Source organism: Protopterus annectens, chromosome 1.part1, assembly GCF_019279795.1.
Source record: "Protopterus annectens isolate FY-2018-M chromosome 1.part1, PAN1.0, whole genome shotgun sequence".
Classification (NCBI taxonomy): Eukaryota; Metazoa; Chordata; order Ceratodontiformes; family Protopteridae; genus Protopterus; species Protopterus annectens.
The window spans coordinates 318,008,421-318,080,509 of NC_056726.1; the positions used below are offsets into that span (position 1 = coordinate 318,008,421).

Here is a 72,089-nt window from a genome sequence, read left to right on the forward strand (position 1 = left end):
CTTTATTCAGCTGCTCCTACTGTATTTGTGCTTTTTCCTACTTTATTTTGCTGGTTGTACTTAAAAGTGTTCAACTGCATTTACTCTGCCGCATTTATTACTGCTTGTCAGTAGCCTGATTAAACTGAGGACAGCAGTAAACTGAATTGCTGCTTTATTTAAACTTTTTTTTTTTTTTTTGCTGTTGTGATCTTACGCACTTTGGATTTCTGGTGTGCCTGCATTTTGTAGCATAGGCTGGATTTAAACTTCCTGACTCTAGACTGTTTTGTATCACTTGAGCACTAAACCAGCTCTTCACCGAGATACTGAAGGATCTGAGGCATCTATTGCTCCCAACTAACTTTAAGTGCCTGTTTTTGCACTTGTACAGTACTTTTAATTGTATTTGCATTCCACTGTCTGTTTGAAATGTATGAACGTTTTGTTTGCCACATTTTACTTTATACTGTACTAGTTCAGCAGTAGCATAGCCCAGTAACAGGTTTGCTGTTTCTGGGTCTGTTTTGTAACTTCTGAGCATCAAATTCAAGCCATCTTTGTTGGAGAGGGCCTGTCTGTATCCTTGTGCGAAGAGAGTGCTGTTTTGTCATGGTCCCATCTAATCAAGGGTGACTGGACTAGAGCTCAGAGAGAGCAATCTTATTGGCCAGTTTAAGTTAAAAGGGTTATTACTTGTTTTATTTAAGCCCTGCATTTGTGCTTGCTTGCATATAGTGCACCATTGCGCACTGCCACATAGCGGTAGTTACTGTTGGTGATTATAGATACAAATGTTTTGTCTGTTAAATTAAAATTTTCTCTTAGAACTTTGCTTGTGGTCCTCCAGAGTTTTTCTGCAGCCTTGCTCTACTGTCAGGTGGAACACTAAGCCTAGCCTCAGAAGTACAACACACCTCTCACATACTAGCCATTCCTAAGTGTGACCTCCTTTCCTCACCATATAAATTTACCTAGCACTATGGATGGACAATTTCCCATAGTTTCTCCAGCCAGCTTGGTCAACATGGGCATCCTAAGGCAGTGTAGCAACTGCTTCATGTTCACCCACAACCCTCTACTCCTAGTCCACACAAACTCAACATGTGAGAGATGCAGCTACAACCTTTAATCCATGCAGTCTCAGACACCAGTCAGTACATATGACAATGAGTGGTTTGTCAGCATGCACACCTCACATCCTACTCCACCCAAACCCACATCACACATATCTACATATGTGCAGGTCCTCATCAGAAACATACCTAAACACCAGGGACCTCCCAAACACAAACATAAGCATGCTACACATAATACTTTCTCTGCAGACCACAATACACATAATAGCTCTAGCAACAGTGTCTCACCTGTCAAGCTCTGAAGGCAAAACACAAAACCAGACATATTAGTCATAGGTGATTAAATCGTGAGACACACAGATGTCCCTCTCACCAGGCTGGATAAGGAAAAGGTCACAGTCAGCTGTCTGTCAGGTGCCAGGATCTGCCATATCACACATGCACTCAAGTCTCTCAACAACAGATACTGTTATGACTCATAGTCCATGTTGATGAGAAGGACTTGAGACGTACCTCTTTGAACTATATTAAGTGAGACATGACTGAGCTCTCAGACTATGTGTCTCAGGCAGGTATGTCCCTAGCCTTAAGCAGCATTTTTTCTTCACCTAGGATGATGCCGCAGTACAAACAGGACATGATTGACTTCAATAATTGGCTTAATTTCTGATGTCATTCTAAGGAGATACAGTATCTGTCAGCCTGGGATGACATGATCGACAAGACCTCGGTGCTTTGCCAGAGATGGTCTTCACCTGTCAGCCCTGGGATTTCAGATACTGGCTAAGGCTCTTGCCACTCTCATGGTGCCTTTTTAGGCAGTGTCTCAAGGACAAAATTCCTGACATAAAAACTCCATCTGAAAACAACCTCAAGGTTATGCTGCTAAAGGCTAGGAGTCTTAACATGAAACTGCACTCACTGGAAGCAGTCTTCACCTTGGAAGACTTAGACATTTGTGCAGTCACGGAGACCTGGTTCAAGGCTGTGGACAGCACCTCACACATTCAGACCACAAACTGAAGGCATGAAAACTAAAGGAGGCAGTGTTTCGATATTCATTAAAAATAAATAAACCTCTAGACTGGTTAAATAGTATGATTCCCTGGAGATACTTCAGGTGTAATTAATTGTTGATAGGAGACCTATTCAAGTTATTATCAGCTACAGGACCCCCTCAATGAATCAGGACACCCACTCTGCTTATTTGGATCTACTTGAGTGTATCAAGATACATCTGAACACCCTGGTTTTGGGAAACTTGAACTACCCATCCATTGATTGGGTAAATTACTTATGCTCTAACTCACTTGCAAAAGGTTCCTCATCTTCGTTAACTCCAGTGAACTGGACCAGCTGGTTGACACCCCCACAAGGGATGCCAACATCCTGGATCTGGTGCTTACTAATATGGGGGACCACTGTAGCACCCCCCCGTGAGGTCTTCCCTAGTGAGATCTGATGACAAATCAGTCTCATTCAAAGTAACTATCACACCTGACCCCCCAGCAGCAACTAAACTAAAAAACTTCTCCAAAGCAGATTATAGCCTTTTATAGGATGGTATAAATAGCTTTATTGCATCCCCCCAATGGAACTGGCAACTATTCCAAGTGCTACATAAATGCTTTATACAAACACCTGTATAACTACATTGACTCTGCCGTACCTAATAGGACCAAAACAAGCTCCTCAAGGAAGAGCAAACTTACCTGGTTGACAACTGCCATTAACACACTTTACAATAAGAGGAAGAAATTGTTATCTAAGAGTAAGAGGGAGTGAGCCCTAAACTGTAAACACTCCCTCCTCAACTTAAACAAGCAAATAAGCTTGCTTGTGAAGTCCTCCAAAGCAAACTATGAATCCAAATGAGCTTCCTCAATTAAGGACAACCATAAGGCATTCTTTACTTACATCCGTAACCTAAAAGGAAAGGCCCAGATTTGTGTCGAACTGGTAGCTAATGATAACACATATACTGAGTCTGTTAGCAGACAGGTTCTGTGAAAACTTCACTCCCCTGTCCCCACCACACACACCACATGACATCCCTACCATCTGTCCTCTACCTTATATCTCTAAAGAGCAGGTCATATAAGCTCTCTCTAAGGCCAAAAACACAGCATCTATGGGACCTGATAACATTTCAAGTTACATCCTACATGGGCTCAAACAAGAATTAGCAACACCACTGGGTAGTCTTTTCAATTATAGTCTAAACTCTGGCTTCATACCAGCTGAATGGAAAATGACCATCGTTATCTCCTTGCACAAAGCTGGTGCTTGCACTGACCCCAGGAACTATAGACCTATTAGCCTGACTAGCCCTACCTGCAAGGCCATGGAACGAATCATCATGGACCTTATCAACAAAGATATAGGCAATCTCCAAACATTTGACCCTACTCAGTTTGTATTTGTCAAAGGGAGATCATGCCTGCTAAACCTGTTGGACTTCTTTGAGACAGTCACCAATGCCCTGGACGAGGGGAAATCTATGCATATAGCCTACCTAGACTTAGCCAAGGCATTTGATACTATGCCCCACTCAGGCATCATTGAAAAACTCACCCAGCTAGGTATCAACCCTTACATCATTAGATGGGTCACTAACTGGCTCACTGATTGAACCCATATTAGTCAAAATAGGGGAATCCACCTCCAACAGCAGACCTGTAACCAGTGGTGTTCCACAGGGATCAGTCCTGGGACCTCTACTGTTTGGAATCTATTTTTCTGAAGTTCAAGCTAAAACTAAAGGTCTGTGACTGACAAAGTTTGCTGATGACTGCAAACTGGGAATGGTCATAGAATCTCTAAACAATGTCAACATCTTACAAGAGGGTCTTACACAAACAAATGATTGGTGCCAAAATCATGGTCTTAAACTCAATGCAAAAAAATGGATTATCATCCCTTTCAGTAAGTGTGATGTTCCTGCTAACCACCACATCAGTAACAATGCCCTTAGTATGCACTCAGTGGTGAGAGACCTGGGCAAACAGGTTGACAACAACCTTACCTTTGATCACCATGACTCCACAGTGGTAAGAAGGGCATTCTGTATTGCTCATCTCCTAAGTAAGGGCATTGCATCCAGAATAAAAGAAATTATAATCTCTCTGTACTCTTCCCTCATCAGGCCAATAGTTGAGTACAACACCCCTTTTGGTATGTACCTTTCCAAGCACCTACAGCAATTGGAGAGACCACAAAGGTTCCTCACAAGAAAAATTCAAGATCTTCAGCATCTGTCCTATGCAAATCATCTGAAATCATTGTCACTTTATTCTGTTTCATATGGACTACTCAGAAGTGATCTATGCCTTGTATATTAAGGCAACCTTTGACCCTGTCTTATTGGAAATGCTGCACATCAGCAAGTCAAACAGTACACGGCTTACTCGCTCTAAAGAACTTATCTGGTATGTGACATTAATAGAACCTGCTGGAGGGACATATTTATCCCTCAGAGGTTACCATACCTTTGAAATGGACTCCCACTTCATGTCAAACAGACCATCTCATTGGTCATCTTCAAACTCAATCTGGACGATTGGATAGGTAACCGTAAATTCACCCCAGAGGTTCCATCTGTGCCCCTCTTGGACTGCACTTCAACTCAAACAAAACAAAATGAAGTGCAAGAATCCTCTCCAAAAAACAAGTATGCATAATTCCCCAATATACTAAAATCCTTCTAGGAGGAGCTAGACACCCTAATCTGGGCCCTATGTGTCACAATGAACATAAAAATAATTCTCTCCCACACACTTCTGTAAGCCAATGATAGCCAGTCCCCAATGCTGGCGATCTCATTTCTGCTGCTACAAATGTTAGAAGTATAAGAAAACTACATGCCTAGATTTGCCCAACATAAGCCTGATGTTCTCGCTGTAACTGAAACTTGGCTTAAACCAAGCATAAATTACTCTGAAGTTATACTTCCTGGCTATAGTGTCATCCATAATGACCATATAAATAGGAAAGGTGGTGGTATTGCTTTAATATTTCCCAGTGCCTACCACATTTTCCCTTAAAGCAAACCAACACCAACATTCAGTTCAGCGGAACTTCTTATTGCTTTCCTCAAAATAAACAATTATAAACAAATATTTATTACTGTCCTTTATATCCCTCCTGGTGACATTACAGCTATACTGGAAGATATCCTACATTGGATGTCCATAATATTTCCACAAGAAAAAATATTACAAGGTGATATGAATGTCAATTGGTTGGACACAAACTGTAACTCCCCTCCATCTAGCATGAACTTATATGACTTCACACAACTAATTAATAGCTCCAGACATTATAGAAAGACATCAAATTACCTATTAGACTGGAACCTAGTATCAGACCTTAGCAAATACTCTGCCATGGGTACAATGTCAGACTCTCTCACTGATCATCTCACAATCTATACGACTAGACATCTCACACATCCAGTTAAACAGCATATTTATAAAACATGTAACCTTTCCAAGCTTAACCCAGAAATGTTCATTACTACACTATCATCTATTAACTGGAACTTTCTAAATGTCTTCCCCTTAGATGATGTTATTGAATTTAGTACAACTTTTCTAAATATCCTAAATAGTCTTGCACCTCCTAGAAGGAAAAGACTGAAAACAAATAATGCAATTTGGCTACCCAAAAAGAGTAGAATGCTAATGCTGGACAGAGAAAAAGCAAGGAAAAAATGGCAAAAATGTAAAACACCTCAACATCTTGAAAATTGTAAAATGCTTTGTAATCATACTAAAAAGCAAATAAATGAGATCAGAACATTGTACTATAATAACAATATATAATAACTTTCCAAATAATGCTAAATGCAATCCTAAAATTTTTTGGACATCCATTAAAGAAATCTTACATCCCCACCACAAAAATTCAACCCAAACCCCTCTTATGATAGCTCACTACTTGAAACTGCAATGCAGTTCAACTCTTATTTTACAGATAGCATAGCGGCTCTAACCAAGGATTCCTCAACAACTAATACCAGCCCTGCCCAACAGCCACATCTCACCACATCCACCTTTACCTTCAAACATGTTGCCATATCCTATATAAAACTTCTCTTAAGCAAACAAACCATGCTTTTCTTTAGCTGATGACCTTCCAAGTGAATAGCCTGTCTCAATCCTTATAAATAGGTCAGTCCGGGAATCCCACGTTCCCTCTCTCTGTAAAAAGTGAAATTCAACAGACATTAATAATTCTAGACCTATAGCCATGTTATCTCCCCTCACCAAAATGCTTGAAAAATGTATTCAAAAACAATTGCTAGACTATCTCCTGCAGAAAGAACCCCTATCCCCTACACAACACGGCTTCCATCCTTCCCATAGTACAAGCACTGCCCTTCTAACCTACATAGATACTGTAAATAAAGCTAGAGATAATGGCAAACTAGTCTCTTCCTTATTTCTAGACTGGTCTAAAGCCTTCAGCACAGTTTGTCACAGCAAACATCTTCTTCAGATGTCCTCACTAGGTCTCGCTCAGCACACCCTACTGTGATTCAAAAGCTACTTATGCAATATGTATCAATCAGTAAAATGGCACTCCACGCTCTCTCCTTACCACCCAGTCACCACCAGTGTACCACAAGTCTCTGTCCTTGTTCCTCTCCTCTTTAACATTTTCACCAACACCCTCTATACTCCCCCACAACAGGCCACCCTAATACAAGATGCAATGACTTTACTCTCATTTGCACATCTGACAACGTGGTACACCTCCAAAAAATTACTCAGGAAGCTTTAATAGCCACTGAAACATGGTTTTGTAACTCACAACTCATGCTCATCCCAAAACAGACCAAACTACTACATTTTTCCCCAAATTCCTCTATCATGAAAAAACAAAATTTAAAGTCCTCTCTCTTGATAATACAGCCATCAAAAACTAGGGATGCTTTACAGATCCAAAAACATTCTCACCAATGCAAATAAAACTACTCTTGCCACTACTTATCTTCTCCCCACTCTTCTGTATGGTGCTCCCATCCTTACTAACTTCCATGCTTCACAAAAATTAAAACTTGAACAATGCCACAGCAATGTTGCTAAATTTGCAGCACACACCCCTTTCAGAACCCACCACTGTGTAGCACTGAATAAGCCTTAATTGGTTAGAACTGCCACATCAACTAACATATACACAACTTATTACCACCTATAAAATTATCCAGCATCCATCTGTCCAACACTAAAAAAACATTCTAGAGAAATATGTTCCCAGTCGGTCATTGTGATCCAGTGAACAAAAGCTCCTGTCTATCTAAAAGTTTAACAGATCTGCTAGGCATTATCTGTACTCGTACAAGGTTGCTAAGGCCTGGAACTCCTTAACTGTATCCATCAGGTCTATACCTTCCCTCCCATCTAGTTAAAAGCTGGCTCTTTTCTTGCTCAAAACCAGGATAAACTATATCCCTAAATGTGAACAAGAACCTTTTCATTCCTTATACCTCCTTACTTTCCCTTCTTCAATTACTTCCATACTGCTATCTAATTCTCTTCCCTGACTTTCTTTCTAAATATACCATAAGCCTGTTTTTCTCTCACTTCATACTGCAATTCTTAGTCGTATTAGACTAACTTATCTTTAATTTCTCTACAAAGTGTCTGAAATTTCTCTAAATATTAAATGTTTGTAATATACCTTGTATCAATTCTTCACCAATGTTTTATATTATATCTACTTTGTTATAATCATTTAAACTGTAGATGTTTTTGTATTATTTTTGAAGATTGTAAAATTATTGTTCTTAAAATGTTTTGTAATAATTTGGAGCTTTCCTCTCCAAGTCTCCACTAAAAATAGGCTTCTATCCAGTCAGACTTTCTCGGTAATCAAATGTGAATTCTTCTTCTTCTTTCGGCTTTTCCCAGTTAGGGGTTGCCACAGCAGATCACCTGTCCGCTCATGATTGGCAGTAGAGTTTTACAATGTCAAGTTGCCAGCCCGGCGGCCAACCTTCCACAAAAGGCACACACACGCGCTCATGCCTAGGGTCAATTTAGAGTGTCCAATCTACCTACAGCATGTCTTTGGGATGTGGGAGGAAACTGGAGCACCCAGAGGAAACCCACGTGACCACAGGGAAGATATGCAGACTCCACACAGAAGGCAGCCCAGCCAAGAATTGAACCAGAGAACCTCTTGCTGTGAGGCGGCAACGCTAACCGCTGCACCACCGTGGCCACCCGGTAATCAAATGTGAATAAATAAATAAAATCAGATATCTTCTCAAATTGTTGCTGCTTTCCTCTTTCACTTTCTCTCACTGCTGCATACGTTTTAACTGCTGCATTCTCTGCTCCCACATCACCTGGGTCATTTTATACATTACCATCCTTAGCACTTCTGAAAAAGTTATCTATCACCTCTCCCCATGAATCTGCAGGACTGGCACCTGGCTCATCCTGCTCAATTATTTTTAGCAGAATATCATCTGCAAGCCCTCTGAATACCAGTTCTGTTATCTGCATTACTTCAACAGACTTGCTTACTTCCTTCTCCATGGAGACAGTTAAATACTGCTCATTTGCAATATCCACCACACAGGAATCTTTGTTTATATTCTGAAACTCCATAATGATCAAAGCTTTCTTCAAATTCTCACTTTCCACCTCCAGACTCTCCATAGCTTTTCTCTTCTCCATGCTGCTGCTTCCTGTAGGCCTCTTCCTTGCTGCTGTAGGAGCCCTCTGGTGCCATCTAGCAGCTCCAAAGAGTAGGGACAGTTACCTGATGCCCAGGCCAAACTTCTCCTAGTAATAGAAATTGCCTAGTTGAACCAACTTGGTCAACAAATGATAAATTAAAAATTACAAAAGACAGAGAATGAATTATATGTAAGTACCAGGCTAGCTGCTCTTGTGAGTCATTTTAAGCCTGGCCAAGTTCTCTTTTAAAGATAGAATCAAGCCTTGTATGTTGTGTCTGTTAACCATTACACCAATCTCCAGTCTCACAATTGTGGTAAAATTGTTATGATAAAGTTAGAGGAATAACGTGAAATGTGCACCATAATTTTGATACAGTATCATGCAACCAGGAAATTAAAGTTAATATAAAGAGCATACAGCCTGAGAGTAAGCTACAACAACAAAAATGTAGAAAAGCATCTGTGAGTAGTCATATTGTATGATCCAAAGAAGAACAAGCTTTATGGGAAGGGTGCAAAGAAGGCTGTTTAGGTTCTCTGTATAAAAAATAGAGACCTTTTAGACCAGTGGTTCTTAAATGATAAAGCCAGCCTCTCTGTGCCCAGACATAGTTTCAGAAAAGGCCCAAGGAAGTCTGGAATTATATACTTAAAATGTTAAGCATTCAGTATTCATTTTATGTGAGACCAGGCTCATCTGAGAAAGATGACACTGAGCAATTACATAACCTGCAAAACAGTAATAAAAGAACAATTTATTAAGAAAAATATTGTCTATGTCAAGTGTGTGTGTGTGTGTGTGTTTAGTGTTAATGGCCAATCTGTTTCTATACAGGTTCATAGGAGTTTACTAGGATAATGGTTCAATAGCCCTTACAAGCCTAGCCAGTTTTACCCAGAGTTTACCCAATTGTCTATCACTAGGGAAAAGATAACAATGGTCAGCAAGCGGGGTTTTGACAATTTGTACAGACTGCCTCTGTCTGTTACTGACATAGGTAGCACCCAAGGAATGAATTTGTGATTTTGCATCCACTGGTCCAGATTATGCTTGAAGATGGACAAGGAGGGGCTCTGCTTCATATGAATAGGAAAACTATTCCAGAGGAGGAGCAAGCACTGGGACACGTATCTGTCTCTCCAACATGATTTATTCATGTCAGAGATCAGATTTAGATCTTAGGAGCAGATACCCCTCATGCAGTTAGTTTTGCAAATATGTAACAGTTCCATCAGGGATGGGTCAGAGACTGCCTTGTAGTTCAAGCACAGATCACACCTCAGTAATTGGTAGGAAACTGAATACAGTGATAGGATTTTTAATCAGTCCATATATGACATGCTGGTTATACCCTGCATTTTTTGTTTGGAAACCTCTGAGGATGCTCCATTTGCTGCAGGTGTCTAGTGGGTTTACATGCCAAAGGGTGCATTGTACTTGATTATTGGTCTGATGAGGGCCAAGTACAGTAGTACTATGACATCCTTACATCTGGATGCCATGTTCTTACTTATAAGCTGAGCCACACAGAAGGATTTTCTCACCACAGTAGACACATGGCGGTTAATGTTCAGATTACTATCTATCTGAGTACCCATATTTCTCATGACTGGGTGCACTTTTGGAGAGGTGCTATCAGTGTTGTAATTTGCAGGGGTCTTTGATTTCCCAAAGGGTGTTATTATGCACTTCTTTGCATTTAGTTTGAGGCCATGGCTCTGAAACCAATCACTAGTCTGCATTTAGTTTGAGGCCATGGCTCTGAAACCAATCATTAGTCTGTGTCAGACCTTTCTGTAGGATATCAACATTTTTGGGGAGTCAGTGATTGACCACAGCTTGCAGTCATCAGCAAACTTTGTCAGCCAAAGGCCATCTATGTTTGCTTTAACATCTGAAAAGTATGTCCAAAACAGGAGGGGGCCAAGCAGAGAGCTCGGTGGTACTCAGCTGGTAACTGGCCTCTTGCTGGATGTGGATTTCTCCAGTCTAGCAAACATGAGTCCTATCTGTGAGCCATTTGGTTATCCATCTGTTGAAGTAGATGCTGATGCCCAATTTTGTGAGTTTATCTATAATACCCAAGTGAGGCATTGTGTCAAATGTCTTGGCCAGACCAAGGTAGGCAGTATGCACTGTCTTACCCTCATCCATGACCTTGGTGACCTTTCTCAAAGAGGTCCACCAGACTGAGCAGAGTGGCCCAAAGGATATTTTTTATATATGGGAAGACTAGAGGATTTGGGGTATTTGAAGAAGGCTTACTATGAATGAACCCAAAAAACAGTGATTTAGACTATTGTACATAGATCTGGAGACTTCAGCTTTGCTAGGATATAGATAGGACGAATGTAGTTCATAAAGCAAAAAAAAAAAAAAAGGACAGAATATGTGTACCAAAACCACTATAACAAAAAAATAATAATTTTAATATGTATATTTGAAGAATGAGGAAGCTTGGGAATTTGATATGATCTTTCAAATAGTACCATATTTAAAAAAAAGGATATTATGACACAATTCAAATGCACAGGGCATGTGGTCAAGGAGACATGCAAGAAGTATATTTTTTTCACATAAAGAATGGTTGTTATGGTCAAAACTAACTTAGAATAACCTCCTTTATTGTAAAGAACATGCATACATGGGAGACTAAGCAATAAAGTTCTTGTCTCTGAACACAAGAAACTTCATTCTTTTATATTGGTAAAGCAAACATTTTATATTTATTAAACTATAGCCACTGATCAATTAAATTAAACACCTCTGTATTATTATCTGCAGACTTCTTATCTGTGCCTTTCCTTATTAGGCACAAGTTCCAGTCTTCCATGTTGAAACATTCTCCTCTGGCAATATTCACGTTGGTAATATTCACACTGGCAATGAAAGAAAACAAAAGGCAGGTTCAGGCTATTGAGATCCACCGTGAAACAAAATGGATTTCTAAATATAACATATACATGAAACAGTTTTTCTGTCTTACACCTCTGCCTTCACAATCCCCCATTTGATGCTGTGAAGCATCACTCAAGTTAGATGTTTTTTAAAGATTGGACAGTTGAAGCAGGTTTTCAAATGGTTAGACACTTTTTCATATGCATGCCACTCAGACATTCATCATATGATGTTTCCTTCGCTTCTTAACATCCACAATGCTTATACAGATGTGTAGCAAAAATATTTTTGTGAGCAATAAACATATGCCTATGCTTAGATGGAATAAAAAGACAATTTGAATACCTTTCAATTTAAACTCTTTCCCAAAGAGATTATCGTACATTTGCCAAAAATTGTGTAATACACTTTCTTCACTATCCTCTCTTTCATTGCAATCTTCGTCAATTGTGGTGGTGAGTGGCAATGTTTCTACTCCATTTTTAATATGCACATTTTGTAATTTAATACTTTTTTCTAGATTCAAGAAGCTTTATGAGCAACATTTTGCACATAAATAACATTATATCTACAAGGATAATAATAATTGCAATAAGCATAACTACATTTAAAATACTTCCTCTCCACCCAGAATATAGGTTACTCAACCATGCCCATTAAGAGCTGTCAGTCTCTTTTGCATAAGACAACTCCACAGGCTTTTGAATAATTTCTAGGTAACTACAAATAGCATGTTTGTTATCATGAATAAACAAGCAGCACTCTGTTTTGATGAGTGCTCACATACCACCCTTAGAAGCAAGGGTGATATCAACTGACATTCTGTTCTGCAGAACCACACTGCACATAGCAGTAATTTCAATTGTAATCTGATTTATTGACTCAACAGAGCATTGCTTAATATTTCTAATAATTCAGACAGTTTTTTCAACTCACAAATTGACTTTACTGCCCCATAAGTAGGCAGAATTCCTGCTCCTGAAATATCACCATCACCCAGATCCATGTGTAACAGCCCTTTAAATCTAGTCTTTTCTATATCATGATGGTAAATACAAAAAGCATCTATCTTCCTTACTGGATTTTTAATGTTCTGTGCTTCCCTCTTTCAATGAGTACTGCATATCTTCCCACTAGGTAGAGTCTCTGTATATCAAACAGCTGGAATAACACAACCTATATACCAACATCACAACCAGTCTGTTGGAAACCAGGGATAAGCTTGAGCTTCACATATATAATAAAACTCATGTAATGCTGGCATACCCAACCCTCCAGCCCCATCATACATTTTTTGAATAAAATTGTATTGCTCCATTCAACTTGAAGTGTCCCATTTGTAAAGTTGTTGATAACTGGAGTGGAACCAGTCAAAAGGGGGTAGCATTACACCAATAATTATATCTACTTTTTTGATTTTTGGTTAAAAGTTTGTCTGAAATGCTGCTCCATTTTCTGCCTCAGTTGCTTATACTGTAAACAAAGAAATACTCCCATCATGTGCAGTTGGCATAGGAGCTTACTCCCAGCAGTTACTGTCATTCATTGTCTTTGTGTAAGTATTAAATACAGCAGAGAAAGTATTAAACTTAGAATACAAGTATGTTGTTCTCTGCTCAATTTTAGTCTCTATCTCTGTTTTTAATTAAATGCTTATCTCTGATTAAAAAAATGGTCAGTACTTAGAGTTCTGGTGGCTTCTGACAAAAGAAGAAAATGCAATAAAATTCTGATGAATTCAAAATCAATAGTCCTAATAATAAGTCTATATGAATAGCAAGCAAGCCAGGACTGGAAAGGATTCTCAAAAGATTTGCAGGCAAGGATGATAAACTTTCTTTTTTAATCTTTTTAGCATTGATTTCCAAGCAAACTCCACTCAGAATCTTGAAATGGTTGAAGTCCTACAAATGATGCCTGGTCACTTGACTCAGTACCTGAATCTTGGTCTGATTTTTGTTCATTGTCCATTGTGGGTGATGTTGCTGAATCACTCAACCTCACTTAGAAATAACATTCTTGACATTGTTGAACAATTGTGTTATTTCCGACTACATGGATGTTGAATCTCTAGGCCTCACTTTCAGACACTTTAGGTTCCCTGTTTTTTCTGCTGATATGTGATGCATTTGGCTCATCATCAATAAATGGAATGACATCATTGGCATCTCATTGATATTCATCACAAGCCATTTAAAACCATGTTCTTCACACAATTTAGCAATTCTAGTTTTAAAGTCTGATTCATCCTTTCAACAATTCCTGAAACTTGGGACCTGTGCAGACAATGATATTGCATATTTACTTTTAAAACCTTACATACTGGTTGTACTGCCTGGATTGTAAAATGAGTTCTCATATCTGACTGAATACAAGGAACACCAAATCTAGGTATTAACTCTTGCAAAAGTTTCTCGGTGGCCATAATTACTGATACATAGTTTAAAGTGGCAGAGAGTACCCCGGCAGTGCAAAGTTTCAGTGCCTTCCACACTTTTAGACCAGTAGCTACAGAGACAAGAACTAAAACTGGAGGTGTCTCAATATTCATCAATAACAAGCATACCTCTTAGGGTGGTCAAGCAGAACAATGTGCTGGAGTTCCTGCACATGCAGATCACCACAGATAAAATCCTGTATCATATACTAGCCAGCTATAGGTCACCCTCCATGTCCCAAGAATCTCACAATGCATGTTTGGACCTACTGGAGGCAGTTTCCATTTTCCATCCAAACACCCTATTCACGGGAGACTTTAATTACTCCTGTATAGATTGTGAATCCTAAATGGTCTCAAATCTACAGGCACAAAGATTCCTGAACTTTATAAATACAAACACCCTTGACCAAATAGTGAATATGCCCACTAGAGCCTCTAACATACTGGACCTCATGCTCACAAATATGGGAGAATGCCACATCCCACCCAATGTCTCATCCAGTCTCATTAAAACCAGTAACAGAAACTATTCCAAGGCAAATTACTTAATAATGGTCTGTCAAAGTTCAATGCCCTTTCAAACCCCATGAACACACCAGCCTATGCTAAATTGCTTTCAGAAACTCTGTACAACCATGTTAATGGCTGCATAGAGGCTGCTGTACCTACCAGAAATAAGCCCAGAACTAGCCTCAGAAATTAATCACCCTAGTGGCATCCCAAATTAAACAGGATATACAATAAAAGGAAAAATATTACAGCAAAAAAAGTCAGGAAAAGTAATTTCCTAAAGATAAAGACTATCTCATCAAAGTAAATAGGCAACTAAGAGAGCTAATTAGGTCAAGTAAAGCCAACTTTGAGATTAAGATAGCCTTCTAGGTGAAAGATAATCATAAGGCCTTCTATAGTACGTCAGAAACATCAAGGGCAGCACACCACAATGTGCTGAATTGTAGGTTAATAGTGCCACATTCACCAAGCCTGGTGATACAGTGAACCTGTTCATGTACAAATTCAGTTCCAACTTTATCCCCTTCTCACCTCCAACCTTCCCCCCAATAATAACATAACCTCTCCAACTATAACTAGGGAACATGCACTGGCTGCACTCACTAAAGCCAAGAACACAGCCTCAGTAGACCCTAATAACATCCCGAGATGCCTCTGGAATAGTCCAAAATATGACTCATTAGGACCGTTGGAGTCATTATTTAACTACAGTCTGAAAACAGGCTTTGTTTCACATGACTGGAGGACTGCAACAGTCATCCCCCACCATAGAAATCATCAAAAAGGACATAGGAGACCTCCAGACACTGGATCCATTTCAGTTTGGCTTTGTCAAAGGAAGGTCATGCTTACTGAATCTGGTGGGCTTCTTTAAACAGGTCACTAAGGCAATGAATGAGATGGAAACCATGCATATTGCTTACCTAGATCTGGCTAAAGCATTTGATACAATACCCCACTCAGCCATTGTCATCTAATTTACAGAACTACGTATAAAACCCATTTATAACATGCTGGATAGCTAGCTGGCTCACAGATAGGACCCAGGAGATTAGAATCTGTGAGACCACTTACAGAAAGATGTTGGTCACTAGTGGAGTCCCACGGGGGGGCTCTGTGATAGACCCACTCCTCTTTGGAATCTACATGTCAGATAGCAAAGCCAATGTCAAAGACCACTGGCTAATCAAATTCGCAGGTGATTGCAAACAGGGAGCAGTCATTGACTCTCCAGAAGATGAGAACACCTTTCAGGATGGTCTAATACAGACCAATGTTTAAAACTCACTACCAAGAAATGCATTATAGTATTATAGCATTACAGTACATTTTGAGAATTCTGCCACCCTGGGTAACTACAGCATCAATAAAACACCTTAAACGTTTATTCACTAGTCAGAGATCTGGAAACTCATGTAGATAGGAATATAGTCTTCTACCAACATGTGTCCAAGGTAGTAAGAAAATCCTTCTATGTTGCTCAGCTTATAGGCTAGAGCATGATATCTATGTCCAGAGAGGCCATCATACCACTGTACTTGGCTCTCATCAGACCCATCATAGAGCATAACACCCCCTTCAGTGTGTACCTGCCCAGACACATGCAGCAACTGGAACATTCACAAAGATTCCTTATGAAAAGAATACAGGAAGTCAACACAATGTCCTATGCTGATCACCTCAAAGCCCTGTCTCTTTACTCAGTATCATACAGACTTCTGAGAGGTGATTTTTGCCTGATATACAAGTCATTCCTAGGCTGTGTTTTGATGAATCTTTTGCACATCTGCAAAACAAACAGCATCAGAACTATTAGATTAAAAGACTTAAATTGTGCTTACAACATAAATAGGACATGTCAGAGAGACAGATATGTATCTCAGAGAATTCCCATTCTCTTGAACAGGCTCCCTATCCATGTAAAGCAGAGTTCCGCCCTATCCCTATTTAAGTGCAACTTGGACTAATGGATGGGTAATCAGAAATTCACCCATGGTCTGGCTCCTAACTCTCTGATGGACAGAGGCAGTTAGTAAATTATCACCTATAAATCAAATATAAATAAAATTTGTGGGTCACATTTGGGTTGCATGACTAGGATTTTAAGGGCCCTAGTGGTCATTAGCCTAGTATAGCCATATGAACCTATGAACCTATAGTTGCACCATTCCTAGCACAAGGGTAAGTTTCACACCATCCAGAAAACACAACTACAATTGCCAAAACATATTAGAATTTCAGAGACTCTGAAAATCCACTAAACATGACAAAAAGGTCCCCATGGCCTTTTCAAATACTGTGTAGGGAAAGGAACCTTTTTTGACACATCATACTCTAAACACATAGTACAAGTATTTACAAAATGTTGAATGACTTCAGAAATGTAAGAGGCATACCAATCAATTAAAGTTTGTCTTATTAATGCATTTTGCCACAAGTGAAAAAAGCAAAAAATACACATAAATACACTAAATCATACTCGGAAGCTCTAAATAAAAACCTGCAAAAGCATCCGAGAGCTCCAAAGCAGACACCCAAAAAACCTGAACCTCCTGTCACAAACTAGACAACACATAAAACACAAAATCAATGTGCCGCACAATCACAGCCATTAAGGCAAAATAACATACCTAACACACTAGTAATAGGTGACTCAATAGTCAGGCACACTGACGTCCCACTCACTAGGCTGGACAAGGAGAAGGTTACTGTTAGCTGCCTGTCGGGAGCCAGAATCCGCAAGCACTCAGGTCACTCCAGAACAAGTACAAATATGACTCTCTCATTGTTCATGTTGGTGTGAATGACCTGAGACATACCGTCTACATGAAAAGAGACATGGAAGAGCTCTCTGATCATGTAGCCCAGGCGGGTATGACCCTGACCCTGAGTAGCATCCTGCCCTCACTAAGAATGATACCTCAGTTTAAAGAAAAAATGATCAAGTTTAACAACTTGCTAAGCTTCTGGTGTACTCCAAAGGGGATCCAGTGTCTGTCAGCCTGGAACAACATGCTCGACAAGCCGCATTGCTTCGCAAGAGATGGCTTGCACCTGTCACCCCTAGGCTTTCGAATACTGGCCAAGGCTCTTGATGCCCCCCTAGTGCCTTTTTTAGACAAGGCTCAAAAGTCAAACCCACCTCCATAAAAACAGCACAAATAAAAAAATGAGGGTTATGCTACTCAATGCCAGGAGTTTAAATCTCAAAATACATGCGCTCGAAGCACTCCTCAGTATGGAGAATGTTGACATCTGTGCAGTAACTGAAACCTGGTTCAAGGCTCCAGAGAGCACTCCAGCACTACTGGGCTACAACTCATACCACACATTTTGGCCAGAGAACACAGACCAAAACACAAAAGGAGGGGGTGTATCCATATTCATCAAGGATACTCACACCTCCAGGTTAGTGGCGCAGCATGATACCTCTGAGATCATCCATGTGCAACTAACATCGGGCAAATCTGCAATGCAAATTGTGGCCTGCTACAGATTACCATCCATGACCCAGGACCTCCACTCTGCCTTTCTGGACACACTGGAAAACATGAAGGTCTTACCGAACACCCTGATATTGGGCAATTTCAATTACCCTACCATTAACTGGGAAAACTACTTGAGTACAAACTCCCAGGCTCAGCGCTTCCTGGAATTTATCAATTCAAACATCCTGGATCAGCTGGTAAGCTCCCCTACCAGAGTTGAAAACATATTGGACCTGATCATCACCAACATGGGCAACAGGTGTTCCGCACCGGAAGTCAACCTGTCACTGGTTAGATCAGACCATGAACTAATCACTCTGGATGTCCACACCCCGCCACCACCCCCAACCAAGGAAATCACAGTGAAAAACTTTTCTAAAGCAAACTTCACCTTACTTAAGACAGAGGTGATAAGTTTCACAGCCCCCACGCTAAAGGATAACGCTGCCCAAGATGCAGAATCATTTACAAATGCACTCTATGAACACCTACAAGGATGCATGGATCGTGCCATCCCTAGCAAAACCAAGACTCACTCCCCTAAGAGAAGGAAACCAGTCTGGTGGACCCCTGACATAACCAGGTTATACAATAAAAGGAGGAAACTAGTTTAGAAAAAAAGCAAATCCCAAGAAGGTAAGACATCCCTGATCAGTATCAGTAAGAAACTAAGGTCCCTCATAAAATCATCCAAGGCTAACTTCGAAAGAAAAATAGCCAAGGATTTGAAAGATAACCACAAAGCCTTCTTTAGCTATGTCAAGAATCTAAGTGGCAACTCACAGATATGCTCTGAGCTAGTGCAAAATAGAACAAAATGTACTGAACCTACTGATATTGCCAACATCCTTGCAGATAGATTCAGTGCAAACTTCAACCCCCTCTCACCTCCAAAAGGGCCCACAACAATCCCAGAAATCACAGACACAGGTGAAAACAGCCCTTTCAAAAGCCAAAAACACAGCATCAATGGGGCCAGATGGTGTCCCAGGATGCATCTTGCATGAACTACAGAAGAAACTAACCCCCACCTAAACATGCTGTTCAACTTCAGCCTCTCCACAGGCTACATGCCCATAGAATGACGCACAGCAATGGTTATTCTGCTCCACAAAGGAGGGGCCACAAGTGACCCTGGTAACTATCGCCCCATAAGCCTGACTAGCCTGGTCTGCAAGGCTATGGAGCGCATCATCATGGAACTCATTAACAAAGACATTGGTAACCTCCAAACACTTGACCCGACCCAGTTCGGTTTTGTTAAGGGCACATCATGCCTGCTAAACCTGGTTGACTTCTTTGAGACAGTCACCAAGGCCATAGATGAGGGAAAGGTGGTTCACACAGCCTACCTTGACCTCGCCAAGGCGTTCGACACCATTCCTCACTCAGGTATTATAGAAAGACTCAACAGCCTGAACATAAACCCCTACGTCACAAGATGGGTTGCCAACTGGCTTACATACAGAATTAACATGGTAAAAATAGCAGGCTCCAGGTCCAACACTAAACCAGTCACAAGTGGTGCCCCGCAAGGCTCGGTCCTGGGACCCCTACTGTTCGGCATATACTTCTCAGAAGTACAGGCAAAAACAGGAGGACTATGGCTAACCAAGTTTGCCGATGATTGCAAACTGGGAGCCATAATTGACTCTCCAGCTGACACGAACATTCTCCTAAAAGAAGAGGTAATAAGAGATCTGAGGACCCAGATAGATAGTAATCTCTCCTTTGACAATCATATTGCCAAAGTAGTTAGGAAATCCTTCTATGTGGCCCATCTAATTACTAAAGGGTTCACATCTAGAAATAAAGAGGTTATAGTGCCCCTCTACTTGTCACTCATCAGACCCATCATAGAGTACAATGCCCAATTTGGGATGTACCTCACAAGACACTTCCAACAGCTGTAAAGACCACAAAAGTACCTCACCAAGAGGATTACTGGCCTCAAACATGTGTCCTATGCAGACCGACTGAAAAAACTCTGGCTGTACTCAGTGGCATATCGCTTACAATGTCCAACTCAGAATTGATGGATATGCTCCACCTAAAGAAATCCAAGTCACTGCGAGCCATGCGCTCTAGTGAACTAAACTTCACCACAGCAATAAATAGAACATGCTGGAGGGATAGATTCCTGTCACAGAGACTCCCCATGCTTTGGAACAAAATTCATATCTACATTAGGCAGAGCCCCTCACTAACACTCTTCAAGAGAAACCTTGATGAGTGGATGGGTAACAGAAAATACACCCCTGGGATCACTTCATTGGCTCTGCTTGACAGAGGCTCAGTTAATTAATCAATGGGGAGGCGAAAACCGACACACTCTGACTAAGCTTATATATGCCCTCGGGCAGATAGCCTAGTACCTACCTATGAACCTATGTGCTAATTGATGTTAATATATAAAGGTGCATTTCTTTTAAAGTTTTTTTATCTCTTCAAAGGCCTATTGGCCAAAGCACTAGAGAGTGAGAATAAAATCTTCGGATATATTAAGAAGTGCACTATTTTTCTTGGTTGTATTCTACTTTTGGTTACTTGTTTGGCCATTTGTTTTGTGGTTTATTAGGGTTAGAAAGTAAAGTTTTTATCTGGACAGAAGCTTGTTTCTGATTCTCCTGCCAGTGCAGGGGCTCAATTGTATCTTTCTTTAGTAATTCTAACAACAGTTTTACTAATTCTGCATAACTGAAAATCCATTGTCATCAGGAACCTGTCAGTCCCAGAAAAGCCTGCAACTCTTTTAACATTGTAGGGCATGGTGCAGCTTGAGTAACAGTAATGTGTGAAGGTAAAATTTGCTAACAGCCTTCTGAAATGAGATGCCCTAAGTACTGAACTTGTGGTTTCCACAACTGCAATTGTGCCTTATTAGCCTTAAATCTGAGTTCTGCTAATTTAGTTAAAAGAAAAATAGCGAAAAATAGTGTCTTGCCAAGTAGAGTAAGAATCGGAAGCTAAAAGCAAATCATCTACAAACTATAAAAAGGTGGACCCACAGGGAAATTGAATTTTATTTAATTATTTCTTCATTTCTCTAAAGGAAAGAGTAGGTCATTCTACATATCCTTGAGGCAACTTTGTCCGTATATATTGCTATCCTTTATATGTAAAGGCAAACAAATACTGACTGACTGCCTGAACAGAAATGGAAAAGAAAATTAAAAAAAATATCTATCACTGAAAAGGTGATTGCTGTCAGCAGACTAGAACTTAGTATTGTAGCCAGGTTAGGCAGTACAGGAATAGTCAACACTACTACTGCATTAACTGCTTTTAAGTGTTCTTACCTGTTTTTTTAACAGGCAAAATAGGTGTATTACATGGGCTTCTTGTCAGGACTAAACCGGTTCTGCAACTTTTATGATCCCTACCTCGGTGTAATGGGTAGTCCAAGAGGAATGGTTTTAAGGCCCTCTAGAGCAGTTATAGTAGAGGTCTGGTCTGTTCTAAGTATTCATCTGCTCAAATATCAGCTGAAAACAGACCCAGAGGGGAAGGTTCATTTGGAATATCTAAGAAAACTCTGTCTGCAGTGCAGAAAACAGGATATCATATTTTGCACAATAAATTTCTACCTAAAAGATCTAAAATAGCAGTATTTCCTATAATAAAAGCATCCTGCTCTTTTAATGGACTTATCTAAATGAAAATAGGTTTTGTCTCTGAATAATCCAAAGAAATCCCAGAGACCCCCAACTGATTTCATAGAGACTGGGAGGTCTAATGCATTCGATGATGTGATCATAAATCGAGTTGCTCTGGTAGCAACAAGAAAAGGAAAAGTAGAAAGAATTGCACTCTGTAATATTAACAAAGGGACCTTCTTGGTCCAGTGGTACCAAAGGAAATAGCTGTGTCTTCTGTTCATGGCTATACTAATGAGCTTACTTCCACATTGGTGGCTGCCAAGTGGTACTCCAAATAGGAGATTGTCTTTCCACTTGTTGTAGTTCTTGAACATTGGGTTGAGTGGTGGACTAAAAAGATGAGTCTGTTTGCTATAGGATAGGACACTCATTACTCTAGTCTTCACTCTGGTCACAATTTAAACAAGGGTTAATACATGACCCGCTCTGCTGGGTCTGAGGTAAAAAAAGGGGTTACAATTTTGCAGATATTGTCCTGGAGCTTGCTGTGAAAAGAATCTAAATCTACCTCTACCTCCTTCATTTCTCCTTCCCACCCCCTTTCCAGTGAATTAGTATTGAATTGTTGAAGTTGAACATCAACTAACTTATTTTGTTGTTTTTTCTGCCTATGTTGCCTGCCATGCATTAGATTTGATTAGCAATTTTATGAATACCTAGACTGGGCCATTTTAGACAAATTGTTCTTATACTGGTGGTAATAAACCTTCTACGAATGCTACTGACCGCCCACTGGCTGCTGCTCCTTCTGTAGGTTCTGGATACCCTGAAAAAGCCTCGGACACATCTACCATACATTACAAATACACATTGATAGATTTGTTTTCCTGTACAATTGTTTTAATTCTCACACAGTTTGGTATTGAAGGGCATGCTGTAGTGATGGCCTTCAGTAAATTGTCTCTTGTTGCTAGAAATCCTTCATCAGAGCATTTTGGAATATTTTCTCCTAGAGACGATGTTTCCCATATTTTTTCTACAAATATCTGGAGTAGAGGCTTTTAATACTGCTCACAGATCTTCACTAGTAGGGCTTTCTAACTGTACATGTCCTTCTAAAATTTTAGCATACTTAGCTGAATGTTTTCACAGGAAAGGAGACGATCTACAATAGTTTGAAAATCTACAGCTGTCCATGACATACTACTCTTTCGGTAGGTTCCCTATCACCATCCCTGGCTGTTGTAGGATTATGTACCTTCCTCAAAGGATTAATCTGAGTATTAGATGGTGTGTTGGTGGTGGGGGTGTCATCATCAGAGGATGAATCAGAAGTTGATGCATCCTCAGAGGTTTACTTGGAGGCAGTTTCCACCTGTATTCTTTTCTGTCAATGATTATTGGAAGCTATGTAATTAACTTTTTGAACTTCTTTAAAGTACTTTTCTTAGAAGGGGTAATTCTATTACCAAATCATTTTAACTTGTCTGTATATTTTGTCCTAGATGCGTGCTTGTGTTTTGAATATAACTGTCTACCCTTATTTGCTGTCCTTTTTAACATTTGATCAGAATGTGAGGCAGCATATTACTGTCACTGCTGCCTGAATCTACTGTTGTAAACTGATCCTTTAGGATGAGCAGAAGTGCTAGAGGTGACTTGGGAAGTATCAGGAGAAATAGTAGGCTCAAATATCTAAAAACGGATAAAGACGTGAGGATTATTAAACCAGATAAGGGTGGGGTATTGTTATAATGGATATAATATCCTTCAATGACAAAATGAAAACTGTTCTGAGTAGTAAAGCATATAAAAAAGTTTCCTTAAATGAAGTTAATGGGGCTTTAAGGAAAGTAAGAAATGAACTTAATGATTTACTTATAGAAGGTGGCATCTCAGTAGATGAGTTTAACTATGTTAATGTGTCCCATCCCAGATTACCCACCATCTTTGGCTTACCTAAAATCCACAAAGATTTGTATGATCCACCTAAGAGACCTATTGTGGATGCTCGAGGTTCCATCACACAACCTATAGTCAAATTTTTAGATATCATGCTAAAGGCTTTACTTTCAGAGAAACTATTACTATGTAAAGATCCATGGGATTTCCTTATGAGAATTAATTCACTTGAGTATGTTGAAGAGGGTATATTTATAACAATAGATGTGAAAGACCTCTATACTGTTATACTTCATGATACAGGAGTCGAGTGGTTTTGTGAATACCTACTTGAAAAAGGAATACCCCAAAGTACTATAAATACATACAAGGAACTATTAGATATAGTACTACATAATAACTTTATAATATTTGACAATGAGTACTTCTTACAAATAGAAGGGGTTTCCATGGGTTCAGCCTGGGGTGGCCTATATGCCAATATGGTTGTTACAGTGGGAAAATACATTTTTGTTTAATTCATCATATTTTTCACACTGTAAATGCTATATGAGGTTTTTGGATGACATCTTTATTTTTTGGGATGGACCAGTTGAAAAAATTAATGCATTTATAAACTATATCAGTGGATCAACTACCTTTTTGAAATTCACCCACAATATTGGGTTTGATGACATTTCTTACTTGGATCTGAAGTTAATGAAAGATAAGTGCTCCAAGGTCTTTAAATCAGAATTTTTTAGAAAGGCCACATATTCATATAGCTTCCTGCACTTTGATAGCTCCCACCCCCATAAGCAGAAAAAAATCTGTGGTTAAGGGGCAGTTTGTAAGAGCTGCATGTATGGTTACCCTATTTGACAGGTTCCTGAATGAATGTGATACACTAAATGAAATGTTTATAAAAAGAGGATATCCTTATAATTTAATCAATGATGCTATGATAGAAGTAATTAACAAACATGAAAGGGGCCATTTTTTACCCTTGCTTAATCAATATGAGGAAGAAAGAGTGGGACCCATTGTGAGAACAAATACCCTTAACCAAGATGTGGACTCTGTTTTTAGTGAGCCTATATCTGGCATATCAGGAAATAGCTTAAATAATTTTAATAGTAATAATTATAATAGTGCTTTTATCACAACCTTCAACAATACCAGCAAAAGAATTGCTGATATATTATTTAAAAATTGGGTAGTGATTATGAATAATAAAGACATAAGACAATATGTTGGGGAGAGACCGAATATTGTTTATAGTAGAAGGAAATGTCTCAAGAATATTTTGGAAACAACCCCAAAAGGCCCCTACAATGGGTGTTTGCGAAAAAATGTGGCTCTTGTAACTATTGCCCATATATTTTGGAGGGAAGCATTATATATTGTTCCTTCTGTATGAAATGTCCCTGTTTCTATACTGGGAAAACTGAGAGGAAACTGAGGAACCATATTTATGAACACCTAAGAGACATAAGGAACAAGAAGGACACAAATGCATTGTCCAAACATTGCATGGAGTTAAATGACCACTCGTTTAAATTTGCTGTGTTAGAAGTGATTGAGCCAGATATAAGAGGTGGTCTGTGGGCTTTATAGTTAGAGAAACAAGAAGCAATGTGGCAACTTAAAACTAATGCCATGCAGTAGCTTGGCTTAAATGATTCATTTTCTTTATCATGTTTCTTAAAATTAAAAGCTATGGAAAGATAGGATAATGGTAAAATGTATGTTAGGTCATAAATGGTTAAATGCATGTAATCTAATAATTTTATACTTATATTTTTATACCTTGATATTGTTTGTTTAGGGCCAATCTGCATTTTTATATGCATTTTTTACATTTATATTCATCATATAATTCATCTTATTATTTTATTTAATCAGATATTAGCTTAGTACTTGCATAGACACCTTGTATTATAGGAATCTGGTTGGTTAATCCGTGTAGTCTGGAGGCGTGTTTATTAGTGTATTTATATTTAAAACAAGGTTTAAACAGTAAAAGGGTGTCCTGATGAAGTCTCTGATTTGTCAGAGATGAAAGCACTTAAATTGTGTTTTAATTGTGTTTTTCGAGTGTGAAACGAAAGTGGGGTTTGGAATAAACGACTTTTCTTATATTGTGACTCTCCTGCTCTGCTGTGCCTTTTTATAGTATTTTTTTTTTTTTGTGCTTCTGGACTTGTTCTTTCTTCATACGAAGCAGAATAGTCATCAGGAGGAGGGGGATCTGAAGGAATCGGGGGACAGTTGTTGTCAGAAGAATCATGTTAAGCTATTTTCAAGTTTTGTATTTTTCTTACAGGGTAAAGACCTCAGGTATTATGAGATTTGTCTTCTACACTTTTTTTGTGATATATTTATATTTCTATATTTTACATATATTTTACACTTATTTACCAGGAGTGTCTGAACCCAGAAGGCCCATTTTCAGCCAAGGTCTCGGGAGAAAAGCTCCAAGTTACATAGTAATTTACAGCAGAATACAAATGCAATGGTGTAGGTAAACTGTTCCTCCAACAAATCAAGCATACAAAAAGCAAAAGCAAAAGGAGGCAACGGAACACGGCAATAAAATCCAAAGATATTTATTCCAAAATAGATAGGTGTGAGCGCTTTCACAGCCAAAGCCGCTTCATCAGACAAAGTATAAAATCACAGCACTTTTAAATAAATAGCAGCCAATCATAATTCAAAGCCAATTAAAAGCTATTTAAAGACACAAAACACAGTGAAAAACAATTCTTCAATATCATTAAAAACCTAACATATGCATATAAATATAAATAAATAATCTATCTAGCTAAAGGTCTATAAACCAGGATGGGTCTGATAGAAATTTTGTCATTTAGACCCTTACCCATGTTGGCTCTCATCCTTATTATCCAGTCAGGTTCTTTACTCTCTACCTTATTCCTTCTAGAGCCCCCCCCCCCCCCATTACCCATTCTAACAACTTCTATGACCATAAACTTGAATGTATGTGAGGGGCCTGCCATCATGGTGTGTTTAGATAGGGCATTAGTAATTTATTGAAAAAGTAGGGCTGTATTTACTGTTCTATTTGTTTCCTGCTGCTATGTTTTTAATCTAGCAGAATTATATTTTAATCTAACTACATATTCTTTTTCTTTATTTTTTAGATCCTTCTTGGCAGTCATTAAAAACTGACCAACAAGAGACGGGTGCTTTGTTTCCTTTTTGTTTAAGCTTTTTTTTTAAGATTTTCTAAAATATTTTTATTTATTTATTTTATTTTACATTTGTTAACTGGGAGACTCCAGCTGGATATATGTCCATTTTCAGTGGAGGTGCAGGGAGAAAAGCTCCAGAGCAGTAAAATCATTAACAAGAGAAAAACATGTTAACCAAAAGGTTCATTAAACACTATATAGAGTACACAATCTTTATACTTATTATAGAAGTATAGTACATATAAGATAGTGAGTTAACCAAAGAGTGTATTTGCCAACATTCACAGGCTACATTAAGATATACATGTTATAGAAGTGTTTAACAGCAAGTATAGCAGGAAGATAGAGTAGCTAACTTCCATAACTCATTTCTACACATGAGAGACATGCTATGTTCTTTAGGTTTCTTTACAGTGTTCAGTAATACTATTACCCCATGCAGACATTACAAAAGCAGTAGATAAGCTGTTACTCTAGTTGCTGGAAACAGAGGCATACGAGTTACTATCCAGGGGTAGTACAGGTACATAATCTATGATTCAGGAAGCGTGTTTTGAGTAGTTTTTTGAATTGGGTGGTGGAGTTGTTATTTATTATGTGGGCTGGAAGGGAGTTCCAGATTTTAGAGATGAAGTGGCTATAAACGGATCTACCTGCCTCATTTTTAAAGTTTGTTACCTTAAGGAGGTGTTGGGTACTTGATCTCACAGATCTGGTAGTGGTGTAAGGCTGGAGTAGTTGCTGCAGGGCTGGTGTGTTGCCTAGATGATGTAGTACTTTGTGAGCAAGTGCTAGTTGGTTGACTTGAAGGGTTAGAGGGAGTTCTAGCCAACTGAGTTTTTTGAGGCTTTCACAATGGTGGGTTTTAGAAGGTGATCCTGTGGTGAATCTGGCTATTTTATTGTAGCAGCTATTTAGTTTGTTGAGCTTAGTTTCTCGGAGATTGATAAGCATGGGGGAGGTGTAAAGTAGGGTCGATAGGAGGTGTGTCCTGGCTGTGGTAACCTTAGAGTGACTGGTGAGAAACTGTTTGTTGCGACAGAGTAGGCCCATTTTTCTCTGGACTCTTTTTATAGTCTGGGAGATATGAATGTCAAATTTAAGGCTATTGTCAATTTTGAGGCCTAGCAGTTTGGCGTGACTGCTGGGTGTGATGGTGGTGTTGTTATGAGAGGAGATTGAAAAGTTAGATGAAGAGGGTGGAGATCTGTGAGGGCTGAAGAGGAGTAATTTCATTTTTGCTGGGTTTAGAATGAGGTTTTGGTTAGTGATCCATGTTTATTCCAGGGAAAAGCATTCTTGTGTTAGGGAGAGGAGGTGGTCAAGGGAGTTGGCTGCACAGATAATGGTTGTATCATCTGCATATTGGACTATTGAGGCTTTGGGTATGGTGGATGGCAGTTGATTAGTAAATAGGGTGAAGAGTAGAGGTCCCAGGATGGAGCCTTGGGGTACCCCTAGGGAGACAGGCAGTAAGGGAGAGAGCTGATTTTGCTATTTTACAGCTTGTTGCCTTCCATCTAGGTAGCTCTTAAACCAAGAAATAGCAGAAAAGCTGAAATTTAGGGTGGTTAGTGTATGAAACAGTTTTCGGGCAGCCATGGTGGTGCAGTGGTTTGTATTGCCGCCTCACAGCAAGAGGTTCTCCGGTTCGATCCTCAGCGGGGGTGCCTTCTGTGCGGAGTCTGCATGTCCTCCCTGTGGTTGTGTGGGTTTCCTCCGGGTGCTCTGGTTTCCTCCCACATCCCAAAGACATGCTACAGGTGGATTGGATACTCTAAATTGGCCCTAGGTGTGATTGTGCCTTCTGTGGAAGGTTGGGTGCCAGGCTGGCAACTCAACACTGTAAAACTCTACTGCCAATCATGAGCAGACAAGGTGATCTGCTGTGGCGACCCCTAACTGGGAAAAGCCAGAAGAAGTGTATGAAACAGTTTTTCATGGTTGACTATGTCAAAGGCTTTAGATAAGTTTAAGAGAGTTGCAGATAGTAGCAGTCCATTGTTTCTATGGTTATTGATGGTATTAGTGAATGATGTAACTGTGGTGATGGTGCTATGAAAGGGTCTGCAACCATGTTGCTGAGTGGATCGTAGTTTATTTTCTAAGAGGTATTTTATCAGTTGCATGTGGACAACCTTCACTAGAAGTTTTGATAGGGGGGATAGTATAGCTATGGGTCAATAGTTACTAAGTTCTACAGAGGTACCCCCTTTGTACAGTGGTGTAATATGTGATATTTTCCAAAGATGGGGTACTTTGCACTCTGAGATAGATCTGTTTATTAATATGGAGACAGGATAGGCTATTGCTTCAGCTGCTAGTTGCAGATATAGCCTTATCAAAAGTTTCAGCCTCAGGGAACTGCAGTGCACTATCATTTTTAGTGATCTCAGACCACTTTACCAAGTAATAACAGTGTCTCATCCATATTTATTAAACATATGTCTGGCTGGAGTTCCAAACTCCGGCTCTTTTAATACCCCCACACTCACACCCATTGTAATTTCAATACTATGATAATATTACACATTCACATCCATTAAAACCCACTCTGTCACAATATACATAATAATTAAAACTCATTCTCATACGTGTATGTGATTGAACCCACTGTCATTTAGAAATATATCTTTTTTGATTAAAACCCACTTTCATATGAAATATATGCACTGTAACCTGCTAGCATTCAGTTTAACCCAATCTTACAGAAAATCACTAAACTACTGAAAAATCATGTAACAAAAAGCTTACCTGTAGAGACGTCAAACTCTGTTAAAGGTGGAAAAATACAGTTGTGCGCTGACATGCCAGAAATACACCAGACAGATAACCTGTCAAAAATGGGACCAAAAAGTAATTTCTACTGCAGCAACTCATAAATGACTCAAAATCTGAGACGTCACAGCACCAAACTGTTATGATTAAATAACTTCATGCAGCACAGTTGAGCAGAGTAGAATAATCTCTTTATTGTAAAGAACACACATACATGGGAGACTAAGCAATCACGGTATTGTCCCCGCGAATAAAAGAAACTTCATTATTTCATACTGTAAAAGCTTCCATGCAGAATATTTCATTATCTAGCAGACTATAGCTACTAACCAATTAAAACTGAGCACATTTGTATTATTATGGTACTAAGAATCTGCAGACCCCTTAGCTGTGCTTTTCCTTATTAGGCACTAGTTCCGATCTTCTATGTTGGAACTTTCTATGCTGGCAATTTTCACTTTGGCAATGAAGGAAAACTAAAGACAGACCCAACCTGTCAGGGTCCATCTTGAAATAAGATGGATTCAAAAAGAAAAAATATTATGTATACACTAAACATTTGTCCCGTCTTACACTTTTCACTTCACATGGTGAATAACTGAAAATCCTACAGAGAAAGTAATACTAATTTCAAGAACACGTTACAAACAAAATTACAATTTTTATGAGTGGTGGGAGGTTTTGGGATAAGAAAGGCAACACAATTCAAAATTGAATGGGACAGACATTACAGCAATTCTTCTGAGGCACAGGGAAGTATAGCCCACCAGTTAAAAGAAGACATCAACTTATCCAGCAGACAGGAAAATACGAAACTTGGTTAGGCCAGCATGCCATCTATCAACATCTTTGTTTCTATTTCTGTTTTAACGATTATGGTACGTTTTTAAGCATTGTCTGAAGGATGTTCTGCCTTTAAAACTAAATAAATAAGCAACTGGGGTGTAGGCCAAGGTAAAAGCAAGTCAGCTATTAGGGTATTAAATAATGCAGAATTTTTGTGTTTGCCTGGTCACCCACAACTGTTTAGAATCTCAGTACCCTTGTCATCAGGCACATGGCAGTGCAACAATTAAGGGCTTCTGAGAAGTCATTTCTCTTCACCTATTTTTTTCAGAAGCAAAAGTGATACTCCTGTGCATTTACATAACAGTACTTCTGAGATTATGGTAAATTTCTGCCTAAAAAGAAAGAAATACTGATATCACACTTAACAACCATCTATGACCCTGAAGGCTGCTATTAACCTAGGAGTTTCAATGGTGTAATGGGAGATCAAGCCATGGACTGATCTGTCACTGATGATGATAAAACTGGTAAAAGAGCATCAAGGTGGCATGAAGCCTCCAACAAAAGCACTGTCAGTGCTTAGGTAGAGACAAAGCTTTGATCTCATAACTAATTGTCTGTAATGCCAATATCAGCCAATATCATAGGCTGAGCAGCTAACAAGCCTTCTTTGAGTGGATAATCCACAAACCTGTCTAGAAATGGAACAATCAATCCTATGACTATGGTGTGTGTGTGTGTGTGTGTGTGTGTGTGTGTGTGTGTGTGTGTGTGTGTGTGTGTGTGTGTGTGTGTGTGTGTGTATTATACACACACACACACACACACACACACACACACACACACACACAAACACACACACTTACATACATACTACATTAATGATACTGCAAAGAAATCAGATAATTTAAAATATTATTAGTGGTACCATCTCCGAAGTAAAATGTAAGACAAGATCTTTGGGTTCATGGTGTGAAAAGATCTAGATGAGATGTAATCAGAGCACTGTTATATCTGAAAATGAACTGAACTTCATCTGGAAAAAATAAATCCTTCATTGTCTCTTGAGTACTTCTCAAGTACCACTTCTGTCATGTATTTTACAGTTATATTGTAGTAGGCATCTTAGGTGAGAATTGGCAATTTGTTTGAAGCATTTTGTTTCATGCGGAGTACTCAAATCAACATATTGGAATTGCTCTCATTAAAAAGCGTCTTATTTCTGAAACATAATAGTAAGCATAATTTTTGTGATTATTAGCCAAAGTGATTTTCTACCATAGCAACAGAATAATGAAATCATTGAAGGCATATAAAAAGACAAAAAAATAAAAGAAACAAGAGGAATGACTGTGCTGGTTTTAAATCATTTTGTCACATAGAGTGATAAAAGATCACATGAAAGCTATATGGAGAGGAGACTGTCCCTGTCTGTGTATTATTGTACATGGTTATCATGGAGCTGACAATGAACACTAAAGGATATGCTGTAAGGACATCAGATCTATCCCAAGGAGATTGACATTAAATTCTGCCACGTTCTATACGTGACATCTGCTGAATTATATGCTATGACTCTAAAGAACTGATATGTAAAATAAAAACAGTATCAACCTCTGATCAGCGTCAGTCAACTGCACTGACTTTATGTAGCACATTACTATAACAGCTGAAAACCACTTAACAAAAGTCATTGAACACATAATTCAAATATGCCCAAAATGACCCAGTGTTCAAACAAGCAATCATTTAATGGCATTAAGACTGTGACCTCTGTTAGCTTCACTAAGCTTTTGTTAAGTGAACCTGTCTTGAAATCCAAATTAAAGGAGCAGGCAAAACTGCCACTATGTATCCATAGTACACCAAGAAAACAAAGGGAGTCGGGTCACTGGAAATGTTCTAATATGCATAGTCTAAATATTTATTTCCAAATGCTAATTCACATTTTGCCATTAAAGTTAGGTGATGTTATTCTGACTTTGCCACTTTAGACATAGCTATACAACTTTTATTAAATTGTTACAGCAATCTTTCAATGGTCCTTTCAGATCTACTGACTGTGTAAACTGGATAACTTGTAAGTAAGCCTCATGGACGTAACAGCTTTATCTGGTACAGACAAGAAGCCAAAAGAAATATGAATGGCATTCAAAGAGCAGACATACACACGTACACACAAACACATGCACACACGCACACACGCACACACATGAGCGCAAGCACACACGCACACACACTATTGTAGTAGCCAACACAACTTACTGTTGATCACTGTGCAACTAAGCATTTTCCAAAAATCGCTTTGTAGCCATAGAACTAGCCCCGACCAGGAAATATTTTGCTTCTGCAGTTGTCTTGTAGCTGATTACAGCGAGTAGTCTGTGTTGTCAATTAAAGCAGGTACATGCTGGTACAGTGTGCTACAAAACAGTATGAAGGCTCATTTTAAGTTATCCATAGGCAGGAGACCATCTCCTAGGCAAATAATGCAAAAATTAGGGAACAGCGATTTATGGAATGCTTGTCTACATTATTATTTTGTTTTATTATTTGTTAACCAGATAAGTGGGTTGGTCCATGGACCTTTATCAACCATGATACGTCACAACAGCACACAAGCACACACACACACACACACACACACACACACACACACATATATATATAGATGTATGTGTGTGTGTGTGTGTGTGTGTGTGTGTGTGTGTGTGTGTGTGTGTGTGTGTGTGTGTGTATGTATATATATATCAAAGCATATGAAACTAGTCTGCCTATAGAAAATGCGAGTACAAGAAAATGCAAATTCCACACAGACAGTGGTTAAAAGTCAGTTTTGAACCCTCGTCCTTGAAGCTGTGAACATGCCACTGAATAACCATATCTGCACATCCACACAGAAAACAGGGACTGACACACTCTTGCCATATACTCTGCTGCATACCAATCCTCCTTTGCTGATTACATACCTCTGCTCCTAAATTATCATTAAACAAATCTCCTCAACTCATATGAATAATTCCTGCCACATAAGTTAACTAAAGAAATCATGCAAGCTAATACACTACCTCAATGCTTGCTGAGTGACAACTAGCTGTGCAGATTGCATATTAGGAGGAGGGAGCTGTCCAGCCTTCTCAAATGATGAGAATTTTCAATCAGCAGTGGGAGCTTGGTGCTGTGTATTGTTCTAGAAAAAAATCTAATTTGCAGCTGTAGCTCCCTCATGTGGAATAATCTGTCTGTAGCCCTGTGCATTGTTTTAGGCATGTAAACTTCAGATAATAAGGGGCTAAAGAGCATGCTGTTTGTGCTTTCAAATTGCTGACCTGTCTAGCAGTATGAATTTCTGCAATCCAACATTTTGAATGTTCCTCATTTGTTTATCTGCCAATTCACTGCTTATTATTACAGGTCAGACTGCAGTTCCCAAATCTGCCACACAAGTTACAGAGCAACTAATGTAATGAATGCACTTTTGCTTCTGCCTGAATGTTGTCTGTTTTATGGAGCGCACTTGGATAACTAATTCTATGACATGACCAATAGTTGGATTATAATGACATAAGTCCATAGTTCAAGTGACATTTTCACTAGAAGGACTATGTGTGCACCTGAGATACACACTCCTGTAAAAGACAAGCACAGGATGAGACAACACAGAGATGAATAAAGAAATGGCAGACCCTCCAACTGCAAAAATTCCTGCATGAACTAGTAAGGAAATATCAAAACAGAGACAAGAGAGATGAGATGAGGAGGATAATACATTTATCAGAATTTATAACCATGCGTACAGAATAAACATAAATTACATTTCATGCTAAATGTGAACATAGACCCTATGAAAAGCAGGCAAAGCTGAAAGCAAGTGATTAGAAGGGGCATTAAGGATCCTTTCATTACAAAGACAGAGAGTAACACATGAAAAACAAATTTCCACTGAAGCAGTATATTCCATGTCTACTATCCTATAGAGTTTGTATGACATAAATCTCCCAAACCAGTCCTGAAAATGAGTCATTGCCATTTCACCTGTTAGGAGGGGGAGCTGTCCAGTTAAACAAAAGCATTTATATAAAAAAGTTATATGAATTGTAATGGGAAAACACAGTCTGGAATGTGGATAAATACTGCAGTTGTTAAAAAAGCAACAACTAAGTAAAGATTCTGAAAGAACAAGTATTGCAGTAGGGTCTGACTGTTTGGAAAATTTGCTGTATTTATTCCCTGGTGTCCAGTACACTGGTATTCATGTAAAAGTAGCCAGGAATCCAGAAAAGCACGAACAGGACCAATAAAAAATAAATCCAAGGTGGAAAACCAAACCAAGACAGACTGCTGTTCAGAAAGTCTAATTCTTTAATACAAAACCATGAAAAACAATGAAAACACAAGCGCTTTTGCTCGGTCTGTGCCGAGCTTTATCAAGTGAACATCCAAAGTGCTGCAAGGCTTTATATACACTGAAGTTAATTATTAATTAATCAATTAAAAACTTAATCAATTAAAAAATTAAAGCTTAAAAAAGCTGGAGTTGATAAATTGTTAAAAATCCTTCTTTGTTAAAAGTTAAACCTGGTGTGTTATAATAAATGTATACAGTAAATATTAAAACTGAAATGTAAAATAATCGAAAGAAACTGTAGGCAGTGCATTTAGCAATAAATTAAAATAAATCATTTATCATATTTCACTTGAAGATTTTTTATCAGCAATGAATGAGCTTCTCATAATCAAGCCTTTCTTAGCTTGAGGACACTGTTTATGTTGATGTTGTCATTTAATCTAGGGTGTCTGCCTGCATCTAGTTTAAGTTGCCATATAAGTTCCTTGTATTCGAGGGTCGTCTCCCAGTCACCTCCCCTAGCATCCGGGTAACTTGCTCCAACACTATGAATTTAAGATCTATCCCAGGGCAAGTGAGTGAATGCTTATAGAATGCGTTAGACTCCCTTTGTTTACTTAGATCGTAAAAATGTTCGTAGAGTCTTTTCCTAAATGGCCTCTCAGTTTTGCCAACATAGAAGCTTGAGCAGGTGGTGCAAAACCTAGGTAGACAACCCCTTTACTCCCACAGGTGTAGTGATGATATGATTTGATGTTAAAATTCCTGGAGGGAATGTAAAGTGTTGGAGCATTAATAATGGCATGGCATTGATTACAGGACCCACATTTGAAAGTGCCTAGTCGTGTGTTAGAGTTATTAGCCTGGAAATTAGGTTTTCTTTCAAATAGTTCCTTGAAATTAATGTCCCTCTTTCTTACAAATTTAGGGTGTGGTGGGAGGGCATCTTTGAATTCTTCATGAAAGGTCAGTACAGGCCAGTGCCTCCTGATGATCACCTCAATATCAGCGGAGTTGCCGGAATAGGTATAGATAAAACTATTCCGGAAGGTGTCAGATATCGCTGTTGTGTTAGTTGTGACAGAAGGTTGCCCTGTACCAAGAAGTGGTGGAAATGTTGTTTCTCTGTTATCAATCACTTCCTCAGCTAAGGAGGTGATAAGGGAGAGAGGGTATCCCCTGTCTACAAACATGGACTGCAAAAAATGTATTTCATCCAAAAAACAACAGTGGAGCTGCACATCCTAGAGGCTCTAATGAACTGGCCCTTAACAATGCCTTTTTTCTGATAAAATGGGTGTGCACTTTGAAAATGCAGAAAAGAATTAGAAAAAGTAGGTTTCCTGTAAAGTTTAGAAAGGAATGTTGAATTGTTATAATCTTTATATAAAGTCATGTCAAGATAGTGAAGTTCATGCTTGTTAATGTTGTGAGTGAACACCAAGAAGGGGGTAGTGGAATTGATATAACTAAAAAAATCCTCAAACTGATTGAGGGTCCCATTCCATAAAATACAGATGTTGTCTAGGTATCTTCTATAGTGAGTTAAATATTGAACCCAAGTAGAAGAAAAAATGAGCATACGTTCCCATCTGTGCAAAACAGCGTTGTCATAAAAAGAAGCGCATGAGGCACCCATGGCCACTCCTTTCCTTTGTCTAAAAAGCTCACCATTAAAGAATATAAAATTGTTCTGTAATAAAATTTCCATAAACTCCACTAGAAGGCCAGTCACCTTATTGTTGAGATTAGTTTCAGTGGTTAAGAAATCATTAAACCACTCGAGCCCTGCTGGGTGGGGTATACTAGGAAACAGGTCTTTGATGTCTATAGTTATCATAAGGAGTTCAGATGAGAAAAAGGAAGGTTGAATGTCTCTGAGAAAATCCCAGGAGTCTTTGCAGACGTGATCTAAGAGTGGGATGAGTTGCTTAGTAACATGGTCAATGAAGTTACCTAAGGGTTCAGTAATGCTTCCTGCCCCTGAAACATTAGGCCTAAATCTCAAGGGGTCCAAGCCTTTGTGAATTTTCGGAATCCCGAAAATTACTGGTATTTTGGGTTTCTCAACATGCAGATAGTTGAACAATTTTTCATTTATAGCTCCTTGGAGCAAATGGTCAGTAAGCATATATTTGATTTTGGAAAAGGCTATGTTAACTTCATTTCTAGATACAATTTCGTATTGTTCACTGTCCTGTAACATGTCGTGGATATAAATGTCATAGCTGGAATTATACATCAGGACAACCCCACCGCCCTTGTCTGGTTTCATGACCCTAATGTTTTCTTTTTTCAAATGGTTAATAGACCAGATTTCATATTCATTTAAGTTAACTAACTGTGGTTGTATTCCTTGGGAATGTAAAGTTCTAAAATCTTTCTCAACTAGTTCTTCAAAAAGTTTAATTAAGGGGTGCACAGGTGGGTTGAAAGTGCTAGTTAATTGATTAATTAATAATTAACTTCAGTGTATATAAAGCCTTGCAGCACTTTGGATGTTCACTTGATAAAGCTCGGCACAGACCGAGCGAAAGCGCTTGTGTTTTCATTGTTTTTCATGGTTTTGTATTAAAGAATTAGACTTTCTGAGCAGCAGTCTGTCTTGATTTGGTTTTCCACCTTGGATTTATTTTTTATTATTCATGTAAAAGTAGTTTGGCCTGTAAAACTTTATCCCCTTACAAAGGATACAGAGGTGGTACAGATGTCTGCACATGGGTATTCATGCCATATAGTACTGGTGTTTACAAATGATCCAAAAATAACTCTAGACTTGAAATTGGAAGTTAATGGACTTGTAAATAGAAGTGATAGAAATAAATAAGGATGAATAAGCACAGACTATTGTACTTAGAATTAACTCTGGCCATGATTGTGGACACTGGTAGCGCTAACATGTTTTTTATGCCCGTCTGTATGTCTCTGGCTGCCCATACATCACATGTTGGTTATCTCACTCGTCATAAGCCAGAGAAGCTTTTACCTGAACATTACATGGTGATCATCTCACCCCTCACATCCCTGAGAAACTCAAAGAATTAGAGTTCTTGTTAAGCAAACAGTCTAATTACCCTTATTTAATATTTTTACCATTAATCCCTATTACGAGGCGCTACTAGTAAACATCACTCTTAAATGGTTTATTCTAAATTTTGACCACCTATTTGCAAGATATAACTGGCACTATTGCCAATGCATCCACTTTTTTGGAAGTTTAATAAACAAGTAAAAGTTCATTTAGTTAAGTAAACTACTGACTAAGTCAGTGCACCAGGCTCTGTGCTCTGAACTTAGCAGGCTTGTGGTCCATTGTCCATTGGTTAACACGTACCTATTGACAACTATTCTTAGAAATGAAATTAAAGTTGAAATAAAATTCAGTGTACATACTGCACTGATGACAATGTGCTGTAAAATGTGTGGTTCACTACAGCAATGTGCATTCATTTAGAAGCAATCCATGTGGAAAGTACATGTGGTCTGGTTTTCAGCTCTAACCAGAGAAAAAGAAGCTTGGGACTGAAACAGTAGTAATTCAGACTAGTGAGGTGCAGCTAAAGATATGTGCTTAAGCAGAGTAGTTTAAGGGAATCAAAAATAGATAGATAGATAGATAGATAGATAGATAGATAGATAGATAGATAGACAGAGATAGCTAGATAATTCTTTGAGCAGTGCTAAATTACCACTTGCACAATGAGTACCCCTTCCCCCAAATCAGGTCTCTAGGTGCATGTTGCTGTATGTATTATAGCCCTGTGATTATTTCAATCTGTTGCCAGTTTTTGTTGAGGCCATTTATTGCAGTATTCCTGTTGATAGCTGGAGTCACAGAAGTAATGGTTATGAAAGGCTGGAAACTCATCAGATAGTTACAAGCAGCTCTTTTGTGAGCAGAAAGCTTTTCCTCCCATCCCCCATGCCCACCCCCTTCTACCCAGACCTAGACTTCCTATAGAAATGTGCTTACTTGAACAAGAACCAGGGGATACTAAGAAATATTACTGTAGCTGATCTATGCACTAACTGATGAAATAAGAAATGATAAAAGCTGGGTCTTTTCACATATTTCCATATGTGAACAAATACCTTTTTTGAACATTTCAGTATGCAGCAACTGAGCCGTGATTATATAGCCTATTGTGTAAGGGACTATATTCTAGAATATACTTTTTATTTGAAATTGTAATAGAAAACTCTGTGAATAACCTAGAAAGAAATGTTCTGTTATCCATGGCTATCCAGTAGAGTTGCAGACAGGCAGTCGGGGTTCTTCTTTTCCTATACGTGTCATCTACTTCCCCTTGGTTTGCCATCTGCTGTTTTATGTACATGAAGAATTCCCAGAGCGAGGCCTAGCTCCCATCACTGTGTAGGCTGTGACAAAGCAGGGGGCTCTGATAACGAGATTAAAAAAAGGAGGTGGGAAAGGAAATGCACATCTAAAATACTGAGGAGTGATAATAGTCTCTTCGAACTCACAGCAGATGCAAGAACAAGTCAATAAAATCAATAGCTAATGTTTGCTGGCTGTAAAATGGTTAAAGAGGTTGTTGGTGAGTGACCATATGATGGATGGCCAGTGGGCAGCGGGACTGTAGAAAGGTCAGAGGTGACTATCACCTTGAGATGTAATCTACATCTGGCTCTCTGCCTACTGGACACTGATTGTCATTGTAAAAGAAGCTTAGGTCAGCCTTCTGGCACATCTTTAGGAAGTACTTAGCTGCTCACATTTTTTATATTGTGGCAGCCACACCTTCACTTAAATGCATTTCACTGATCTGGTCGAATAACTAAATTACCTGCAAAAAATTAACAAGAATTAAATAATAAAGAAAGCTGAATTTTACCCTCAGTTTGACTTTTTTACTTACCATTATGTTGTTATCATGTTTTTACCAAAGGCTATCAGGTCACTCTATAATGTATTTTGCATCTTATTTACACAGATTAACAGGAGAGAGGCACATCATGCTGTTTACTACGGAGTCAGTTTGACTACTTTCCATAGCCTGCTTGGTTTGTAATAGTAAGCCGTGACTGAGAGGAATATGAACCCCTGATGCTGCCCTTGTTCTCACAGCACAGCTGCAGATAATGGAGGCTTTTTCAGTGGTGTTATTCATAATACTGGTGCATTACACAGAAAAGGTCTGAACAAATATATAATCGTATAAAACAGGAACAGTGCATTACAATAAATAAGTATGGTGCATATATATCTGTGTAAATTGTTTCATTACACATTTGTGGATGTATGCCTGGAATGTAAACTGGACTGCAGAACTGAACATAAGGTCTTATTTCCTGCTAATTCCTAATACTGTGGATACTGTCTTAATGTTTCTACCCTATTGTTTCATACCCATTACATTTAGAAGACTGTAATGTCATTATGAAATATTCAAAATGATTTTCTGTCAGAACACTGCAGTGTTGTTGGTTTTTTTTTTTTTTTTTTTGCATCCATATCACAGTGTGGACCATACTACATTATTATATGGAACAAAGAATCAGAAAAGAAATGCAGACCTGATTCCATTCTATGAATGTAGTACCCAGAATGCTGCACTGCATTTTCTATGTGACCATTTATTTTCAGCTCACACCTGCTTTCCTCACTGCTAGAAATAAGGTGATGATCCAACAGCCAGGATCCAGCTAAATATCTTTTTATTTCTAATCAATAATTCTCTTCTACATAGAACACCTTCGTCGTATACTTGGCTACACTCCTGGACAACTTTGTCTCCTCAATCATGCGCTCTATTTGTCATTCCATATTCCATTTATTGATGACATTTAGCTGTTGTACACAGCTAGGAAGTCCCATGATCATGGCATTTGATTTCAATTAATAGAGCTGTATGTACTCTGGCACTCTGCAGGGGACAGGCAGTCGCTGTCTCAAGAGAGCAGTGCAGGGGATTTTTCAGCTCCTTAGCAGAGGGATCAGGAAGGTACTGCAGAGGTAGGAGATGTGATTGCTTTCTTAAAGTACAAAAAGAATCAGAATTAATCATCATTAATAACCATGGGGAGGGAATTTAGCTGCATCTGCCACAAACACAAACATACTATGGAAAGGAGAGACTGTGTCTTAAGATGCACCACAAAATAAGACATTGATATTTATTCATTTTAAGAAAGAGGGGGCTAGAACAGCTAGAAGTGAAACTACAATAAACATGAGAAATAGGTGGGACAATATGTCTATCATGAAGAAACCAGGAAGGAATGCATTCCTTTTAAGAAATGTCAGCATAATCCTACAGACCATGTTTCCTTTACAGCAGTCATCCTTTCAGTCAATTAATCTTGTCCAAAATGTTGATGTAACTAGGTGAAAGATAGGTAAGGTAATACAGCAAAGTATGTGTACTTAACGTAAAGCAAAATACCAGTAAGAATAATATTATAAAATTAAATCCAAAGTGCTGAATTCGCAAAAGTTTGAAATTTTAAGTAAAATATATTACAATGTAAAATTGTAGCCGCGGTGGTACAGCGGTAGCATTGTTGCCTCATAGCAAGAGGTTCTCCTGTTCGATTCTCGGCTGGAGTGCCTTCTGTGTGGAGTCTGCATGTCCTCCCCGTGGTCAAGTGGTCTCCGAAAGATAGGCGTGCCTTTGCTGAAGCTTGGGTGTCGGACTGGCAACTCGGCACCATAAAAATCTACTGCCAATCATTAGTGGACCGGAGTTCTGCTGTGTCGACCCCTAATCGGGAAAAGCCAAAAACAGAAGCATTACAATGTAAAATTGTATGAAATAAAGCATTACACATAAAATATGGAATGCAGTAAGTTATACCCCTGCACCTCCCTCCTCAGTGTTGGGGGCTATATATTCAGAGGCAGTTTGTGACCTCACAGTTAGGGGTTATATATTCAGAAGCAGCCTGTGACACTGGGCTATTGGGCCACATCCCATCCAGTTTTATTTGTTAAAAGTATTTTTAAAACATTCCTCTTATTAGACTTTCAAATAAGGAATTACTTTTTTTTTCTCAGCGTAACTCATATGGAAGCAAGTTAGTATTGTGCACTAATAGACTTCAAATTATACACCTAGGAAAAAATTAGCTTGACTCAGATGGGTTGTTTTTTTCACAACAACCCAGACTGTAGGCTTATTTCAGTATAAAGAACAAGTTAGTCAGGCTTTGGAACATTTCTGCCTGTTGCTTTACAAGAAGTAGAAACAATGCTGCTATTGGGAATGGTTGGGCCACAAGACAAAGCAATGAGCAGCCATTTTTTAATTGGACAGACATGTCGGGTGACTGGTGGTACCTGAAACAGTCTAAAATATATGCAAAAGTGTTGTCTGTTGTGGGCCATAATGAGAATGAAAAGACCAGTGCACACACAGAAATGTATACTTTATTGAAATAAAGGAAACATAGTTTTAATGTCCATTCAGTGCTACCACTGCCAACCCATACTGTGTGGGCATGTTTCGATTTTTAGTTTATTGCTGCAGTGCTGCCTTATAGCAAAGATCTAGGTTTAATACAACAACCCCCCATTAATATTCTAAAATGTGCACGCTGACTGGTCAGCATGCATGTTGTAAATCAGAGTTATACTAATGGAAAAAGGTCCGGTCGCCCGGACTTTTTCCATTAGTATGTCTTTTTTTTACAGCAATGGAGAACGCAAGATCTCCGTTGCTTTTTACACACTGTCTCGCTATGTTAAATGAGTTTAACATAGCAAAACAGCTTTAAAAAAAGTAACAGAGATCTTCCTATCTCCATTACTTCTTTTAAAGGTGTCTCGCTATGTTAAATGGGTTTAACATAGCGAGGCAGCTTTAAAAAAAGCAACAGAGATTCTCCGTTGCTTTTTTTAAAACTGTCTCGCTATGTTAAACTCCTTTAACATAGCGAGACACTTTGTAAAAAGCAACGGAGATCTTGCTTTCTCCGTTGATTTTTTTTTAAAGCTGTCTTGCTATGTTAAATGGGTTTAACATAGCGAGACAGCTTTAAAAAAAGCAACGGAGATTCTCCGTTGCTTTTTTTTAAAGCTGTCTCGCTATGTTAAACTCCTTCAACATAGCGAGACAGTTTGTAAAAAGCAACGGAGATGTTGACTTCTCCGTTGCTTCCGCCCACAGCTCTGATGTACTGCGTAAGCATACGCATGCGCATTACATCAGAACTGCCACAGAATACCAGACAGCTGCGGAAGGGCAGCAAGGAGGCATTGTACAATGCCATTATTTAAGAAAAGTAATTATTTTTTTTCTTAAATTATGTCATTGTATAATAGCAATAATCCACTTCTGGGTGTGGGTAATGCTGGATTTACCCACGGTTGTCTTTGTTTGGCCACTCGAGCTTCGCCCTCATCACCAGACCACACCAATCATGGGTAAATCCAGCATTACCCACACCCAGGCGTGGGTTATTGCTATAGTAATGGATTTTGGAGGGAGCTCTTTGTCAGGGAAAGGGCCTGGCTTATTTATATAATTATCCATCATTGAACATGGAACTTTGTATAACAGCAGTAATGATATTAATAGCATGGCTGAGTCTGACACATATCTTTTTTGAGTCTGAAAATGCAGCATGGATAAATTAGGGAGGACCTGTTTGAAGTACATTTTGGAAAGTGGAAATGTAAATAGCTGTCATGTTCTATCATATTTCCACAGTTTTAATCAGTACCATACAATTAACAAAGACTTTTTTACCTACATTCTTGCTTAAAAACTGAAAGGCTATATGATTCATGAGCATATTCATCTAGATAGCCATTTGGAAAAATAGTACAAACTATGCCCCTGTTACCTTTGTCATATTTAGAAAAAAAAAAAAGAGAAACATTAATTCAGTGCTTCAGACATCCATTAGCAAATGTATACAGTATGTTATAATAAGAAATTTGGTTAAGAAAATTTCGTACAACATTTGAACCAGTCTGTATTTTTAGAGAAGCTTCGATAAGTCTGATACATAAATCACACCAGTGACTGTTGATGCTGATTAAAAAATATTTATTAGGTCTGTTGTAGATCTGTAGTTGTTGACCTCCTTTTTGAAATTCTATGAGTGTGATTAAAAATATTTTCATAGTGATTGCACTTTGACGTACTGTTGATGTGACAATATTTATTTATTTTATTTATTTATTGCAGTTTGATTACCAGGGAAGTCCACTGGGCATGGAGCCCGTTTTCAGTGGAGGCCCGGGGCGAAAAGCTCCAGCAGGAAACAGCAGTTAAAATTGTTAATACAATTACATGCAATTACATAAAAACAATATAAAAGTTACATACATATTCAGAGACAGCTTCATTGGAAATAACAGTTATCAGCAGAGAATAAATCTCAACAGTTTCAAATACTTATGGAGGAAGATACTGGCTAATGCAAAATAAGATTAGGAGATTGATATTTAGTAATCTGAGGTGAGGATTTAGTAGAGGTAAAGTAAGGTAAAGGGGGTTAGCCTGGAGAGAGGTGGCAGGATAAAGTGGGAGGGATGGGCTGAAGAGAGCAATTGCATTTCCTGTTTTGATAGAAATAAGAATGTAGGTGGTTTTTGAAGTTGTTGAGGTTGGTACAGGATCTTAGAGTTGAGGGCAAGGCATTCCATTTTTTGGCTATAATAAAGGATAAGAGTAGTTTACCTGCGGTGCGCTTTGGTTTTTGAATGGAGATTAGGTTTTGGTGGGAAGATCTAAGTGATCTAGGGGGGAATAAGGTTGTAGAATGTTAGAGAGAGAAGGGCAGTTGGAAGGGTGGAACAGTAATTTGTGGGCAATTGTGATTTGGAGAAAGTCAAGGTGGTTGGGGAGTATGAGCCAGTTTAGGGAGTGGAGGGAGGAGCAGTGATGTGAGGAGGATTTGGCATTGGTGGCAAATCTGGAAATTTTGTTGTAGCATTGTTCCAGTTTGGAGGTAAGTGAGGAAGATAAGTTTGTGAGGAGGGGAGCGCCATACAGAAGGGAGGGAAGAAGGAAGGAAGAGGCAAGAGTAAGACTGGTGTGAGGAGAGAGGAAGTGGTTGTTTCTGTACAGTAGGCCAAGTTTTATGTGCGTTTTTTTGATGTTTAGCTGGATATGGTTATGAAATTTTAGTTGGTCATCAATGGTAACGCCGAGAAGCTTGGTAGTGGGTACAATTTCAATGTTGGAGTTGTTAAGGCTGGTAATTTGAAATGAGTCCTTATCCAGAGAGGAAGATTTGATAGGAGAGAAGAGGATGATCTTGGTTTTGTTTGCATTTAGGGCAAGATGATTTTGGCGCATCCAGTTTTCAGTGGTAGAGAAGGCATTCTGTGTTAGGGTTTTGAGTTCAGTTAGATTGGGGGCACAACAGATTAAAGTGGAATTGTCTGCGTATTGCACAATTTTGGTGTTAGGGATGGCTTTGTGGAAGTCGTTAATAAAGATGTTAAATAGTAGAGGGCCGAGTATGGAGCCTTGGGGTATTCCTGTGGGGGTAGGAAGTAAGGAAGAGGTGGCTTGGCCCCACTTCACAGCTTGGGACCTGTTAGAAAGGTAGCTAGAGAACCAAGATAGGGATTTCTGACAGAGGTTGAGATTAGAGAGGTAGTTTAGAAGGTGTGAATGAGAGATAGTGTCAAAGGCTTTGGATAGATCTAGAAGAACAGAGGAGACTATATTACCAGAATCATGTGCAGAGTTGATAGAATGCAAGAAAGATAGAAGGGCGGTGGTAGTACTGTATCCAAGGCGGAAGCCGTGTTGAGTAGGAGACAGAAGTTGGTGTTTGGTAAGGAATGGCAGGAGCTGAAGGTGTATACATTTTTCAAGTATTTTGGAGATAGGGGAGAGGATTGCTATGGGGTGGTAATTGTAGACATTGTAATTTTTGCCTCCTTTGTGGAGAGGCAAAATAAAGGCAGAGCGCCATAGTTTGGGGACGTAGGATTCGAGTAGAGACCTATTAATAAGGATAGAGACAGGTATGGCAATAGTGTCAGAAGATATTTTTAGGAAGGAGGATGGAATGCTGTCAGGGGCATTAGAACAAGGCTTTAGTTTGTGGAGAAGTTTCCTTATTGTGTTGGTGGATACTGGTTTGAGTTCAAAAAAGGGGGCAGGAGATAAGTGAAGTGATGATTGAGTAGGGAGAGGGGAAGGGTTGTTGCTGGTGAAAGTTTTGGTAAGTTCTGCGATAGTGGAGGTGAAAAATGAATTGAAGAGGGAGGCTATTTCAAGGTCAGATTTGCTGGTGTCAGGGGAGGGATTGTTTTTTGCACCTGGTTTAAGGAGGGAATTTATGGAGTTCCAGAATTGTTTGGGATTTCTTACATGGTTTTCTTGTAGTTTGGAATAGTAAGACTTTTTATCTTTAATGACTTGTTTTTTGACTAGGTTTCTTAACTGCTTATATTTAAGGAAGGTTTCTGGTTGCTTGAGTTTAAGGTGGGCTTTCCAAGTTTTATCTCTTTGTCACATTAGCTTTTTTGTGTCATTAGAGAGCCAGGGGGAGCTATTTGTTTTGACTCTTTTTGTTCTAATAGGGACGTGGGAGTTAAGGACAGTTAAGAATGCAGAGTTGAAGAAGTCAACAGCTTCATCTAAAGGTAGTGTTTTTAGGGGGTTCCAGTTAATTAGTTTTAGAGAGTCAGAGAAAGAAGTGGGGTTTAAGTTAGATAGGTTACTCGTTTTAATGTATTGGTGAGAGTGAGGGGAGGAGGGAGTTGCTCGAATAGCGAAAGCAGGGAAATGGTCTCCTAATTGGTCAGGAGAAATGCCTGATTTTACAATTTTGTTAGGATGAGATACTAGGATCCAGTCAAGTATAGAGCTGGGGGGATTTGTTTTGTTGGGCCGAGTAATAGCATTAGTAAGTTGGGTGAATTTGAATAGGTTGATGGCTGCTGAGGGATTGGTGTTATTTATTTTACCCCAGTCAATATTTACATCACCCAAAATGAAGGTTTCTAGGTTATTAGAGGAAGTCCAAGAGAGGATGTCTTCCAGAGTATTAGTATTGTTGCCTGGGGGATATATAGGCAAATGATGCAGATGATTTTATGGTGGTTTATTTTTAGAAGGCCAATTACAATTTCAGTGTTGTTGAAAGAAGGGATGGGGTTGGTGTAAGGAGTTATGGACAGGAGATTGGAGTATATTAGTGCGACGCCACCACCTCTTTTATTTGGTCGGTCAGATCGAAGGCAGTGAAATCCTGGAGGCAGGAATTCAGAGTCAGTAATGTGGGGTTTTAGCCAGGTTTCAGAGATTGCAGCTATGTCAGGAGAATAATGGTTTAGCCAGGCATGGAAGAGGGTTAATTTATTTTTTAAGCATTTGGGTGTTAATAGAGAGAAATTTGAGGTTTTTGTTAGAGGGGTTGTTGTTGGAGTGGGGGGGATTAGTGGGAGAAGAGTTAGGGCCAGGGTTAGGGTGAATATCGCCTGATAGCTTAATGTAAGAGGGATGGGGGATGTGTTTTTTAGGTTTGAATTTTGATGGAAGAGAGTAGCAAGGATTAGGTTTAATTTTGAAGTTCATATTAGAGGTTGGGAAATGTTTTATTTTTAAGAGAAGGATAGGGTGGGAGTGAAATAAAGAAGCTGAGATGTTGTGGTAATGAGAAGCGAAGAGGTGATGTGGAGTGAATGGGGGTGAGTGTAAATGGGAATCAGTATAGGAGGAGATTTGATATAGGTATAATAGAAGGAAAGTAAAGGAAGAGAGGAGAATGAATTTGAAAGGCAGAGAGGGCATGGTAGTGGAGTGAGGCTGGAGGTGATAGAGAAAGATGGTAAAGAGGTAATAGGAGTTTGAGGGGAGTGGTCAATAGAGGAAAGGGGAGAAGGAAGGGGCGGGTAAGGTGTGTTTTGATTGGATGGAGTAGAGGGAGTGGTTGGAAGTGGGGGAATAAATGCAGGAGCACTGGGGGCGGGTGAGAATTGGGGGCAGGGTAGGGGAGCAGAGTGAGCCCATAGGGCTAACGGAGCGGGAAGAGCCAAGGAGGCGGAAGGCCCGAAAACAATCAGTGACCTGAGGCAGGTGAAGGAGAACAACAGCCAGGGTGTAGGTAAGTGTTTGAAATAGTTTTATTGTTTATATTAGGGGTTTTGAGTTTGGTTCTTAAGATACACTCTGAAAGTAAGAATATAGGTGTGTGGAGATGATGATTATAGGTTCTATGGGGTCGGGTAGTGAATACTTCTAAGCAGGGAAAGTTAGAGGAGCAGGGAGAAAGGACTAATTGCAGTACTTAAGTCTGGAGTAATACTGCCACCTAGTGGGAAAAGGAGGACGGTACAGTCAGAGGAAAGGATGTTGGGTGAAGAGAATAGCTAGAGGCAATTAGGGGGGAAGACTCTTAAATTTTGCATTACCAGCACTGTTACATAGCACAGAAACATAGGTTCATATTAGACTAGCTGCCTTTGTAAGCCATTTTAAGCTTAGCCAGTTTCCCTTCAAAGGTAAGGTTCAAACCATGTACCTTGTGTATGTGAAGTAAACATTATCCGATTTTCCTTCAAAGGTAAGGTTCAAACCATGTATCTTGTGTCTGTGAGGTAAACACCTTAACCATAAGGTTACCCCCCCCCCCCAACCTCTTGGAATAAACAAACATTCCATTCTGTGCTATGAAAACAATACGGCATAGCCGAATACAGACGAAGATTCCACCCTGCTATATATTATGTGTATGTCATTCATGAATGGAGGAGCCACAAAATGCCAGGGATGAGTACAAACCATGCTATACCATGGGCAGTTAGGTGGTGTGTCTTAATCAGGTGAATAGCCTCTTTCCTGCTCCCTCAGACATGTTCTCTTTCATTAGGTTTTTAGTGCTGAAGGCAGCATGTCTTTCTCTCCTCTCAGTGCCTCCACTGCACTTGGCCTTCCTCCCTGCTGCTGCTACTGTTACATGCATGTTTTTTTACTACTGGGTTACACTTTGCATCTAGGGTGTTTAGCACCATGGAAATCACACATTATACAATGTAGCTGTATAATACACTGTATTCAAGAATAATGTCAAATACTCTGTTATGCTTAGCATTCAGCAAGGCAATTCAGTAAGCCTGTCACGAGGAGGAGCTTTCATCACATTACACCTCATTATCCTTATGTTTGCAGTGCTAGCTGTACTATAGGGGGTCCTTCATGAATGACACCCAGTATTTCTAGAACTATTTAAACAAATCAACAAGTCATCTGGCAGAATAGAGCTGGGCACTGTATATATAATTTGCTGGCAGATGGATAAGGGATGGCAAGGTTATAAAATAGTGTTTTTTGCCATTAGCATAGACACTGATGTCCAAACTTATGCATAGATCCCACAGATCCAAAGCATAATATTGCCTGTATTCAGAAAGAAACCCAGAGCTCTGCTATGATTATGGATTTTTTTTAGATTTAAAGATTTCAATAACATATTTTCTAAAGACAAAACCTGAAACATTTGATATGTAGTTGAAAAAAATGGCAGGTTATTCTGCATAATGTTTTCAAGTACATGATACTGCTCTTGGGAACCAGGCTCTATTTATACAATGTAGTGTGTTAGGACAGTTGCACATTTAGTACCTGTATCTGTTTTGTATCTGTAGTTTGCAGCTACAAGAAAGAACAATGTCTGCTTTTACAAACTATATCTGAACATATATGCACATACGTACACACATACACTTACACACAAGTGCACATGCAGTCTCTCTCACACACACACACACACACACACACACACACACACACACACAAAGGCATTTGTTATACATTATAACACCTTATGCATATCTAACAACAGAATTCGACATATTCCATATATGTTTAAGCACTTTTCCCAAAATCCTATTGCATCAATTTCCTACCACTATATTCATAAACATAGTACACTACTGAGGAAAAAGTATATTTATAAAAATTGTTTTGAGTGAATCATAGTGTATGACTGATAAACTTTCATTGCTGTGCAATTGAGAATGGATGAAAATTCATAAATCGTACAATATCTTTCCACAATGAGAATTATGGAGCATAACATATGTGTAATGCTCATCGGATAAACATCACATCACATATGCAGAACACAAGTGTTGATATCACAAACCACAGAGCATGGCAGCCTAACTGGATATGACAGAGGGAAGCATGTGACGCAGCCTCCCAGTCTGAAACATGGAGCCATAAGACAGGTAAGATGTACCACACCTAACAAGAAAGTTCTACCTACTATACATTTATAGACTCACCCTATACATGCATGTCAGTTTCCACGTGCTGCAGCTATACAGTATGACCACCAAATGTGTAAGGATGGGTGAACCTATGTTTGGACTCCCTACCAGCACTGGTGTCACAATGTGGTCTGTTATGAAACTGGTCAGAATATTCCAGTTACAAAGCAGCCTGCATAAACCTATCACCATTTGCCAACTATATGCCCTCAGGACTTCTGGCAAGTTCCAGTTATTATGCCCCCATCACCCTCTTGCCCTTACTAAGGTCCCACATACATGCATGTGTGTCCAATATGAGCACTCTCAAATGGCCCAGAAGTCACATGATACACTGGAGAACACAGAGCATACTTGGAAGAACAGCCTTAGTGATTTCTCTATTTTCTGCAGTGACAGCTGGGGCACCGATTTATCTGAAATATATATAAATGAAGCCTGTCATATACATTTACTGTGCAAGTGATGGAAGACCTAACAATGTGCATATTATCTCACAGTTCAAATATGCTCCCAGTACAACAGTAACACTATGCACCTACCTATACTATCACTGTTAATACAGCTGCCCACAGTCACACATGTGCACATGTTATAGTGGGTAACCTATGTGTATTTGCAGTAGTGTGACAACCACAGTACCTTAGTAACCCCTAAATGAGTATAATTATACAACAGTATAGAGCAAGTATGCAGCAAAAATATTTCATGCAAACTGTACTCCCTGTTTTCAATGTCACAGAGTTGTGCAACTGGTGTGTCACACATGTCTGTGAGGGCCTGTTAGACATGATTTAGGATTGGGGTACCACATATATGTGAGAGATGAATAGAAAAATTATGGCACCATTAAATCCTGGGCCAAGACCTGGCATGGTGCCACCATGACAGGGCTACTGTCGTAAGGGTGTATCTGCCATTGGCATTGCCATCAGTGAGGCTCTGGCAAGTCATGCACAATGAAGGTCTTCATCTGCAGGTACACCATCACCTTACCTGTGCAGTCATATTGCTGTGTACACACCTGCATCAGATACATATGGAGGGGGGGAAGGTGTAACATTTTAAAATATGTGGTACAAGTTACAGGAAGGTCAGACATATGAATCATGACCACCTCTGGGGTTGTGCGTACAAACAATTATGATATGGCTTGTGTTATCACATAGCACCTAACAGCTGATAAAGTAGTATCCATGCCTGTTGAGTCACATAGCTGGATCATCTGTACTGGATCTTTGTACTGCATTGTGTGTGCCATCTACTACAGAATGCATGACAGGCTGCATATTGTGTGCAATGCATGCATAACGGGGTATACCTCTCAAGCTCTTAGTGCTAAAAATCTGAACAAAGCCTGACAAAATGGGGGAACAAAGGCTCAAAAATAGGGACAGATTTTAAATATTGCTGTTATGAACTTAGAAAGTTGCTAGAGTAACAGAGTTTGTGTTAACATGTGTTTTCTGAAGCATTTAAAGTCTAAAATTCAAATATATGTCATTATTTAGTGACTTCAATCCTCAGGTCATCCCAGTGATTTGTCAGAAAACCACAAATGTCATGAGGAAAAGACCAAAGATATGAGACAAAAATCAAGACATTCTGTGAAAATCTGGACAGTTGAGAGGCGTGAATGTGGGACACCTCAGCCTGTGTCTGACTCATACGCATTAGTCTACATGGGCTAGTAGGCAACTACAGAAACTGCTGCAGAATGCACCTAGTCAACACCTGGAATAAGCCAGCTTTGTAACCTATTGACCTCTGAAATGTGACTCTTGTCACAGTGGTTTTAACAGTTATAACTCTGGCCTGTAAATGATATAATTCATCCAAAGCCTGGGCATCCATAGAAAACCTATCCATCTGTTCTTGCCTCATAAATAAAGCATACAGGATACCCAGTCGAAAGCACTGTGGCCTTGCATGACAAGGTGCTTTGCTGCTCCTGCTGAAGCAACAGCATCTACATCTATCATGTTGCTAATGATAAAGGGTATCAAATCTATTTGAATATTCTCTGTTAAGCCGATGACCACTGGCTGTATACCCTTAAATGTCTGAACTTGAATGCAATTTAATACATTATTGTAGCCACATTTCACACTTTATGACTCACATTATTTGCCACTGATATCACAGCAGAATCATCTCCATAGTGAAATCACAGGCTGTGTATTGATGGGGCACGGTGTTTATGCAGTTACTTATGTCTATGATAATGAATTGCACACAGCGTTTGTAATTATTACTTACAATGCATAGTTGCTATGCATCGCTCGCAGTGCCTGTGAATACCACCGCCACTCTCTAGCAACAAATAGCGACAGCCAGAATACGTTTTCTTACATGTTAATATTTGAAACAGACAGATCATATAAGAAGGGATATAATCTAAATGTCAACATTTCAGTTGTTATGTGACCAACGAATGGCTTATTTAAGCAGGAGGATAAGTGTCTACACCCCCAATGTGGTGTCCCCTGCCACTGTATGCTGATTTATATTTATTCTCACTTCAAGTTCAGGGTCACTTCAACACAGAGAAAGGGCAACAGTTATAACTTTCTACATAAAGAAGTCTGACCTTACTGTTATGTGGCAAGATCTTAGAGTGAAAATAATTCAGAAGGAAGTTCTATTACTTTGCACTGTTGCCACAGTTTAGTTATCAATTTTATATCATACAATGAACATTATTTGACATTCAGAAAATGTGAATGATTGTTTTTTTTCCACAAATGTATGCTTGTAAAAAAAGCATTGGCCACAGGAAGAAGCCTAGCTCCAAAACAAAATACAAACAGAAATTGCTACAACAGAAGAACTAAAAAAGAAGAAAGAAAGAAAAGCAAACACAAGAAACACTATTTTCTGTGAATCACTAAGTAAATAAATAAAATTCAAAAAGATATATATTTTGAAGAAACTGGACCCTCCTGATACACCAATGAAGCATAAAATCACTAATGGGGCATTATGAGTGTAGAGGCATCCTAGAATAAACAGCTGGAACCATATATACTCATAAGCCCTTAAAAAATTGACAGCAAGTGCAATAAATCTTATGCAGTGTGGAAGCATTTGTAAGCACATAGCTCAGCACCATGCACAAAATCGCCACCAGGCACTGAAAATAGAAAATGGATGGAACAGAAATGAAATATAATTCCACAATACAATGACATTATTTAAAAAAGGTATGAAATGCCTTTCTTAAATAAAATCACTCTACAACAACAATATATGATGTCTCTTTGTGGGGGTGGTAAGCAAGTTTTCCCACAGCTGTTTTTCTTTGATCGCCAACTGCACCAGACATGGATAATTGGATTCAGTGATCTGGATTCTGCTGATGTTTTTTACAGTTCAAGTATATCATTTTGGTTCTATGACATTTGATTAAAGGTGCATTTGACTGAAAGGGAAATCAGTGGCCAAAAAATTACACATTTGACTCAAAACTTATTTGACTGAATCACAATTGATCAAAAATATTCTACACAACAAATACACCATGTAAAGTCCCCCCCAGGGGGTAACCCCCTGCACCCTTCAAGTGGGGGCTTTGTCCCCCTACCCCCTTACTCCATAGTTGCACAACCATAGAGAACATAAAAAAAACATCACACACAATGAATCAGTGCTGGTGCACAAAGACAAACATCTACAAATTGGGGGTACAACATGACAGTGGACTTTGCCACTCCATACATATTATTCTAGAATCACTTCTCTAACAATGCTTATGAACAAAAAATATCGCTATCACTTACTATCTACAGACTTCTGCAGTCTTCATTCAATTGTGATTCACTTAAATGAGTTTTCAGGCAGTTTTATTTGATTACTTTTGGTTTAGTCAAATGTACATTCAAATGACATGGAACCATTGTGTCATATAATTCATTTAGATTTAATTCATGGTTATGTAATTCCATCACCAGAACTGGAATTCATACCAACATAAATAAATTAAATGAAATTTCAAAGTTAAATTCATCAAATGTGTTTTCCTGATGCAGAATATGTAAACAAAAATGTTTTTTCTCCTGGACTAGCACTTTTGCCTAATCAGCAGTAATCCTGTAGTGGGTTATAACTTAAGAGGAATGGTAGGGGGTTGCTGACTAGAAAGAGGACTGTGTAAGGGGTTGATCCCACCTATGAAACAGTTCTGTTTTTCAAGGTGGTGATTTTACTGAATAGTGGTGAGGACAGACTGAGTAGCAGAAATAATATTTGGCAAACAGGAGTTCTGGATTTTGACCCCAAAATGGCCATAGACAAAATATCTCACTCAGGATCTCTAGCTGCCATTATTCCAATACAAAATGGATGAAACAACTTTCAATTTAACTGCTGCATCTCAGTAAATGGCACTTTTCTCAGTAGTGCAGTGAGGCTGCTACTGATTATAATTAAGTGGAATGCAATTGGAACTTCCCCCACTAAACACAGTTTTATTTTGAAATGCTTTGTTTTGCAAGATGAAGTTTCAGATTGAAAGCATAAGAAAAATGTCATTCAGAGTACTTAATACTGAGATTTTCATCCACAGCCAAATACCATTTCATCAGCTCGGACTATTAAGAATGAAATATGGAAAAATCACTGTATCAAGAAAATAGTTGCTTCCTCAAAGGCAACAACCAAGATGTTGGTTATAACTGAATGGGGTTGCCAGAGGTCTCCTCCTACAGTGTATGTGTGGGTGGTTGCAACTACATATAACAAATTAATTTTTAAATGCTTGCTTCTGCTGAATGCAAATTGTGTGACATTCTGCATGAAGGAACAACCATATGTATGTGACTATATATATATATATATATATATGTGTGTGTGTGTGTGTGTGTGTGTGTGTGTGTGTGTGTGTGTGTGTGTGTGTGTGTGTGTGTGTGTGTGTGTGTGTGTGTGTGTGTGTGTGTGTGTGTGTGTGTGTGTGTGTGTGTGTGTATCTCTATATCATTATTTGTATGGATATCTTTATCTATATCTATACTTATATCTATATCTTTATGTATGTATCTATATCTCTCTATAAATAATAAATAGATAGATATCTGTGTTTGTGGTTGGTTTCAGGATTTGAGAGAATTTCTAACAGCACCTATTCCTTAGATGCTGTTAGTTCATTTTTGGTTGGACTTTGGGGACCTGGAGATTTCACTCACTCAGGCTGGCTACTAACTCTGATTTTGATAGTCTGCGTGTTCCCTGCCAGCACTCGGCTTCTTTGCACAGAACCCTTCTGCCATTGCTTGACACTTGTTTTCCCATTCTGAGTAGATTCTTATAACCCTTTTCTTCAGATGTATTCCTTCCACCTTCATTATTTTTGTTTCCACCCAGAAGTTGACCATCGGCTGCCACCTGCTCCACTCCTTGTTCACTCCTGTACCAGACCCCATTTAGCCTTCACCTTGGTCAACTCAACCCATGTTTAGCTCTGGTGAGAAGATGGATGACATTGGTGCAGCATCATACTGCTGACAGGAAGTGTGAGATAACTCCTGCCACCCTGCAGCAACCTTGAGAGTTCCACAATCTCTGCCTTCAGGAGGTTCATGAGCACTTCTGTGCATGCACAAACTCTCAGTTAAGCTGTGCATCACTTAAGTAACACACAGTTCAGTTCATCAGGCTTATAACACTGCTTTACTGCATTGAGACTAGCTGCCTCCCTGCCCCCAGGTTGGGTAAGCTGATGTCAGTCACTTACTTCCATCCTCACCGTGCGACCCCTACAGCACCCATGCTGCTAGCTGAATACGAGTCATCTGGGGCACAGAAAGGGCTTTATACATCTACACCATAGGACCACAATTCTTCTTCTTCCTCATTATTAGTGGCAGGTGCTTTGATGTTATTATATTACAGCTGCAAAGACCCGATATATATCTTTACAAGGGCAGGTCTGCAAGATAATTTTCTCACTTCAAATGGGTTATTCTTGCAGTTACTCTGTATGTACCTGCTGACGTGGGAGTTTGCTGTCAACACTTTGCTGGGACTTTGTGGAGCTGACTCCTGCAGGGGACTGAGCAGTTGGTATCAGTTTCTCCTTCATACGTCTCAACTTCTTACCACAAGAAATCTGACAAAGGCAAAAAGACTGGGGGGGGGGCAATTCCCAGAAAAATAAGGACCTATTTTAAATATTAATCTTATAAATTTAGAAAGTTTTCAGAATTAAAGGATTTGTGTTTGTATGCATTTTCTGAATGATATGTAGTCTGAAATTCAAATGCATGTCATTATTTATTGACCTCAGTCATCAATGATTTGCCTGAAAACCACAAATTTTATGAGGAACAGGTCAAAAATATGAGTAAAAAATCTGGACAGTTGAGAGGAATGTTCCCCTTTCAGCCTACTATCCTCATGGGTCTTACAGTTTTTTGAGATTTTTTAAAAAACTGATTTCTCTCATCTAGAATCCTGGTTAGTCGTTTATAGTATTTAATGCTGAGCTTCATTTAGGATTTACAGTTTTAATATGAATCTAATGACACAATGAAGTCTTGACTTAAGACAAAAGTGCTCACATAGCTTTTGGAATATGGATGCTTTGATTCCATAGGTTCATAGATTCATAGGTAGGTACTAGGCTATCGGCCCTAGGACCCATACAAGCCTAGCCAAAAAATGTGCCCTGGCTTTCGCCACCCAAGAGAATTATTTTCCTGTGCCCCTGTCGAGCAGAGCCACAGAAGTGATCCCCAGGGTGAATTTCCCATTTCCCATCCAATCATCAAGATTTTTCTTGAAGAGTTCTAATGAGGAGCACTGTTTGACATAGATAGGTAGTCTGTTCCAGAGTATGGGAAGTCTCTGGCCCATACAAGCCTAGCCAAAAAATGTACCCTGGCTTTTGCCACCCAAGAAAATTATTTTCCTGTGCCCCTGTCGAGCAGAGCCACAGAAGTGATCCCCGGGATGAATTTCCCATTTCCCATCCAATCATCAAGATTTTTCTTGAAGAGTGCTAATGAGGAGCTCTGTTTGACATAGATAGGTAGTCTGTTCCAGAGTATGGGAAGTCTCTGGGACAGGAATCTATCCCTCCAGCATGTTCTGTTTATTGTGGTGACAAGGTTGTAGATGTCTTGTGAGGTACATACCAAAAGGGGCGTTGTACTCTATAATGGGTCTAATGAGTGATGAGTAGAGGGCAACAATGACCTCTTTTTTTCTGGATGAGAATCCTTTTGTGATGAGATGAGCCACGTAGAAGGATTCCCTGACCACTGTGGCGATGTGATTATCAAAGGAGAGACTACTGTCCGCCTGTGTCCCAAGGTCTCATCACATTTTCGGCATTAAGTAGACTACCAGCTATGTGGTAGTTCATGGGTACAGAGTTTTTTACCAAAGGGGATGACAATACACTTTTTGGCATTGAGCTTCAGGCCATGGCTTTGACACCAGGTATCTGTCTCAGTGAGGCCCTTTTGTAGTTTGTCCACATCATTAGGAGTTTCGATTATGGCTCCTAGTTTGCGGTCATCTGCAAACTTTGTTAGCCAAAGACCTTCCGTGTTGGCCTGCACCTCAGAGAAGTAGATACCAAACAGGAGAGGACCCAGGAATGAACCCTGTGGTACTCCACTTGTCACTGGTCTGATGTCGGATTTGGAATCCGATACTTTCACAGTGTGGGTTCTGTCCGTGAGCCAGTTGGCAACCTATCTTGTGACATAGGCATTTATACCTAGTTTAGTGAGCTTATCTATAATTCCAGAGTGGGGGATGGTGTCAAAAGCCTTGGCGAGATCTAGATAAGCTGTGTGAACCATTTTACCCTCATCTATGGCTTTGGTGACTGCTTCAAAGAGTCAATCAGGTTTAAGAGACATCATCTGCCTTTTACAAATCCAAACTGGGTAGGGTCCAGAGTTTGGAGATTACCAATGTCTTTGTTTATGAGTTCCATGATGATACGTTCCATGGCCTTGCAGACCAGGCTCATCAGGCTAATGGGGCGGTAGTTCCCAGGGTCCGTTGTGGCTCCCCCTTTGTGGAGTGGGATAACCGTCACGGTGCGCCATTCAGTGGGTACAAAGCCTGAGCTGAGGCTATGATTGAACATGGTACTTAGGTAGGGTGCCAGTTCATTCTGTAGTTCATGTAGAACGCAGCCTGGGATATTGTCAGGTCCCATGGATGCTGTGTTCTTGGCTTTGGAGAGTGTGTTTTTTACCTGTGCAGCCATGATTATAGGAACTTTGCATTCTTCCGGTATAGAGATGGGCCCTCTAGGGGGTGAGAGGGGGGGTTAAAGTTAGCACTGAACCTATCTGCTAGGATGTTGGCAATATCAGTTGGTTCTGTATATTTAGTGCCATTGTGCTGTAACTCAGAGCAGATCTGAGTGTTTCCATTTAGATTCTTGACATAGCTATAGAATGCTTTGTGGTTGTCTTTAGACTCAGTGGCAATTTTGTTTTCGTAACTAGCTTTGGAGTATTTTATGAGGGATCTCAGCTTCTTACTGAGGTTGACCAGGGAGTTCCTCCAGTCATGGGATTTTACTCTTTTTTGCAACAGTTTCTTTCTTCTGTTGTAGAGTTTGTTTATGGCAGAAGACCACCAGAATGGCTTCCTTTTTTTGTAGGATAACATTTTGGTTCGATTAGGGATAGCATGATCCATGCACTCGTGTAAGTGCTTATAAAGCGCATTTGTGTAGGATTCGGCAGTCATACCTCTATTGTCCGTCTGCATGGGTGTCATGAAGTTTGCCACTTCTGTCTTAAGAAGTTTGAAGTTGGTTTTGGAGAAGTTTTTTACGATGGTTTCCCTAATTGGGGGTGGGGGTAGGATGTGGATGTCTAGGCTGATTAGCTTGTGGTCGGATCTGACCAACGAGGAATTGACCTCTGGTGTGGAACACCGGTTTCCCATGTTGGTAATGACCAGGTCTAGGATATTGCTGCCCCTGGTGGGGGTGTGAATAAGTTGATCCAAGGCATTGGAATTTATGAATTCTAGAAATCGTTGCGCAAAAGAGTTGGTACATGAGTAGTTTTCCCAGTTAATGGTGGTGTAGTTGAAATCGCCCATTATTAGGGTGTTGGGTTGTACCCTAATACTTTCCAGTGTATCAAGAAATGAGGAGTGTGAATCCTGGGGCATGGTGGGGGGTCTGTAGCAAGCTACAATTTGGATTGCGGTCTTGCCCAGAGTTAGTTGCACTTGGATAATCTCGGATGCATTATGCTGTGCAACTAGCCTGGAGGTGTGGATATCCTTAATGAATATGAACACGCCTCCACCTTTAGTGTTTCTTTCTGGGTTAGGTGGCCAAAAGGTGTGGTATGAATTGAAGCCTGGTAATGCAGGGGTGCTCTCTGGAGCTTTGAACCAGGTCTCTGTCACTGCACAGATGTCAATGTTCTCCATTTTAAGGAGTGCCTCGAGTGAGTGCATTTTGAGGTTTAGACTTCTAGCATTGAGTAGCATTACCCTCAGATTTTGCTTGCTTGTACCTGTTACAGTGGTGAATTTGTCATTTGAACCTTGCCTAAAAAAGGCACTATAGGGGTGGCAAGAGCTTTAGCCAGTATCCGGAATCCTAAGGGCGACAGGTGCAGGCCATCTCTGGCAAAGCATCGTGGACTGTCGATCATGTCGTCCCAGGCAGACAAATACTGTATCCCCTTAGAATGACACCAGAAGCTTAGCCAATTGTTGAAGTCAATCATTTTGTCCTTGTACTGTGGTATCATTCTGGATGATGGCAGGATGCTACTCAGGGTTAGGGTCATACCTGCCTGGGATACAAGATCGGAGAGCTCCTCCATGTCTCTTTGCATGTAGTCCAGGGAGGTACATCTCAGGTCATTCACACCAACATGGACAATGACAGTGTCATATTTGTACTTATTGTGGAGTGACCTGAGTGCATGCGTTATGTGGCGGATCCTGACACCTGACAGGCAGCTGACAGTAACCTTCTCCTTGTTTAGTCTAGTGAGTGGAACATCAGTGTGCCTGACTATAGAGTCACCTATGACTAGAGTGTTGGGTACATTGTTATGCCTTGTGGGCTGTGGTTGAGTGGCACACTGAGTTTGTGGGCTATGTGTCATTTGGGTTGTGTTGGGAGGTGGAGTTTGCTTGCGTTTATGCTTTGGATGTCCCTGATGCTTGGGCAGGTTTTTATTGAGAGCCTCCGTGAATGTAGGTGTGTGTTTTGTGTTTCTATGTGTGTGTTTTGGTGGTGTAGGTTTTGAGGGACTATGTGATGAGTGTGGTGTGGTGTAAGTGTTTACCTTCTCCTCTTGACTGTCTAGTCCAGTCTTGGGTGAAGAGAGCTTTGCTTCCAGTTTGGCTATATAAGTGCATCTCTCACAGGTTGTAGTGTTGGGTGGTAGGAGGAGAGGGTTGTCTGTGCACATGGGGCAATTGCTGCATCGCCCCAAGATGCCCAGATTCATCAGGTAGACAGGAGAAATCACTGGAAGCTGACCCTTAGACATGCCTGGATAAGTGCTTATTTATTAAGTACTAAAAACTGCTTTCCACTAGACAAGTGAGGAAAGTTGAGTGCTGTAGTAATTTGCAGCTTATGTAGTGCTTACAATGAGTTCTGAACAAGTGCTGAGTTCAAAGAAACAGATTTGAGTGCTGAAACTAGAAAACTGGCTAGTTATAAGAAACAAAACTAAGCTAGAAGGCTTCCCTCCAACACAGAAGGGCTTGGGGGCACAGAAGCCTACAAACAGTCTAGACCACTTAACAGGAAAGACAGGAAACAAGCTTAAATTTTTTTTTTTGTTCTCTTTCCCAGATGCTCTCTTTGTACACAGTAGGAGTGCCTGAAATCAGAATATGATCTCACTGCACTCAGTTGAGTGAGCAAATGAGATGGGCCCAGAAGGAGTATCCAAACACAAATTTACAAGAGGGGCTGGCAGTTTCAAAGCCACTAAGATTAACACCAAAACAGAAACAGGGAGAGCGGGTGGGAAAACTAACTGAAGAACAGAGTCAAAACTTCCAGTTCAGTTAATAATCATGCAACACAGTTAAACCAATTTAAATACTGTATTATTTGAAAAAAGTGCAGATAAAGGTACTTAAATTCTCTCATACGTTCAGTTGAATACACCTAGATCTTAGCCTGCCAAAGCTGAGGTTTTTAAGCAGAAAATATTTCAAACTGTACCATTTAAATAGGCAAGGACAGGAAATCAAAGGATGTGGCTACCCCCACACCTGCAATTACTAACAAATAATAAAATTCAAGCCAGCACTAACTGAAGAACAGAGTCAAAACTTCCAGTTCAGTTAATAATCATGCAACACAGTTAAACCAATTTAAATACTGTATTATTTGAAAAAAAGTGCAGATAAAGGTACTTAAATTCTCTTATACATTCAGTTGAATACAGCTAGATCTTATCCTGCCAAAGCTGAGGCTTTTAAGCAGAAAATATTTCAAACTGTACCACTTAAATAGGCAAGGACAGGAAATCAAAGGATGTGGCTACCCCCACACCTGCAATTACTAACAAATAATAAAATTCAAGCCAGCACTAACTGAAGAACAGCCAGAAGAACAGCCAGCAATAAAAGTATCTCAAAGGACGCACAAAAAATCATGTCAATGTGTAAGTACAGTAAGATATAACAGATCCAAGGCTGTGCATTGAATATGTGCTTTAATGTGCAATAATATAGATTTTATTTAGTTATTCTCTTTTACCAGGCATGCATGTACATGTATCCTCCAGCATGTGTTATCATTTACATATTATATATTATCTGGCAGGCTTGTGAGAAAGAATCCATGACAAAATTATGAACTAAAGACAAGAAAAGCATAGAGTTAATATACCAAACATAAGAAGAGAAAAGCCAAAGTGAAGTACATAATAAAGAAAAGAGTTATGGTTCATATTGTCAACAAACTATAACTGGAACCCCCTTATTAATATATAAAGTCACCAAACCTCAAGGGGTAAGTTATAATTCTTTTCAATGGAAGCCCATTCAGTCTATTGGGCTTCACTGAATGAGCTCCATTGTATTTACCACTGATCAGACAAACACTATGAAGGATGGATGAGATTGTGGTACAGATCTAATAATAGGAAAATAAAATCAGATGAAAAAAAATATTTATTTTGTATTTATTTATGTATTTATTCTTTGTTTATTAAGTTAGTCCCCCTAGATTAGTGTCCTCTTTTCAGGGGAGAGTCGAAGTAATATTTCTACTACTAGTGAAATATGGCCAAGGCATCAGGGAATTTCCCCCACTCTTTGGAGTAGGGAGGAACAGACTGGTTGTTACACATCCTGGCTTCCTATTTTCTGTCCAGACACAGAGGCAGCCAAGAGGAACAGGGAGAAAATGTGGCTGCTGAGAGCCAAAGCAATTGGAAGTTAAATGTGTTAAAAATGAAGAAGAATGATAGAATCACTACCAGAAATGTTTTCAGGTAATGTGGGAGCAGAAAAAACATTGTCTGCTGATGGTGAGAAGATCGAGAAGAAGATGGAGCTAAATGCAATGGTAGAGAGGGATTCAGAAGAAAATTTCCAGAAAAATCTATTTGAAATGGCAGAAAAATGTGTTATTTCAACCCTCCAGTTGGGAGGGTTGTGGGATACGTATCTGGAGAAGCTAATTAACCAGAGTGAGCCAGAAAGTGGAACTGCTGTATCCTGGAGTGACATTACAAAAGAAAATAAAAGAGAGAGAAAAAGAAAAGGGAAAACAGCCAGAGAGGGTTCTAGAAAGAAAGTCCTATGCTCAAGCAGTGGAAGAAGAAGCTAAGGAGAAGACAGAGATTAAGGAAGTAAAGAAAAAAATATGTTGATCAGGTGAACAGTAAAAAAGAAAAAGGCCTAGACAGATATGAGGTATGGGACAATGTTATTGCATCTCTGGGTGAGGAACAGCTGAATAGGTAAGAGCTTTCATTTTTATTAACAAATAAACTTTTTGTGACTTGTTTTTTTAAACTGGCTAGGCTATGGAAAACTTTTTGGAGGCCTATGAAGAAAACAAAGACTTTCCACAGTCAGAATATGTTGTGCAAGCCTTTTTCAGGCAAACAAAAAAAAAAAGAATCTTGATTCAGTTTAGAACTGAAGTAGAAACAAAAGAACTGAGAGAATATTTGCTGACAATATGTAAAAAAGTGGTGGACACTACTAAAATATTTGATAAAAGAGGATTATGGACTGGGAGTTGGGAATGTGGAATAATTTTAAAATGGAAAATGACAATGTGATACACATATTTAGTATTATTAATGTGCATGGCAATAGAGGTTTTGTGAGGTACAATGGACAACCAAAAATTTTGTTATTTTTGCAGAAAAAGTGATCATTTATTTACTAAATGTGACAAAAAGATGTTATTTATGTGGTCAGACAGGTCATAATGCAATGAAATATGAAGTGAAATGTAAAACATGTGGTAATACAGGACATTTGTGGTTAGAATATGAGGTAGAAATACAAGAAAATGAAATTATACAAGGAAAAAGAGTTAGAAAAGAATGCAATGCAAGAACACACAACACAACCAAAGGGAAAGAGAAAGAAAGAGAGACAGGTAAAACAAGTGAAGAAAGTGGTATATATTAAAAGGCAAGAAAAAATAAATAGGAAAGAGAGTTAGGGAAAGAAAAAGAAAATTTAAAAATATAATGGTAAGAGAGAATTAGAAAGGTAAGAGATGAGAAGATTATTCTAACTGTTCTATAAAGTTGAAAATATTTGCTTTGAATGTGAACAGTATGAAGAATACTAAGAGAAAATTTAGTATTTAGAATGATGTGCTGCAGTAGATGCTCAAGTAATAGTATTAAAAGATATTAGAATGCTAAGAGAAGAAGAAAGGATGCAAATAGAAAAACTTTGAAATGATACTGTTATTTGGAATATAGGAAAAGAAACATGTCCAAGTATATGTATACTATGCCAAGTAAATATAAAAATATTAGGCATTACAATAGTAGAACTAGGCTGAATAACAGTAACGGATATAAGATGGAAAAATATGTATATAGACTAATACCTTTATATGCATGTATGACAAAAAAAAAACAAAGAAAGAGAAACAAAGTTTAAAAGTATACCTAATAATGTCTGTTTTAACATAATAATGACAGGTGACATCAATTGTAATTTAAGAAATAAAAACAATAGTTGTGATATTAAAATGGTTACTGAAATTATTATAAAGTGGAAAATTATAAATATGGGAAAATAAACACTGGGCTTACAGAAGAAAATAAATTAAGACAGAAATTGATTATTTTTGATATCAGAAGGCCTAAAATTATGCAAAAAGGAATTAAATATAATGTGATCTCTGAAAATGTGGCAATTTGGATAAGAATTTATGAAAATGAGGAATATGTTAAAATAGGAAAATGAAAAAGAGTAAATGAAAAAGAGTTAGATTCAGGAGAAAGAAAAGAAATTATAGAATTATGGCAACAACATATCATTATGAGAATTTTTTATGAAAATTGGACAATATGGTGGATTCAATTCAAAAAGGAATGCAAAAAAGTATTTTTAGAATGTATAGAAAATAAAAGAAAAAAAGAAAAACTGGAATACAAAATGTTAAGTCAAGAAATATTAAAAGACTTGATAGAGAAGAAAAAATAATTTTATTGAAAAAAAAGAATTGTATAGAAGAAATCAGGATAAATTGTTATATATGCAAAAATATTGCTTACAATGAGAAAAAGAAGGAGCACCATACTTATGCAAGATAGTAAAAGAAGGAAAAATAATAAGAGAATTAAAACTAAAGAAGGGAACAAGTTAAAAACAAGGAGAAATACAAGAAATAATTAAATAATATGTATTAGATTTATATAGTAAAAAGAAGTTAAAACAGAACAAATTTATAATAGTGAAACTTTAAGTAAGTAAGATAATGAATATTTTGAGAGAAAAATACATATAAATGAGTTGAATGAGATCATGAAATGTATTAATGTGAATTCAGTGACAGGTTTGGATGGAACTGAATATAATATGTATAAAGAAATGTATGACTGGCAAAATTGTGCTTATAGAAGTAATGAAGGAGTGGCTAGAAAGAGGAATTAAGTATAAACAAATTTTCACAGGTGTGATAAAATTTATATTAAAGAAAAGAGATAAAGATTAAATAAAAAAATGGAGACCAATTACTCTGAATAACACAGGCTATAAAATTTTCATGAGAATAGTTACTAAAAGACTGCAATGTAAAATAGAAAATGTATATGATCAGAATCTGTTTGGAAGAAATGGAAAGGGGAGTCAAGACCTATTGTGGATAATAAGGTAAGTAACTGATGATATTATTAATAAAAATGTAGAAACAAAACTTATGATAGTTGATGTCAGTAAGGCATATGATAATATTCAGTATAAAGCATTATGGGGAATTTTACAGGCATACAACATAAGTGAAAACAATATTACAAGTAATTAAATCAGTATATGAGAATAATTATGTGAAATTAAACATAACAGTTGGAGTGGAGAAAATTTGAAAATAGAGTGTCAATTAAAACAAGGATGCCCTGCAAGCAGTATTATTTTTGCTATAATCATGAACACAGTAGTAATAGAAATTAATAGAATGTCAAGTAAGGGAGGATATAGAATGATGGAGAAGATACAGTTACTAATAATGTATACATATGCCAATGATATTACGGTAAGAGCAAAAATTAAAGTCTGGATGGAAAAATAATGAAGAATTGAATTCACTGTTGAAGAAAATTTGTTTAAGCATAAATAAAGAGAAAAACAAGGGATTTGGGTATGAAGGTATTATAGGAGGTGTGGGATATAATGAAAATATTATAGATATTTTAGAAATGGTATTTGGAAGGACAAAATACAGACATGAACAATGGGATAAAGTTATTAAAAGAATGAAATATACGATTACATTCTGAATGACATATAGGTTTTCATACAAAAAGAAAGCACATTTAATAAATACCATAATAATAGGTAAAATAGCTTATATTGTAAATGTTTATATGATGCCAATGAAATATGAAAAAGAAATCATGTAGACATTTTTTTTTGTTTATTTGGGGGTCAAGACTGGACCAGGTTAAGAGGGGAATTTTGTATATGAATAATGAACAAGGGGATTGGGGTTGATAAATCCAATTTTGCATCCAGCATCTTTAAGTATGTATAGAGTAAATGCAAACGCAGAACACAAGTGAACCAAAACAAAACAGCTACTTCAATCACTATTTCCACAGAAACGAAATTCAGTCCAGGATAAAGCAAACTTCTTCTTTATTCCATAAAGTAGAGGACAACGAAATGAGCGCTTTCACGTATTTGTAATACGCTTCATCAGATTTCAATATACAATGTAGCAGCTCAGTTTATATAGTATATGCATTCCTTTAATTGATACAATTAATTCACTTATTAAAACCACCTGACTCTATTAAGCAGCATAACTGTTTCTTAAAGTCACAGTAAGACTGTGCTTAATCTAGTATACCTATTAGTCTCTGTTCTACAGCATTGTATGTAGAATTTATATATATGTAAAATACTTAAATATACATATAGGACATTGATCATATTCAGTTAAGTAAAATACAAAAAATATATATATAAATAAACATTAAAATGGAATGAAACAAAGAAAGAATAAAGATACAATAATCTAGCTATGACATATGTATTAGTAAGTCTCAAAATATTTCCCCATATGTCTATCACATATCCAAGCCAGAAATCTCATTAACTACCACTAAATATATACACATGCTAATTTCCATTGGTAAACAGTATAAAAAGTAATGATATATCAATAAATATATAAATAGACAGAAAATACATACATATGTATGTATATGCATAAATATGCATATACATATGTACCTTCATATATAAACAAATAAAGTGCATAGTGCAAATCTTATAAACATGTATTAATCCCTGACTGACATATGCATATCAATTCATATATGGACCAGTAAATATATATATGATTAAATACATGAAAAATACAGCATACAAGAGTATATATAGATATAGATATGAATAAAAACCTATATGTATCAATTAACTATTGTTATTTAAAGTGCTAAGTGCAAAGTGCATATGGACTAGATCATTATTAGTAGTCCTATACCATATATATACACAATCAAAATGAATTAACATGTAACAGTATATAAAAAATATACATGTAAATATATAAAAACCATATGTATATAAAATAAATATGAATGGATATATATGTAAAACAATAAAATTATTATATCAAAAACCTATAATGTATATATTGACATGAGTCTATACCAAAATATGCAGAATATTAAATTAAATTTTGTTATATCATAGATGCTACAGTGTTCACTATAAGTATAGTTCATTCAACACCACACCATAAAGCTCATAAGAAAATATGTATGTATACTTCAATAGCCCATACCCATAAATTGGTGAATCTCCTATATGTCATCACACCTAATCTACATTGACCAACAAATATAAACCAATCTATCCTTCATGCTGATCTTATCTTAACATGGGTCCCATGGGAACATACTGGTTTAAACCAGGTGGATGATGTGCTCTCATCCTTAAAATCCAGTATAGTTCCTTTTGTTCAAGGATATTTACTGTCTCTCCTCCATTTCTATCTTTTCCAATTACTTGTAATACCCTGAACCTAAAACTATGTGATGTGTATTGCTTTATATGCTTGGCCAGTGCATTAGTTTCATTATTTTTCTTTATGTCATATATGTGGTTGTATATTCTTTTCCTGAATTCTCTCTTTGTGAGTCCTATGTAGAATGCTGTACAGCTTTCACATGTTGCTAAATAAATAACGTTGCAAGTATTACAAGAGGCATAGAAATTAGGTTTGAATTCATATTTCAGAGTTGGATGCACAAACTCCTGGACCCTTATAATGAACTGACACATATTACATCGATTACATGCAAAAGTTCCTTTAATATCCAATTCTGGAACTAAATGCATCTCTTTCTTGTGTGTCTTACACAACAACCTTTTCAGGTTTTTATTATTTCTGTAGATGAATCTTGGTGTTTCTCCTACTAATTTTATTGTCCTCTCATCTACAGTCAATACCGGCCAATGCTGTTCTATAATTTGTGTAATTTTCTTATTGTCATTAGTGTATGTGGTCAAGAACTGCATCCTTTCTTGGAATTTGAAATTTGATCTCCTCCTACTATTATTATAGGATCTCCACCCACTCCTCTCCAAAGATGGCCTATCCATATCCTTAAGTATTTGATCTTTAATCTCCCTCACCATTTTCTTATCATAGCCCCTTTTCAAGAATAATTGTTCCATTACATCTGCCTCTATCATGAGATCTGTCTGTCTTTTGCACAGTTTGTTAAGTCTAATAAACTGACTTTTCACTATGCCTCTAAAAACATGCCTGGGGTGCATGCTATCATAACTCAGCAAAGCATTCTTCCAGCAGCTCTTTCTATGGATTCTAGATATAATTTTCCCCTCTTCCATCCTTAAATTAAGGTCCAAAAAATTAATTTCGGTGGAGGAGGCTTCCATGGTGAATCTTAGGAAGCTTGTAGTGCTTTCCATGTGCTGTAACAAACTGGAGAACTGCTCCCTTGTACCCTCCCATATAATTATGATGTCATCTACAAATCTGGAATATAGAACAACATTCTTAAACATGTGGTGATTAAACAAATGTTCTCTTTCCCACCAATTCACAACCAAGTTAGCGTAGGTGTTAGCGCAGGGTGTGCCCATGGCAACACCCCACTTCTGTAAGTATACATGGTTAGAAAAAGAAAAAACATTATTGGAAAGAACCATGTCCAGCAACTGACATATTAGTATGTTCTTATTTCTACTAATTTCAGGATAGAATTGAAGTAATTCCCTAACGCTTTGTATTCCTTGGTCGTTGGGGATACATGTAAAGAGACTTTGTATGTCTAGGGTGATTAACATGTGGACCCCAAGAATTAATTCTACAGCAAGATTATCCAACATTTCCAACAGCTGATAGCTATCTCTTAATATGGTGGGGATCTGGTTCATGATGGGCCTCAAACTCTTTTCTAGAAATATAGAAATATTTTTCGTGGCCCATCCTTCACCATCTACTATGGGCCTGAGAGGAGGGGGAATTATTCCTTTATGCATTTTTTTTTTTTTTTATGTATAGAGTACTAAAAGGAATAATGAACCATAGCAAAGATTTGACATAAACAATAATGTATTGTAAATATAGAGAAATTTGAGAAGAAATGGAAATGAAAAAAAAGAAGTAAAAGTGGTATTAATGAAGAAATGAAAGAATTTTACAACAAAATTGGATTGTGGAAATTAAAAAAGAATGTGATAGAAAAGAACAGAAAAGAATGTTTGTTGTTGTGTCTTTCGGCTTTTCCCGGTTAGGGTCGCCACAGCGGAACTCCGGTCCGCTAATGATTGGCAGTAGATTTTTACATGCCGAGTTGCCAGCCCTGACGCACAACCTTCAATGAAGGTACACCCATTCACGCATGTCTCCACGCAGAAGATGCTCTAGCTGAGAATCGAACCGGACAGCATCTTACTATGAGGCGACAACGCTACCGCAGCACCAACACTTAACAGCAGTCTTTCTAAACTCATGCATATTATCCAGATACTCCTATATTTTTTCTCTAGCCTTCTGCAGTTGTGCTTCTTGTTCTGTGAGATTTCCCTTACTCTGCAATATTTTAACTTGTCAGCTCCTTTCATGTTACTTTACCATACCTTTTTATTTCTATCCTATTTTAAACTCCTCTTTCATTTTATCCCACTCGCTCGCTATAACGATTGAAGAAATTTCTATCTTCCTTAGTAACTCTTGAACAAGTCCACTACCCAGTCGTTACATTCCATTCACCGTGCAGTAGGCCTTTGCTAAGTTCTCACCAGTAACAGTAGAATGAGCTGATGTAATGTGACTGGGGGGTGTCCAGTATCGACTTTATACCAGAGGTGGGCCACTCAAAGCTACCAAAACAGTTGTACAGATTACAGAGATATTAAATCAAAAGTACAAACAATAAATGAGAATAAACTCTTATCTTTTCTCAATATCACACAGCTGGCAGTAGGTCAGTCTCTCTGCAGCAGCCTGAGCAACAGGTATAGCTGATTTAAAACATAAATCCTAGATTGCAATGCTTACTCAGTCTTCCCTACATAAAAGAATGGTATGTTAACATTATGATATCCTTTTAGTTGGTGGATCCACAGAAAGACTTAGAAATAAATAAGAAGAAAGCAATAATGATGAGATACAGGAATTATAAAAAAAATTAAAAAATGCAATGATTTTTTATGGAGGTTGTCCATATGAAAATTACCAGTTGGGGCAAATATGCCATACAAGAGAAAACAGGATAGAATATGCAATAAATGTAAAGTATTGTAAACTACAAAATAGAGAGAAGATATGTTTAAGGATATAATTCAATATGTAGGTATAAATATGGAAATGCTTCACATAGGAGATTTTAATTGTAATATAAGGCAGCAGAAAAAGCATATGATATTAAGAAGGTGTTGGATATTATAAAATATGGACATCTATACATTTGTAAGATGCATACTTGGACATATAGTAGAGGAAAGCATAAAACTGAAATAGACTATTTCTTAATTTCATCAGGATTGCAAATTGTAGAAGAAGGCATTTTGGAGACAGTTTTTTTTGGATCATAGAGCAATTTGGATTGTATTAAAATGTAATTCAGATTACATAAAAATAGGAAAAGGAATAAAAAGAATTAATGAAGTTAAATGGAATGACAAATGAAAGATTGGTGTATTAATTTAATGGCAGGATCATATGGAAATGAGGGTCTTTTATAAAGATTGGTCAGAATGGTGCCTCTGTTTTAAACAGAATTATAAGAGGTGTTATATAAATTGGGAGAAGAATAAAAGAATAAGGAAAAAAGAATATAAAAAGATGTATAAGGACTTGTTTGATAGCTTAGAAAGGGATGAATAAAGATGTTTCATTAAAGAACAAGAATTATATAATTTTATTAAAATGAAAATAAAGCCTTTACTGTATAAACAAACATATTTTACAAGGAAAAAAAGAAGAAATTGTACCATACCTGAGCAAATTTATTAAATAAAATAATAGTATTATGAGGGAAATGAAGGATGCCTCAGGTGTATTGAATAGTACACAAGCTAAGATAATGGTAATAGTTGAAAAGTATGTTAGATTAACTTTTAGAAGACAGATAATTGTTGAAAAGTATGTTAAACTAACTTTTAGTGGACAAATAATACAATCTAGCAATGAATGGAAAGTAGACACTTTTTCAGAAAAGGATAATAATGACCTGGAAAAGAAGATTAAGCTGGAAGAATTGGAAAATATATTGAAGAGTGTTAATTTGGGATTTGTGGTAGGTCTGGATGGAGTAGAATATGGAATTCATAAAAATAGGACAATAACACACAAACTAAGTTTTTTGAAGGTGTTAAATGAATGGTTAAATAAAGGATTCCAATAAAAGGAATTGTGTAGTGGTATAATTAAATGTATATGTAAAAAAAGGTGATAAGTTTGAGATACAGAACTGGAGACCCATAGTTTTAAACAATACAGATTATAAGATTGTCATGAAAATTTTACAAAAAAAGAATGGAAGGAAAAATAGGTAAGATTATAAATGAGACTATGGAAGTAAAACAGAGCAAAGGGAGGAACCAGACCACAGCAGATAAAACCATGCACAAATTTATTCCAGAAGTAAAAAAGTGTGAGCGTTTTTGCAGTAAAAACTGCTTCATCAGACATAAAATCTTTACATTTCCTGCTATTTAAATCCATTCCAACCAATCATAGACAAACAACAATTAATACACATTTACCCTCATTAGCACTCTTCAAGAAAAATCTTGATGATTGGATGGGAGATAGGAAATTCACCCCCGGGATCACTTCTGTGGCTCTGCTTGACAGGGGCACAGGAAAATAATTTTCTTGGGTGGCAAAAGCCAGGTTACCATTTGGCTAGGCTTATATAGGCCCTAGGGCCAATAGCCTAGTACCTACCTATGAACCTATGAACCCAATAAAACAATATATCAAATTCTAGTTAATATATTTGAAGGTGCATCGTTATATATTACAAAAAATATG

At 38.2% G+C, this 72,089-nt stretch overlaps 1 long non-coding RNA gene across 1 annotated transcript; it reads right to left on the reverse strand.

The window, feature by feature from the left end:
* Positions 1 to 11,404: 11,404 nt before the first annotated feature.
* Positions 11,405 to 33,507, reverse strand: LOC122813276. Its single transcript, XR_006366654.1, has 3 exons — positions 33,422 to 33,507; positions 29,541 to 29,620; positions 11,405 to 11,631 (listed from the first exon to the last, which is right to left on the reverse strand). It is a non-coding gene; the product is annotated as an uncharacterized LOC122813276 (long non-coding RNA).
* Between the last annotated feature and the right edge of the window lie 38,582 nt (positions 33,508 to 72,089).